Source organism: Eschrichtius robustus, chromosome 15 (genome assembly GCF_028021215.1).
Source record: "Eschrichtius robustus isolate mEscRob2 chromosome 15, mEscRob2.pri, whole genome shotgun sequence".
Classification (NCBI taxonomy): domain Eukaryota; kingdom Metazoa; phylum Chordata; class Mammalia; order Artiodactyla; family Eschrichtiidae; genus Eschrichtius; species Eschrichtius robustus.
In genome coordinates this window covers 10,317,583-10,389,671 of record NC_090838.1, presented here as the reverse complement: position 1 = coordinate 10,389,671, position 72,089 = coordinate 10,317,583, and the positions used below count along the sequence as shown (strand labels likewise).

Genomic DNA, 72,089 nt, shown 5'->3' with positions numbered 1-72,089 from the left:
GAGATAGACACCAAGATATATCATCAGAGAGACACTAAATTCTAGTCACTCCAAACTCTGTTTATTTTCTGTGAACTATAGATATTCTTTTGCCCAGTCTTTGGGAAAATGGTTACATGAAGTAAACTCAAAGGGATTTCCACCTCTGAACAATGCACCGCAAGCATCAATTTCTTTCCTACCAGTGAAGGAGTAAATGCCATTATCCAAGCCTAAGATGTCACAAGATTCCTTTTTCCATTATTCACTGCCAAAAAGATGGAAAGGAAAATATGGAACTTCTATCTCCAAAGTAGAAATAAAAATTGATTTGGGGTCTTGTGATGCTTCAGAGTAAGTTAATGACTACCCTTCACCATTCATTATAGCTTGAGTTTCATTAACCACTTCTAGGTAAGCTGAAAAGTTAATTTCTACAGAAAGAGAATCAGAGCATATCTGCTTAATAAGTTCAAGCCATAGATTCTAATGAAAGAAATTGCTCTTCTCAGATCCACAAAGGTAAAATAAATGCTTTACTCAGCCAAGCCAATGGTGTATGTAACCCAGAATTTTGTTTCTAATAATTTTAGGGAGATTTTCTGAGAACCTTAGGTTGGTAGAACTACCCACTGAGACAAGAAGGCCATTCGATTCCGAAGTTGTCAGAGTGAATAATTTAGATCTTGGATGAGAGAGTTGCCAAAGAAAGGAATTGAAAGGAAATCCGAAGAATTTGTTGAGAGAGGGAAATAAGTTTAGATCAAAACCCTTTGGGTAGAGCTTCAAGATGGTGGAAGAGTGAGACGTGGAGATCACCTTCCTCCCCACAAATACATCAGAAATACATCTACATGTGGAACAACTCCTACAGAACACCTGCTGAACGCTAGCAGAAGACCTCAGACCTCCCAAATGCAAGAAACTCCCCACGTACCTGGGTAGGGCAAAAAAACCCGGAAAAAACAGAAACAAAAGCATAGGGCCGGGACCCAGAGCAGTGGGAGGGAGCTGTGAAGGAGGAAAGGTTTCCACACACTAGGAGCCCCTTTGCAGGCGGAGACTGCGGGTGGCAGAGGGGGGAAGCTTCGGAGCCACGGAGGAGAGCGCAGCCACAGGGGTGCGGAGGGCAAAGCGGAGAGATTCCCACACGGAGGCTCGGCGCCGAGCAGCACTCACCAGCCCGAGAGGCTTGTCTGCTCACCCGCCGGGGCGGGCGGGGGCTGGGAGCTGAGGCTCGGGCTTCGGTCGGATCGCAGGGAGAGGACTGGGGTTGGTAGCGTGAACACAGCCTGAAGGGGGCTAGTGCGCCACAGCTGGCCGGGAGGGAGTCCGGGAAAAGGTCTGCAGCTGCCGAAGAGGCAAGAGACTTTTTCTTGCCTCTTTGTTTTGTGGTGCACAAGGAGAGGGGATTCAGAGCACCGCCTAAACGAGCTCCAGAGACGGGCGCGAGCCGCGGCTATCAGCGCGGACCCCAGAGACAGGCGCGAGCTGCGGCTATCAGCGCGGACGCCAGAGACGGGCATGAGACGCTAAGGCTGCTGCTGCTGCCACCAAGAAGCCTGTGTGCGAGCACAGGTCACTCTCCACACCGCCCCTCCCGGGAGCCTGCGCAGCCCGCCACGGCCAGGGTCCCATGACCCAGGGACAACTTCCCCGGGAGAACGCACGGCGCACCTCAGGCTGCTGCAACGTCATGACGCCTCTGACACTGCAGGCTCGCCCCGCCCCCTCCGTACCGCTCCCTCCCCCCGGCCTGAGTGAGCCAGAGCCCCCGAAGCAGCTGCTCCTTTAACCCTGTCCTGTCTGAGCGAAGAGCACATGCCCTCAGGCGACCTACATGCAGAGGCGGGTCCAAATCCAAAGCTGACCCCGGGAGCTGTGCGAACAAAGAAGAGAAAGGGAAATCTCTCCCAGCAGCCTCAGAAGCAGTGGATTAAATCTCCACAATCAACTTGATGTACCCTGCACCTGTGGAATACCTGAACAGACAACGAATCATCCCAAATGGAGGAGGTGGATTTTGGCAGCAATGATATGTATATTTTTTTCCCTTTTTCCCTTTTTGTGAGTGCGTATGTGTACGCTTCTGTGTGTGATTTTGTCTGCATAGCTTTGCTTTTACCATTTGTCCTAGGATTCTGTCTGTCTGTTTTTTTTTTTTTTTTTTTTAGTATAGTTTTCAGCACTTGTCATCATTGGTGGATTTGTTTTTTGGTTTGATTGTTCTCTTCTATTTTTTTAATTACTTGAAAAAGTTTTTTTAATAATTATTTTTGTTTTATATTTTAATAACTTTTTAATTTAATTTAATTTAATTTTATATTTTTCTTTCATTCTTTTTTTCTCACTTTTATTCTGAGCCGTGTGGATGACAGGCTCCTGGTGCTCCAGCCAGGCGTCAGGGCTGTGCCTCTGAGGTGGGAGAGCCAAGTTCAGGACATTGGTCCACCAGAGACCTCCCAGCTCCATGTAATATCAAATGGCAAAAATCTCCCAGAAATCTCCATCTCAATGCCAAGACCCAGCTCCACTCAATGATCAGCAAGCTACAGTGCTGGACATCCTATGCCAAACTAGCAAGACAGGAACACAACCCCACCTATTAGCAAAGATCCTGCCTAAAATCATAATAAGGTCACAGACATCCCCAAACACACCACCAGACCTGGACATGCCCACCAGAAAGACAAGATCCAGACTCATCCACCAGAACACAGGCACTAGTCCCCTCCACCAGGAAGCCTACACAACGCACTGAACCAACCTTAGCCACTGGGGGCAGACACAAAAAACAACGGGAACTACGAACCTGCAGCCTGCGAAAAGGAGACCTCAAACACAGTAAGTTAAGCAAAATGAGAAGACAAAGAAACACACAGCAGAGGAAGGAGCAAGGTAAAAATCCACCAGACCAAACAAATGAAGAGGACATAGGCAGTCTACCTGAAAAAGAATTCAGAATAATGATAGTAAAGATGATCCAAAATCTTGGAAACAGAATGGAGAAAATACAAGAAACGTTTAACAAGGACCTAGAAGAACTAAAGAGCAAACAAACAATCATGAACAACACAATAAATGAAATTAAAAATTCTGTAGAAGGGATCAATGGCAGAATAACTGAGTCAAAAAGATGGATAAGTGACCTGGAAGATAAAATAGTGGAAATAACTACTGCAGAGCTGAATAAAGAAAAAAGAATGAAAAGAACTGAGGACACTCTCAGAGACCTCTGGGACAACATTAAACACACCAACCATCGAATTATAGGGGTCCCAGAAGAAGAAGAGTAAAAGAAAAGGACTGAGAAAATATTTGAAGAGACTATAGTTGAAAACTTCCATAATACGGGAAAGTAAATAGCCAATCAAGTCCAGGAAAGGCAGAGAATCCCATACAGGATAAATCGAAGGAGAAACACACCAAGACACATATTAATCAAACCACCACCCCAAATATATACAAAGAAAAAATATTAAAAGCAACAAGGGAAAAGCAACAGATAATATACAAGGGAATTCCCATAAGGTTAACAGCTGATCTTTCAGCAGAAACTGTGCAAGCCAGAAGGGTGTAGCAGGACATATTTAAAGTGATGAAAGGGAAAAATCTACAACCAAGATTACTCTACCCAGCAAGGATCTCATTCAGATTCGATGGAGAAATTAAAACCTTTAGAGACAAGCAAAAGCTAAGAGAATTCAGCACCACCAAACCAGCTTTACAACAAATGCTAAAGAAATTTCTCTAGGCAGGAAACACAAGAGAAGGAAAAGACCTACAATAACAAACCCAAAACAATTAAGAAAATGGTAATAGGAACATATATATCGATAATTACCTTAAATGTAAATGGATTAAATGCTCCAACCAAAAGACATAGACTGGCTGAATGGATACAAAAACAAGACCCGTATATACGCTGTCAACAAGAGACCCACTTCAGACCTAGAGACACATACAGACTGAAAGTAAGGAGATGGAAAAAGATATTCCATGCAAGTGGAAATCAAAAGAAAGCTGGAGGAGCAATTCTCATATCAGACAAAATAGACTTTGAAACAAAGACTATTACAAGAGACAAAGAAGGACACTACATAATGATCACGGGAACAATCCAAGAAGAAAATATAACAATTGTAAATATTTATGCACCCAACATAGGAATACCTCAATACATAAGGTGAATACTAATAGCCATAAAAGGGGAAATCGACAGTAACACAATCATAGTAGGGGACTTTAATGCCCCACTTTCACCAATGGACAGATCATCAAAATGAAAATAACTAAGGAAACACAAGCTTTAAATGATACATTAAACAAGATGGACTTAATTGATAGTTATAGGACATTCCATCCAAAAGCAACAGAATAGACTTTCTTCTAAAGTGCTCATGGAACATTCTCCAGAATAGATCATATCTTGGGTCACAAATCAAGCCTTGGTAAATTTAAGAAAATTTAAGTCGTATCATCTTTTCTGACCACAATGCTATGAGACTAGATATCAATTACGGGAAAAAATCTGTAAAAAATACAAACACATGGAGGCTAAACAATACACTACTTAATAACCAAGAGATCACTAAAGAAAAGCAAAGAGGAAATCAAAAAATACCTAGAAACAAATGACAATGAAAACACGACTACCCAAAACCTATGGGATGCAGCAAAAGCAGTTCTAAGAGGGAAGTTTATAGCAATACAATCCTACCTTAAGAAACAAGAAACATCTCAAATAAACAACCTAACCTTACACGTAAAGCAATTAGAGAAAGAAGAACAAAAAACCCCAAAGTTAGCAGAAGGAAAGAAATCATAAAGATCAGATCAAAAATAAATGAAAAAGAAATGAAGGAAACGATAGCACAGATCAATAAAACTAAAAGCTGGTTGTTTGAGAAGATAAACAAAATTGATAAACCATTAGCCAGACACATCAAGAAAAAAAGGGAGAAGACTCAAATCAACAGAATTAGAAATGAAAAAGGAGAAGTAACGACTGACACTGCAGAAATACAAAGGATCATGAGAGATTACTACACGCAACTATATGCCAATACAATGGACAACCTGGAAGAAATGGACAGATTCTTAGAAATGCACAACCTTCTGAGACTGAACCAGGAAGAAATAGAAAATAGGAACAGACCAATCACAAGTAATGAAATTGAGACTGTGATTAAAAATCTTCCAACAAACAAAAGCCCAGGACCAGATGGCTTCACAGGCAAATTCTATCAAGCATTTAGAGAAGAGCTAACAGCTATCCTTCTCAAACTCTTCCATAATATAGCAGAGGGAGGAACACTCCCAAACTCGTTCTACTAGGCCACCATCACCCTGATACCAAAATCAGACAAAGATGTCACAAAAAAAGAAAACTACAAACAACAATATCACTGATGAACATAGATGCAAAAACCCTCAACAAAACACTAACAAACAGAATCCAACAGCACATTAAAAGGATCATACAGCATGATCAAGTGGGGTTTATCCCAGAAATGCAAAGATTGTTCAATACATGCAAATCAATCAATGTGATACACCATATTAACAAATTGAAGGAGAAAAACCATATGAGCATCTCAATAGATGCAGAAAAAGCTTTTGACAAAATTCAACACCCATTTATGAAAAAAACCCTCCAGAAAGTAGGCATAGAGGGAACTTACCTCAACATAATAAAGGCCATTTATGACAAACCCACAGCCAACATTGTTCTCAATGGTGAAAAACTGAAACCATTTCCTCTAAGATCAGGAACAAGACAAGGTTGTCCACTCTCACCATTATTATTCAACATAGTTTTGGAAGTTTAAGCCACTTCCAAAGTGGCTAAATGAGAGCAGAAAAGGAAATAAAAGGAATCCAAATTGGAAAAGAAGAAGTAAAGCTGTCACTGTTTGCAGATGACATGATACTATACATAGAGAATCCTAAAGATGCTACCAGAAAACTACTAGAGCTAATCAATGAATTCGGTAAAGTAGCAGGATACAAAATTAATGCACAGAAATGTCTTGCATTCCTATACACTAACGATGAAAAATCTGAAAGTGAAATTAAGAAAACACTCCCATTTACCATTGCAACAAAAAGAATAAAATACCTAGGAATAAACCTACCTAAGGAGACAAAAGACCTGCATGCAGAAAATTATAAGACACTGATGAAAGAAACTAAAGATGATACAAACAGATGGAGAGATATACCATGTTCTTGGATTGGAAGAAACAACATTGTGAAAATGACTATACTACCCAAAGCAATCTACAGATTCAATGCAATCCCTATCAAACTACCAATGGCATTTTTCACAGAACTAGAACAAAACATTTCACAATTTGTATGGAAACACAAAAGACCCCGAATAGCAAAAGCAATCTTGAGAAAGAAAAACGGAGCTGGAGGAATCAGGCTCCCTGACTTCAGACTATACTACAAAACTACAGTAATCAAGACAGTATGGTACTGGCACAAAAACAGAAATATAGATCAATGGAACAGGATAGAAAGCCCAGAGATAAACCCACGCATCTATGGTCACCTTATCTTTGATAAAGGAGGCAAGAATATACAATGGAGAAAAGACAGCGTCTTCAATAAGGTGGTGCTGGGAAAACTGGACAGCCACATGTAAAAGAATAAAATTAGAACACTCCCTAACACCATACACAAAAATAAACTCAAAATGGATTAAAGACCTAAATGTAAGGTCAGGCACTATCAAACTCTTAGAGGAAAATATAGGAAGAACACTCTAAGACATAAACCACAGCAAGATCCTTTTTGACCCACCGCCTAGAGAAATGGAAATAAAAACACAAATAAACAAATGGGACCTAATGAAACTTAAAAGCTTTTGCACAGCAAAGGAAACCATAAAGAAGAGGAAAAGACAACCCTCAGAATGGGAGAAAATATTTGCAAATGAAGCAACTGACAAAGGATTAATCTCCAAAATTTACAAGCAGCTCATGCAGCTCAATATCAAAAAAACAAACAACCCAATCCAAAAATGGGCCGAAGACCTAAATAGACATTTCTCCAAAGAAGATATACAGATTGCCAACAAACACATGAAAGAATGCTCAACATCATTAATCATTAGAGAAATGTAAATCAAAAGTACAATGTGGGGGCTTCCCTGGTGGCGCAGTGGTTGAGAATCTGCCTGCCAATGCAGGGAACACGGGTTCGAGCCCTGGTCTGGGAAGATCCCACATGCCGCGGAGCAGCTAGGCCCGTGAGCCACAATTACTGAGCCTGCGCGTCTGGAGCCTGTGCTCCGCAACAAGAGAGGCCGCGATGGTGAGAGGCCCGCGCACTGCGATGAAGAGTGGCCCCCGCTTGCCGCACCTGGGGAAAGCCCTCGCACAGAAACGAAGACCCAACACAGCAATCAATCAATCAATCAATCAATATTAAAAAAAAAAGTACAATGTGATATCATCTCACACGGGTCAGAATGGCCATCATCAAAAAATCTACAAACAATAAATGCTGGAGAGGGTGTGGAGAAAAGGGAACCCCCCTACACTGTTGGTGGGAATGTAAATTGATATAGCCACAATGGAGAACAGTATGGTGGTTCCTTATAAAACTAAAACTAGAACTACCAGAAGACCCAGCAATCCCACTACTGGGCATATACCCTGAGAAAACCATAATTCAAAAAGAGTCATGTACCACAATGTTCATTGCAGCTCTATTTACAATAGCCAGGACATGGAAGCAACGTAAGTGTCCATCGACAGAAGAATGGATAAAGAAGATGTGGCACATATATACGATGGAATATTACTCAGCCATAAAAAGAAACGAAGTTGAGTTATTTGTAGTGAGGTGGATGGACCTAGAGTCTGTCATACAGAGTGAAGTAAGTCAGAAAGTGAAAAACAAATACCGTATGCTAACACACATATATGGAATCTTAAAAAAAAAAAGGTTATGAAGAACCTATGGGCAAGATGGGAATAGAGATGCAGACCTACTAGAGAATGGACTTGAGGACACGGGGAGGGGGAAGGGTAAGCTGGGACAAAGTGAGAGAGTGGTAGTGTATATATGGGCATATATACACTACCAAATGTAAAATAGATAGCTAGTGGGAAGCAGTCGCATAGCACAGGGAAATCAGCTTGGTGCTTTGTGACCAGCTAGAAGGGTGGGATAGGGAGGGTGGGAGGGAGGGAGACGCAAGAGGGAAGAGATATGGGGATATATGTACATGTATAACTGATTCACTTTGTTATAAGGCAGAAACTAACACACCATTGTAAAGCAATTATACTCCAATAAAAATGTTAAAAAAACAAAACAAAACAAAACAAAACCCTTAAGTGTTAAGACATGGAAGAAAATATGGAAAGAGAGCAAACAAGGAAAGAATCAAAGTAATGATTTTATTATGTAGAATTCTGTTGAATTAGCCTGTAGGTTAATTTAGGATAGAATTTTACCTATTCACCCAACCTGCCATCTGGCTGCATCTACTGTTTTAGTGAAGAGAGTAAAGCTGGTTTCCAAACAGTCATAGTTTCTTCTTATCTTGCCCAGCCTGGATCTTCACAATGAGTGAATCTTCAATCTTACCATGTTCTTATGGATGACGGGTACTTTTTATTTATCTCATTATTCCTGGGAATAATGGAGTCTCCACATAATAATAATATGGGAACAAACAGTATAGTTAATATTTATGGACTAAGTTACCTTTTACAAAATACTCTTCCCAACTGTTATCTTATTTAATCTTGAGGCCTGTGAGAGGTACTTCAATCTCTGTCTTAAAGGGGAGGAAGTAGAGACTGAGAAATAAAAAAGAATAAAAAATAAGAACTTAGTCATATAGCTAAGAATAGAGAGAAATTAAATTCATGTCCACTGATCATAACTCTTGGTCTTTTGAGTACTAAACAAGTGTTAGGGTACAGATGGAGGGGCAGGGAGACAGCTAAATAACATAGCATTTTATACCTGTAGTGACCCTCATCTTTGCAAACCCATATCCTACCTATCCTTAGTGCCCTCTGCTGTATTATGCCACCTGTGATAACCTCAGATAGCTGTGATATCTGTTTCCTCTAAATTCCCATGCACTTCCCTAGAGCCTTAGTGGACCTTTTATAGCATCATTATCACAAACTACTTTCAAACAGTAATAGTTCACATTTATCTATCACTTACTATGAACCAGACACAGTCCTAAGTGCTACATACTGTGGTAGGCTAAATAATGGCTCCTAAATATAGCCACATTCTAATACCCAGACCTGTGAATGTTACCTTATGTGGTGAAGGGACCTGACAGATATGATTAAGTTAAGGATCTTGAGATTGGGAGATTATCCTGGCTTATTGAGCGAGCACTACATGTAGTTACAAGTGTCCTTATAAGAGGGAGGAATGGGGAGATTTAACACAGAGGGACAGAAGGCAACGTGAAGGCTGAAGCAACATGCTAAGCTTTGAAGGTGGAGAAAGTGGCCTTGAGCCAAAGAATGCAAGGAATGTAGTTCTACAAGCTGGAGGTACTAGGAAACTGATTCTCCTCTAGGGCCTCCAGAGGAAGCACCACCCTGCCAATACCTTGATTTCAGCCCAGTGGTACTGACTTCTAACTTCTAATCTCCATAACCGTGAGAGAGTAAATGTGTACTGTTTTAGTCTCTCAGGTGGTGGAAATTTGTTATAGCAGCCATAAAGCATTCTTATGTACACATTAATTTAATCCTCATCACAACTCCGTGAGGTAAGTATTATCATTATTTCCATTTTACAGATGAGAAAACTGAGGCATTGGGAAATTAATAAAATTGTTCAAGGTTATACATCCAGCTAGTACAGGAGATGGAATGTAAACCCCAGATAATCTGGCTCGAGAATCAATGTTTGTAACTACTATACACAATACAAAATGTTTGATAAATTGTGAGTTCTGTCTGTGAAAGTGTTAATCATCTATTTTATCTCCTACTCTTGCAGTACTTAAGATAGCACTTCAGGTACTATGCTCTGAATGGTTGTGTCTGCCCAAATATCATATGCTGCAATCCTAACCCCTCAAAATGATGGTATTAGGAGCTGGGGCCATGGGAGGTGCATAAATCATGAGGGTAGAGCCCTCTTGAGCTCTTTATAAAAGAGGCTCCATCATCAGAATATTGGATGTAATAGTGAAAACCTGGAAACAATTTGAACATCTGTCAACAGAGGACTGGTTAAATAAAATATTGTACCTTTACACACTAAAAAAAAAAAAAAAGAGGCTCCAGAGAGCTCCCTTGCCTCCTCTGGCATGTGAAGATACAAGAAGTCTAGGACCCAGAAGAGAGCTCTCATCTGACAATGCTGACACCCTGACCTCAGACTTCTATCCTCCACAACCATGACCAATACATTTCTGCTGTTTATAAGGCACCTAATCTGCAGTTTTGGTTATGGCAGCCTGAACAAACCAAGACATCCTACACATTAAATAAATCCTTTATGAACATTGTTTTAAGTTTTTTACCACCATAAAATGCTATGTATTCTAGCTCATTATACAATATTTGAAAAATACAGAAAGAAAAAACACCCACAATTCCCAATACCCATGACCCAGAAATAAGCATGTTTAGTACTCAGGTATATAACCATGTGTAATTTTTTATGCTTACAGTTTTGTTATTTTTGCATAGTTGTAGCCTTAATACAATGTAAAATAGTATATCTTCCTATATGTACTTAACAATTTGACATCCTTCTCTATACGTAATAATAAAATCTTTAATCATTACACTATATATTTCTCTTTAGAATATCAGGTTTTTTAAATTATTTTTGATTATAAAATTATATAGGTAAAAATAAGTATAGAATTGCAATGAGAAATCGCTCACCTCTTAACCTTCCTGCTTCTTAGCGTAAGTTCCCAGATAGCGATGGATGGATAGAGACAGAAGATAGATAGATAGATAGACAGATAGATAATATATAGAGATTGATAGATGGGAGAGATAGATGAGAAAGAGAGAGAAAGATTGAGAGACAGAGACAAAGAGACAGAGAAAAAGCACAAATCTTGGATCTTGCTCTATGTATTGACTTACAATTTGCTTTTTAACCCAACAGCCCATCATGGATATTCTTACATGTTTGTAGGTAAAACTGAGCTTATTCTATTCAATGACTGTACAATAATCCTCAATATGGTTGTATCATAATTGATGTACTGATGGACATTTAAGTTCTCTACAGCATTTTGATGTTCCAAGACTGCAATAAACATCCTTGTCAACTCTGAGTTTTTCTGTATGAGAGTTAACTTAAAAGTAGAATTTGCTGGTCAGCAGTTTTATATATTTTTTATTTGATTGATACTGACAAGTTGCTCTCTGAAAATGTGGTACCAATTTACACTGCAATCTGTTGTATAATATATGAGAGTACCATATTCCCTGTAGCCTTAAGAACAATATAAACTATGCTGTTTGTTGGTCCTTGAAAATACGATAGTTTAAAAAATTGTCCTCTATGATTTTATTTTCTTTCATTGAACAATACACAGTTTGGGCATCTTTTCATACATGTATTCTTCTTTTGATTTTGATTTTTTTTGGTAAATTGTTCAAATCTTTTGACCGTTCTCCTATTGTTTTATATTCACCATTTTAAATCATAATATAATATCCCAAATAGTGTATATACTATTGAATTTTATCATTTTCTAGTATTGACAAAAATTATGGGATAAGCATCTATGTGCAAAAAACGTTTGTACTATTATAAATTATATACTTAGAATACACATTTAATCTAATTTTTTAGTTAAAAAAGGTATACATTTTTAAAGTTCTTGATGTTTTCCAATTAATCTTCCAGCAAAGAAGCAACACATAATACTGTCCATTTCATGGAAGACCAGAAAAAATAATATTACTTTTTCAAAACTTTTGCTAATTAAGCAAAGGAAAATGCATCTCATTTTTAGAAAAAGCATATTTAACTAATTATACTGTGGTTGAATTATTTTCTATTTGTTTGTTTACCTCTTTTTTCCTCTTGTAAATTACACTTTAGGATTCTTTACTCATTTTCCACTGAATTCTTTTACTGTTACAAAGATTCCCGCTGTTTAGTGGTCCTGTATCTTTTTTGTTTTAAAGACCTAAGTGTAAGGCCAGACACTATAAAACTCTTAGAGGAAAACATAGGCCAAACACTCTATGACATAAATCACAGCAAGATCCTTTTTGACCCACCTCCTAGAGAAATGGAAATTAAAAAAATAAACAAAAGGGGCCTAATGAAACTTAAAAGCTTTTGCACAGCAAAGGAAACCATAAACAAGACAAAAAGACAAACCTCAGATTGGGAGAAAATATTTGCAAATGAAGCAACTGACAAAGGATTAATCTCCAAAATTTACAAGCAGCTCATGCAGCTCAGTATCAAAGAAACAAACAACCCAATCCAAAAATGGGCAGAAGACCTAAATAGACATTTCTCCAAAGAAGATATACAGATAGCCAACAAACACATGAAAGAATGCTCAACATCGCTAATCATTAGAGAAATGCAAATCAAAACTACAATGAGGTGTCACCTCACACCAGTCAGAATGGCCATCATCAAAAAATCTACAAACAATAAATGCTGGAGAGGGTGTGGAGAAAAGGGAACCCTCTTGCACTGTTGGTGGGAATGTAAATTGATACCGCCACTATGGAGAACAGTATGGTGGTTCCTTATAAAACTAAAACTAGAACTACCAGAAGACCCAGCAATCCCACTACTGGGCATATCCCCTGAGAAAACCGTAATTCAAAAAGAGTCATGTACCACAATGTTCATTGCAGCACTATTTACAATAGCCAGGGCATGGAAGCAACCTAAGTGTCCATCGACAGAAGAATGGATAAAGAAGGTGTGGCACATATATACAATGGAATATTACTCAGCCATAAAAAGAAACGAAATTGAGTTATTTGTAGTGAGGTGGATGGAACTAGAGTCTGTCATACAGAGTGAAGTAAGTCAGAAAGAGAAAAACAAATACCGTATGCTAACACATATGTATGGAATCTAAAAAAAAAAAAAAATGGTAATGAAGAACCTCAGGGCAGGACAAGAATAAAGACACAGATGTAGAGAATGGATTTGAGGACACGGGGTGGGGGGAAGGGTAAGCTGGGATGAAGTGAGAGAGTGGCATGGACTAATATATACTACCAAATGTAAAATAGATAGCTAGTGGGAAGCAGCCGCATAGCACAGGGAGATCAGCTCAGTGGTTTGTGACCACCTAGAGGGGTGGGATAGGGAGGGTGGGAGGGAGACGCAAGAGGGAGGAGATATGGGGATACATGTACATGTATAGCTGATTCACTATGTTATAAAGCAGAAACTGACACACTCTTGTAAAGCAATTATACTCCAATAAAGAAGTTAAAAAAAAAAAAAAGAGCAGTTATTCCTGATTCCTGATATAATTTGGTTTAAGAAGCTTCACACAATGCTCACCAGACTCTTTTTTTCTGGCTTTTCCTTACATTACAACATTCATAGCTAATCTACATTTTACTATTAATGGAGTTGGTTCCTTTAAGAGGGATTTAGTAAATAGCCAAGGTGTTCAAAATTAGTTATTTGGAACACAAAAAATATCAAAAGCTTGTTTGCAAATATCTAGCTCTTCAGAATTACCAGCTCTGAAGAGGCTACATCAGATAATCAGCTAAAGAAAATTCCCAGTTTTCCATTCTTTATTCCAATTTCTTTTAAGGATTGTTTAAGATCAAAATGACTTTATCAGAGCTTTGCCCTCTGACATCTATTGTTCTTAATAGATTTATGGTCTTTATAACATTAACTCTTTGTTTCTCCTATTGTCTGGGAACATTTAGCCAACAATTATTTGCTCTGTACTTTTCTTCTTAGCATCTAAAAGTCTTTAATGTTTACCTAGTAAACTTTACTTGTCTTTTTTTTATTTTCTTCCCCCAGCTTTTAAACCAAAAAAATTCTCTGCATATAAACTTCCATGTGCTTGCTTTTTTTTCTCAGTTGTTTATTATTTGTTTGTTTTTTCTTTTTATGTTTAACCCTTAAAACCATATAAATTTGTTTTGGCATATGTTGTTATGTGAGTCTACATTTATTTATTTTCCCAAAGACCAGTCACTCTATTATTAACATTCATTGAATATTTTTATTTACTTATTGATCAAATTTGTTTACTTTATGCTGAATTATTAAACTACAGTCTGTTTCAGAGTTAGCCATGCCTCTGGTTGTATTGATTTTTTTTATATCAGTATCCTATTATTTTAATTATCAGAGCTATTAACATATTTTAATATTTATTAGAACTGTCCTTCCTCCTTAGGTTTCTTTTTCCAAATTTTATTTTCTATTTTGAACTATTCAATAAACTCTTTATGAAGGGATGAAAAGAGGAATGGATAAAGCACGGCAGTAAAAAAATCAAGCCATTTAATGGCACTTTCACCTACAAGTTAGCCGCAGTGGAGGAGAGGGCCAACCTTCCCTGAAACCATTGAACAGTAACCCAAAGGCAACAGAGCATCTATGTCAATCACTTTACGACTGCAATTCTTGCAGATGAAGCCTGAGACTGACATATATAATTAAAGACTTGCTCATAAACCGTATAAGCTGGAGTCAAGATATACAGTGATACAATTACAAAGGGAAAAACCATATCTCAAGGCCCACTTTGCTTAGTTCCACAGGACACTGACTTGTACAGTAACTTGTATGCCTTTGTTAATATTGAAACCGAGAAGGACCCTGTGGGGTTCCTGGGCATGAAAGCCTTTTTGTCCCCCATTTCTTGTAGGCAAGACTCCAGCCTCCCTTGACCTTCCTTGAGTTCCAAAGGGCTAATCCAGGGAGGAGCAGTCAAGAAACTACCTGAGACAAGATTAAAGAGACCAGAGAAGCTCATCAAGATTACAGGAGACCAACCATTAGATGAGATTAAAGGATTGCAAACCCTGCTCACACCTGATTCTTATCAGCAACCCCACACTTGAACTATTGCTATAAAACCGCTCATGGAATCCTCCCAGGTTGGGACGCATAGTTTTTGAGGGCAGGAGCCTGCTGTATCCCTCTTTGCCTGGCAAAGCAATAAAGCTATTCTTTTCTACTTCACCCAGGACTCTGCCTCTGAGATTTGATTTGGCATCCGTGCAGAGAGGCTGAGCTTTTGGCCTCAATACGAATCTGCTGAAGTAATGGAAAATGTCGGATAAAATTGCTAAACAAACAAATTCCAGCTAATGGCAACTTCTTCACACGATAAATATGTCTATCATCTAATCATTAAAGAAACTACAAAACACATTGTCATAAAAAAACAATTACAGGAACTTGTTCCTGGGATCTATTCGACTTGCAGAGTGTATGGAGGAAATAGACATTTCTTTGCAAATTTACAACACGTAAATAAGGTTTTCTTATTGAATTTGGAGTAATGTTTTTCACATTAAAAAAATGTGAAATTCTCAAGAACTATAACAATTTAGGTATTTGAACTAAAGTTATAACTGTCACCAGGGCATAATATGTAAATAAAAAGAGCAGATGTAAGCCACTATTAAAAGAGCATACACAAATTGCAAAGATGACATTTTCTTGAAGCAAAAATACTTTGTGATCTGGCCCTGTGATCCCAATTCCATTCATTTGCAGCAGAGTAATGGGAAACCCTGGATATTTCTCCCTCATACAGAAACTGAGTTTACATTATGTGTTTCATTAGCCCCACAGCATACCCACTAAAATTAACAATGAATCATGCAATTTTCAAAGGTTTTTAATTATTGAAAAAACACACAAACTCATAAATGCATACACACAAGAATCTAGTGAGAAAAACACAGAAAATACTTAGAATTGAGTGACCTGGGTGTGAGTTACAGTTTCCCGTTTTTTTAATCTGTAAAATCTTGGACAAGGAATTTAAATTTACAGAATCAAGTTTCTCCATCTGTAAAAAGTGATAATAATAGCAATGATCATTCAGCATGACACCACTGGAGTTTCTGAGCATTAAATGATCCCCAAAAGAGTGTTTGGTAAAGTGTAAGCACTATATTAAAATAAGCTCTTATTAGAAACATCACAATAATTACTATAACTATTAAAAATGATTTCCTTAAATTGGATTCATTTATATTGAGAGGTATATTTTTCAATTCTATTTACTTTCCTTTCACATGTATATAATTTATTTTCCCAACTTTTTTTGAATGATCTAAAACTTACAATAAATTTGAAAGAATAGGACAATGAATACTCATGTACCCTTCACCAATATTGTGAGATTCACGAATTGTTAACATTTTCCCACATATTCTTCATCTATCCCTCTCTACCTGCATGGGGGTTTGTATTCATTTATAAATTTGTGAAAGTAAGTTGTACATATTATTCCATTTCTCCCCTAAATATATCTCCAAGGAACAAAGGTATTTTCTTACGTAACCAAAATACTATAATCACAACCAGATGTCTAACATTGATACAATGATATTCAATAGGCAATTTATATTCAAATGTTTCTATCTAGAGTCTAATATTATAAATGACCCTTTGGTATTTCTTTAGTTTCTTTTAATCTAGAATACCCCTCTCTTTTTTTTGCTTTCACATCATTGACGTTTTTTAAAGAGACAAGCCATGTGTGTTGTGTCCACGTGTAGACTTGTCTGATGTTCCATTGTGTAGATTTTAAGCATTTTCAGCAAGGATGCTTCCCAAAATATTTCATCAGAAGGAACACAATGGCATTTTGCCCATTATTAGTAATATGTAGTTTTATCCCTCAGTTAATTTAGTATCTACCAGATCTCTTCATTGTAAAAGAAGCTTTTTCTCATCATAATTAATAATTTGGGGGGGGGGCATTTATTTGAGGTTGTGTGAATATTCTTTTCCCCAACATACATTCAGTAGTGTAAGTTCGATTTTGGTTTTTATTTGTAGTATGCGCATACAAACACATAAATTCAATACTTGGATTTCTGATAAGTCAAAATTATTTTGATATTTTAAATTATCCCATGAAAATTTACTATGAATTAATGAAAGGTCCAAAATGCTTAAATAATTTGAAAGTGCTTTATTTATTTATTTATTTATTTATTTATTTGGTGGTGCCGGGTCTTAGTTGTGGCAACGTGGGATCTTCGTTGCGGCATGAGGGATCTTTAGTTGAGGTATGCAGGATCTAGTTCTCTGACCAGGGATTGAACCCGGGACCCCTGCATTGGGAGCATGGAGTCTTAACCACTGCACCACCAGGGAAGTCCCTGAAGGTGCTTTTAAATGTTTTATGAACATATACTCATGTTTAAATGAAAAAAATAATGACTTGAGGACCTCCATTATGACCTGGGGCACACAGGGGCATGGAGGCCAGGTTAGAAACAGATATAGTTCATTTTTGTATCACTGGAAATGAGGAGAAATTCTAAAATATGTCTTTGTTTTCACTTACTGAATATTAAAGAAAAGGTTACGTAGTGAATGACCTTAACTTCCGAAAATATCAAATATTTTAAATAATCCTTGGAGGCTTTGCAATCATTTTAGATAACTCAGATTGACCACCAAACAAGAAGTACTGAAAAGTATGCAAATGAATCTACATGTACCCATAAAAGGTAGCAGTCTACTGCAACTGTTTCTGAAAATTCTCTCAGCTGAATGTCTATGGACTTATTATGTTTAAAACCTTTGCTCCTAAGCATTCACGAAGGCTGACTTTTCAATTTCAAGGGATTTCAGAACAGTTCCCTGCAATTTATCATGTGAAAAGAATTAACAAGAAAGAAAATGGAAGCACATTCACATTTGCCAAGACATTTCCCTTCAGAAGGAGAAAAAGCTCCTGAATGAATAATATAAGAAAGATGGTTTTGGTGCTTCAAAAACAGAAAAATTACTTAAAGTTCCCATTAGTAAAGCCAGCCTTCCCTTTCCTATAGAATATGAATAAGAACCCGGTACACAGTAGAAACCTGCTATATTCCAGCCCGTTATCACACAGGTTCAGGTTGCTAAGGGCTCACTGCAGTGTCCCACCCCCTACAGAAACCATGTTGATAAGGTGTTACAACACGTCTCAGTATTGAAGGCAAATCCAAATTAAGTTGATCCTCTATTTTCCCAAGGGGGAAAAATTGAAAATAAGGTTTTAAGCCAATGTGAATATACAGACTTTTACAGGTGTATAACACATAATGAACTAACTTAGTTACACATATTCTAAACCTTCTATGTTGTTGTCCAGAGCTAATGTTTGGTTCCCTTATCTCAACTCAGTCGCTTGGTCCCCTAATCTAGTTTCATGCTTTAATCTTCCAATGGCTCTCAATTTGACCAGAAACTTTCCCCAATGTCCAGATTCAGATATCTAATATCTGAATTCAATGGACTACAAAGAGACTGGCTTTTGCAGCTTCAGAGACAGCTGCAAATTCCTCCAGGACCGTTCAGATTACAAGCATGGGTGGCAGATCGAACGTGAGTTTGATGAGGGTCGCTATGGTGTCTATGAGGACGAAAACTATGAAGTGGGAAGCGATGAGGAGGAAATACCATTCAAGTGTTTCATCTGTCGCCCGACCTTCCAAAACCCAGTTGTCACCAAGGGCAGGCATTATGTCTGCGAGAGCTGTGCGCTGCAGCATTTCTACACCACCCGGCGCTGCTATGTCTGTGACCAGCAGACCAATGGCGTCTTCAATCCAGCTAAAGAATTGATTGCTAAACTGGAGAAGCATAGACCTGCAGAAGAGGGTGGTGCTTCCGATTTCCCAGAAGACCCCCATGAGGGTCCAATTCCCATTAATTAATTTTCCCATTATTCTCAAATCTCAAGATAAATGTTTTGTTGTTTTGGAAATCTTAAAAAAAAAAAAAAAAAAGTCCAGATATCTAATTTTTATTCAACATCTCCAGTTGGGTATCTAACGGATAGCTCAGAGGTGCCACCAAAAAGTCTCTGCCCCTCCCAGGTGTTCTCGTTTGCTAAAACTGGCAACTCTAGCCCTCTTCTCCCTTGCAGCCTTCCACAGCTCAGGTGATGACAAGTAAGGAAGTAAGCAGAGACCAAAGGGTTTTTGAAAGACAAAGAAGGGTCATAAATGGAGCCCTTCGGAAGATAGTTTTTTCTGGGAATGTTAAATTCTAACCTCCAACAGCAGAGAACTTTTACAGTCATTAGAGTGTATTTGAAAAGATTTATATCAAGACTTAACTGCACCAGAAATTCAGAAGTGAATCAAAGAGATCCAGGACAGTAGAAACACACCAGAGGTAGAATACCTCCATATGCTAATTACTGAACCCTAAACAATCAGAGTCAGAGGAATCTCAGCAATTAGTATGTAATACCCATAGTAGTAGTCCTCTGGAATGCACCAGAATAGGACAATACAATAGATAATGTGGACCAGAATCAAAGATAATCCAAAGAATGCGGCAAAAGTACAAGAAACATTGCTCTATTCACCGTTAATTAATCTAGAAGAGTGGAATAAAAATTTTAAACTGGAACTACATTTCTGTTGATTCTCACATATGTACTAATTTGTCACATGCATTTCTGCTTAAATTAGCACTGAAACATGTATGTTATTGTTCTGTGATATGAGTCTAGCTCCTCTCACTTAATACATTTTTTTTTTTTTTTTTTAATGAACAAAGATCTCCCATTTTACAGAATTTGCTTTTAGGTTATCCAAATAACATCACATGGTTCCTTCTATAAGAAACATACAATCATGATTTCAAAACCATTAAAGATATTCTATACAAAATAGAACATGGACCAATCTCATATACAAACATAAAGGGTGCTTTTAGTTATTTCTAGTTGTTCCATAAATTTCCAAATGGAAGAGTCCCTCCTTATATTGATAAGAAGAGATATATGCCCAAGGTTATAGCATCTGAACCGTGAACAAGCACAGTCAGGATTAAATAGATACTCAGATAAGCAGCTCCCTTGAGTCTGTTCAACAGTTCATGTCATCACCAGTGTTAAACATTGGGCTTTGGAACCAAAAAATTTGATTTATCCAAACTATAGTTCTTGAGAACTACTGAACTTTTACTAAAAAAAAAAAAATTATAGAGGGGAAAAAGGATTAAAAAGCAAACAAGTCAATCTTAGGCTTTGTTTCTGTTTCATATTTATGCACCCATCTGCCATAGCCTAAGGTTAAAAAGCACTCCTTTTAATCATGAAAAAGATATCCATCACAAGTTAGCCTGAAATAAATCACTCCCCATAGGAAAATTAACATAAACATGGATGGCTCTGCAGCAAAAGTCAGAAAAAAAGAGAGAAATGGAAGCATTTTGTCTTACCTGCGAACTTCCCCAGTTTAATGAAATCTCGAATCAGAGTCTTCTCCAAAGTCAATGTCTACAAACATCTGAAGAACAAAACAATTACATTTGATATTCTCAAATAGATCTTCCAAATGATGTAACTGGCGTAATATTGCAATGTCATATAATTTTCAAGCAGCATTTGAATTTGGTAAGGAAGTCAAAGCATGTACTAAACTCACTGAAATTTCTTTCCTTCAGCCTAACAATTTTTGTCCGTTTCTGAAACAGACCCACAGATAACATAAACATTTTGACAGAAAATTGGTGGTGGTGACTATGGCATAAAACTATCTGAGGACAAATGTACTGTGACTTGGAACATAAGATACAATTTTCTTTGCATAGAGGCAAAATGAAGTGATCACAGAGTTCACAAAACCTATTCTCCTCTTGAAATTGCATTCTGATTATTCCTTTCATTGGACATCTTTCAAAAATAAAAACTCGACACTCCAAGCGATTCCATTGACATTGGTTTGCAAGTAATCACCATTCTAGAATTTGCTTTATACTCTTTCTACCTGTAAGAGTATTAAAAAGGCATTCCTGGGCTTCCCTGGTGGCGCAGTGGTTGAGAATCCGCCTGCCAATGCAGGGGACACGGGTTCGAGTCCTGGTCTGGGAAGATCCCACATGCCGCAGAGCAACTGGGCCCGTGAGCCACAGTTACTGAGCCTGTGCATCTGGAGCCTGTGCTCCACAACAAGAGAGGCCGCAATAGTGAGAGGCCCGCACACCGCGATGAAGAGTGGCCCCCACTTGCCACAACTAGAGAAAGCCCTCGCAGAGAAACGAAGACCCAACACAGCCATAAATAAAATAAATAAATAAATAAATAAATAAATAAATAAGAAAGGCATTCCTGCTTTATTGTGTTTTATTAAGAAGTTTGATCTAGGGGGAAAATTTGGGTAGCCCAAACTCTATCATGCCCATCCTCCCTGCTTCTACATGTGCTGTTCTCCCTTTTCTGTCAAATACATATTTCCAATTGGTAATACCAAGCACAGTGTCAGGGGTGAGAAGAAAATTTGGGGTTAGAGTTTATTCTTTCTAACTACTTGGTTCCTGAGTACTGCCTCTCATGTACGTATTTAACCTTTTTTCCCTTAGAATTTCTCTTTAGACCTTCCATTTTTTTTTAAATTTAATTTTTATTTTATATTGGGGTATAGTTGATTTATAGTGTTGTGTTAGTTTCAGGTGTACAGCAAAGTGATTCAGTTAAACGTATACATATATCCATTCTTTTTCAGATTCTTTTCCCATATAGGTTGTTACAGAATACTGAGTATAGTTCCCTGTGCTGTATGGTAGGTCCTTGTTGATTATCTGTTTTATATATAGCAGTCTGTATATGTTTATCCCAAATTCATAATTTATCCCTCCTCCACACCTTTCCCCTTTGGTAACCATAAGTTTGTTTTCAAATCGGTGAGTCTGTTTCTGTTTCGTAAATAAGTTTATTTGTATCATCTTTTTAGATTCCACATATAAATGATATCATATGATATTTGTCTTTCTATCTTCCTCTGTCTGACTTACTTTACTTAGTATGATAATCTCTGGGTCCATCTATGTTGCTACAAATGGCATTATTTTGTTCTTTATTACGGCTGAGTAATATTCCATTGTATATATGTACCACATCTTCTTTATCCATTCCTCTGTTGATGGACATTTAGGTTGCTTCCATGTCTTGGCTGTTATAAATAGTGCTGCAGTGAACCCTAGGGTGCATGTATATTTTCGAATTATGGTTTTCTCCAGATATATCCCCAGGAGTGGGATTGCTCGATCATATGGTAGCTCTGTTTTTGGTTCTTCAAGGAACCTCTATACTGTCTCCCTAGTGGTTGTACCACCCATCTATGTTTTAATGAAACTGAAGTACAGTAGTCCCCTGCATCTGCAGGGAATATGTTCCAAGACCTCCAGTTGATGCCTGAAACCATGGATAGTACCACACCCTGTATTTGCTGTTTTTTCCTATACATACATATCTATGATGAAGTTTAATTTATAAATTAGGCACACTAAGAGATTAACAACAATAACTAATAATAAAATGGAACAATTATAATATACTGTAATAAAAGTTACTGTAATAAAAGTTAGGCAAATTTGGTCTATTTCTCTCTCTCAAAATACCCTATTGTACAAATGTAATACCTTTTCCATCTTAACAAAGCACTTAGCATGCACCATAGCCATAACTTTTGCAGTTTGAGATGCAACAGCAAAACTAGCAAGAATTTCTCTTTTCTTCTTCACAAGTTCATGGGTAGAAGATTTGTTCTTAGATCTTATCAACCTTAGCATACAATTTTTTTCTTTCCTTATTAATTCAAAAGCTTTCACATCTTCACTTAAAGAAAACGTGTTATGGATTCTCTTTGGCATGTTTGAAATGCCGGCATTACTACACTTGCACATTGAAGCCATTATTAAGTAAAACAAGGGTTATTTGAACACAAGTACTGTGATATCATGACAGTCAATCTGATAACTGAGAAGGCTACCAAGTAACTAATGGGCAGGATACAATGGACAAAGGGATAATTCACATCCCAGGCAGGACAGAGTAGGACAGCACCAGGTTTTATCATGCTACTCAGAAGACCTACAATTTCAAACTTATGAGTTGTTAATTACTGAAAATTTCTGTTCAACATTTCTGGACCAGTTTACTGTGGGTAACTGAAACTGTGGATCAGGGAGGGCTACTGTAACCCCAATTTTCAAACCATCACCTGTGTTTGCCTCCCTTTGTGCCTCTTCTTAATCTATCTATCATCCTTCAAGTGTCCTTACCCAGACTTTTTGTAAGTTCACATTTGCTACATTTTCCAAAGTCCAACTCAATTATTAGTCCACTTGCAAAGCTTTTCCTGACTGCCAAATAGAAACAGTTTGCTCTTCCTTTAAACTCTCAAAATAATCCATGAACCTCTCAAGTTATATAATACAGTCTACTTTGTATTCAATTAATTTGCTGCAACTCTTCTCTCTCTTACTGGATGACAGCAAATTGGTCACAAAATTGCTGCCTGTCTGTTCTGAATCCATCCCTTGTTCTCCCCAAGGCCTAGACCTAATTGAACACTCCGTACATGGAATATGATATCAGTAATTCTTTGTTTAAAAATGAGCATTTATATTCTTCACCAAATAAAATGTAAGACTTAGAAAATTTAATATTGACTGGACTCCAATTCATAAATTAAATTAAATATCCATGAATATTTTCATTAAAGAAAGCAAGAGGATCACATTGGTGGCCAACCCCACCCACCAGTAAACCTACAGAAATTGCAGCTCAATCACAACAGGAGGGTGCACACAGCCCACCCAGGGAACAACCCTGGAGCATCTGGTTCGGGTGACCAGAGAGTGTTGTACCACTGGGCCCCACAGGATACTTTGTACATAGGTAACTCTTTTAAGACCGGAAGATGTGGCTGATATGCATAATAAGTAGAAACAAAAAGAGAGTTAGGCAAAATGAAGAGACAATGGAATACCTTCCAAACAAAAGAACAGGACAAAAGTTCAGAAAAAGAACTAAACAGAATGGAAATAAGCAATTTACCATATAAAGAGTTCAAAGAAATAGTCATAAAGATGACTGCAATCAGGAGAAAATGGATGAAACTCACTGAGAACTTCAACAAAGAGATCAAAAATATAAAAAAGAACCAATCAGAACTGAAGACTACAATAACTGAAAGGAAAACACACTAGAGGGAATCACAGCATATTAGAGGATGCAGAAGGACAGATCAGCAATCTGGAAGATACAGTAGAGGAAGAAGAAAAATATGAACAAAAGAAAGAAAAGAGAATTTAAATAAAACACCTGGACACAAAGGAAATAGAAACACAATGATCCAAAATCTATGGGAGATAGCAAAGGCTCTTAAAAGAGTGAAGTTTATAGGGGAAAAAGTACCTCAGGAAATAAGAAATGTCTCAAATAAAGAATAAAACCTTACATCCAAAGGAACTGGGAAAAAAACAAGGAAAAACAAAATTAATAAAAGAAAATAAATAATAAACAACAGAGCAGACACACAAAAAATAGTAAAGATCAACAAAACTCAGAGCTGACTCATTGTCAGCTGACACCACAGAAACACAAGGGATCACAAGAGATTATTATGAACAATTATATGCCAATAAAATGGACAACATGGAAGAAATGAACAAATTCCTAGAAATGTACAATCTTCCAAGCCTAAATCAAGAAGAAATAGAAATATGAACAGACCAATTACCAATAATAAAATTGAATCAGTAATAAAAAATTCCCAACAAACAAAAGTTCAGGACTGGATGACTTCATAGGTAACTTCTATAAAACATTTAAAGAAGAGTTAACACCTATCCTTCTCAAACTATTCCAAAAAACTGCAGAGGAAGGAACACTTTTGAACTAACTTTGAGGGCAGCTTCACCCTGATACCAAAACCAGACAAAAATACCCCCAAAATAAAATTACAGGCCAATATCACTGACATACATAGATGCAAAAATGCTCAACAAACTATTATCAAAGGATCATACACCATGATCAAGTGGAGTTTATCCCAGGGATGCAAGGATGATCCAATATCCACAAATCAATCAACGTGGTACACCACATTAAAAAAATGTTAATAAAAATTATTCACTTTTGTTGTAGAATAAAAAACTCATATGATCATCTCAACAGATGTAGAAAAAGCTTTTGACAAATTTCAACATCGATTTATGATAAAAACTCAACAAATTGGGTATAGAGGGAACATACCTCAACAAATAAAGGCCATATATGACAAGCTCACAGCTAACATCATACTCAATGGTGAAAAGTAGAAAACATTTTTTCTAAGATCAGGACAAGACAAGGATATCCACTCTTAGCGCTTTTATTCAACATAACATTGGGAGTCCTAGTCATAGCTGTCAGACAAAAATATAGGAATCCAAATTGAAAAGGAAGAAGTAAAGCTGTCACTGTTTGCAGATGATGTGATATTATATATAGAAAATCCTAAGATACCACCAAAGAAACTATTAAAACCAATAAATGAATTCAGTAAAGTTGCAGGATACAAGATTAATATACAAAAACCTGTTGCATTCCTATACACTAACAACAAACTATCAGAAAGAGAAATTAAGTAAATAATGCCATTTACAATTGCATCAAAAAAAAATAAAACACCTAGGAATAAATCTAACCCAGGACGTAAAAGACCTTTACTCAGAATAATATGAGACATTAATGAATGATACTGAAGATGACACTAACAATTGGAAAGATATACCACCCCCCGGACTGGAAGAACTAATATTATTAAAATGGTTGGTGGGGGACCTTCAAGATGTCAGAGAAGTAAGACATGGAGCTCACCTTCCTACCCACAAATACAACAAAAATACATCTACATGTGGAACAACTCCTACAGAACACCTACTGAGCGCTGGTAGAAGACCTCAGACTTCCCAAAAGGCAAGAAAATCCCCATGTACCTGGGTAGGGCAAAAGAAAAAAGAAAAAACAGAGACAAAATAATAGGGATGGGACCTACACCTCTGGAAGGGAGCTGTAAAGGAGGAAAAGTTTCCACACGCTAGGAAGCCCCTTCATTGTCAGAGATGGGGGTTGGGTTGGGGGGAAGCTTTGGAGCCATGGAGGAGAGCGCAGCAACAGGGGTGCAGAGGGCGAAGTGGAGAAATTCCCGCACAGAGGATCGGTGCCTACCACCAGCCTGAGAGGCTTGTCTGCTCACCCACTGGGGTGGGTGGAGGCTGGGAGCTGAGGCTCGGGCTTTGGAGGTCAGATCCCAGGGAGAGGACTGGGGTTGGCTGTGTGAACACAGCCTGAAGGGGGATAGTGTGCCACAGCTAGCTGGGAAGAAGTCCGGGGAAAAAGTCTGGATCTGCCTAAGAGGCAAGAGACCATTGTTTCAAGGTACGCGAGGAGAGGGGATTCAGAGCACCACCTAAACGAGCTCCAGAGACAGGAGCGAGCTGTGGCTATCAGCGCGGACCCAAGAGACGGGCATGAAATGCTAATGCTGCTGCTGCAGTCACCCAAGAATCCCATGTGCAAGCACAGGTCACTATCCACACCCCCCCGGGAGCTTGTGCAGTATGCCACTGCAAGGGTCCTGATCAAAGGAGAAGTTCCCCGGGAGAACACATGGTATGCCTCAGGCTGTTGCAACGTCATGTAGGCCTCTGTTACCGCAGGCTCACCCCATATTCCAATTATAGCTACCATACCCCTCCCTACCCCCGGCCTGAATGAGCAAGAGCCCCCTAATCAGCTGCTGCCTTAACCGCCTCCTGTCTGGGTGGGGAACAGATGCCTGAGGGTGACCTACACGCAAAGGTGGGGCCAAAACCAAAGTTAAACCCCAGGAGCTGTCTGAACAAAGAAGAGAAAGGGAAACTTCTCCCAGCAGCCTCAGGAGCAGTGGATTGAATCCCCACAATCAACTTGATGTACCCTGCATCTGTGGAATACCTGAATAGACAATGAATCATCCCAAAATTGAGGCAGTGGACTTTGGGAGCAACTGTAGACTTCGGGTTTGCTGTCTATGACTGATTTGTTTCTGATTTTTATGTATATCTTAGTATAGTTTTTAGTGCTTGTTATCACTGATGGATTTGTTTATTGGTTTGGTTGCTCTATTCTTTTTTATTATTATTTTTTTTTTACTTTAATAATTTTTTAAAAATATTTTTTTCTTTCTTTTTTTCTCCCTTTTCTTCTGAGCCATGTGGCTGACAGGGTCTCGGTGCTCCAGCCTGGTGTCAGGCCTGAGCCTCGGAGGTGAGACAGCCAAGTTCAGGACTTTGGACCACCAGAGACCTCCTGGCCCCAAGTAATATCAACTGGCAAGAGATTTCCCAGATATCTCCTTCTCAACGCTAAGACCCAGCTCTAATCAACTGCCAGCAAGCCCCAGTGCTGGACGCCCCATGACAAACAACTAGCAAGACAGGAACACAACCCCACCCATTAGCAGAGAGGCTGCCTAAAATCATACTAAGTTCACAGACACCCCAAAACACACCACTGGATGCAGCCCTGCCCACCAGAAAGACAAGATCCAGCCCCACCCACCAGACACAGGCACCAGTCCCCTCTACCAGGAAGCCTACAAAAGCCACTGAAACAACCTCACCCACTGGGGGCAGACACCACAAACAACAGGACTACGAACCTACAGCCTGAGGAAAGGAGATCCCAAACACAGTAAGTTCAACAAAATGAGAAGACAGAGAAATATGCAGCAGATGAAGGAGCAAGGTAAAAACCCACCAGACCAAAAAAATGAAGAGGAAATAGTCAGTCTACCTGAAAAGGAATTCAGAGTAATGATAATAAAGATGATCCAAAATCTTGGAAAAAGAATGGAGAAAATATAAGAAACGTTTAACAAGGGCCTAGAAGAACTAAAGAGCAAACAAACAATGGTGAATAACAGAATAAATGAAATTAAAAATTCTCTAGAAGGAATCAATAACAGAATAACTGATGCAGAAGAATGGATAAGTGACCTGGAAGATAAAATAGTGGAAATAACTACCGCAGAGCAGAATAAAGAAAAAAGAAGGAAAAGAATTGAGGACAGTTTCAGAGACATCTGGGACATTAAATGCACCACATTCAAATTATAGGGGTCCCAGAAGTAGAAGAGAAAAAGAAAGGGACTGAGAAAATATTTGAAGAGATTATAGTTGTATAAAACTTGTATAATATGGGAAAGGAAATAGTCAGTCAAGTCCAGGAAGTGCAGAGAGTACCATACAGGATAAATCCAAGGAGAAACACGCCAGACACATATTAATCAAACTACCAAAAAATTAAATACAAAGAAAAAAATATTAAAAGCAGCAAGGGAAAAACAACAAATAACATATAAGGGAATCCCTATAAGGTTAACAGCTGATCTTTCAGCAGAAACTCTGCAGACCAGAAGGGAGTGGCAGGACATACTTAAAGTGATGAAAGGGAAAAACCTGCAACCAAGATTACTCTACCCAGCAAGGATCTCATTCAGATTTGACAGAGAAATTAAAACCTTTAGAGACAAACAAAGCTAAGAGAATTCAGCACCACCAAACAAGCTTTACAACAAATGTTAAAGGAATTTCTCTAGGCAGGAAACAGAAGAGAAGGAAAAGACCTACAATAAGAAACCTGAAACAATTAAGAAAATGGTAATAGGAACATACATATTGTTAATTACCTTAAATGTAAATGGATTAAATTCTCTAAGCAAAAGACATAGACTGGCTGAATGGATACAAACACAAGACCTGTATATATGCTGTCTACAAGAGACCCACTTCAGACCTAGGAACACATACGGACTGAAAGTGAGGAATGGAAAAAGATATTCCATGCAAATGGAAATCAAAGGAAAGCTGGAGAAGCAATTCTCATACCAGACAAAATAGACTTTAAAACAAAGACTATTACAAGAGACAAAGAAGGACACTACATAATGATCAAGGGATCAATCCAAGAAGAAGATATAACAATTGTAAATATTTTGCACCCAACATAGGAGCACCTCAATACATAAGGTAAATGCTAACAGCCATAAAACAGTAACACAATCATAGTAGGAGACTTTAACACCCCACTTTCACCAGTGGACAGATCATCCATAATGAAACTAAATAAGGAAACACAAGCTTTAAATGACATATTAAATAAGATGGACTTAATTGATATTTATAGGACATTCCATCCAAAAACAACAGAATACACTTTCTTCTCAAGTGCTCATGGAACATTCTCCAGGATAGATCATATCTTGGGTCACAAATCAAGCCTTGGTAAATTTAACAAAATTGAAATCATTTCAAGTATCTTTTCCAACCACAACACTGTGAGACTAGATATCAATTTTGCAAAGAAACTGCAAAAAGTACAAACACATGGAGGCTAAACAATACACTAGTAAATAACCAAGAGATCACTGAAGAAATCAAAGAGGAAATCAAAAAATACCTAGAAACAAATGACAATGAAAACACGACGACCCAAAACCTGGGATGCAGCAAAAGCAGTTCTAAGAAGGAAGTTTATAGCAATACAATCCTACCTCAAGAAACAAGAAACATCTCAAATAAACAACCTAGCCTTACACTTAAAACAATTAGAGAAAGAAGAAAAAAAAACCCCTAAAGTTAGCAGAAGGAAAGGAATCATAAAGATCAGATCAGAAATAAATGAAAGAGAAATGAAGGAAACAATACCAAAGATCAATGAAACTAAAAGCTGGTTCTTTGAGAAGATAAACAAGATTGATAAACCATTAACCAGACTCATCAAGAAAAACGGGAGAAGACTCAAATCAACAGAAGTAGAAATGAAAAAGAGGAGTGACAACTGACACTGCAGATATGCAAAGGATCATAAGAGATTACTACAAGCAACTATATGCCAATAAAATGGACAACCTGGAAGAAATGGACAAATTCTTAGAAAAGCACAACCTTCTGAGACTGGATCAGGAAGAAATAGAAAATATAAACAGACAAATCACAAGCAGTGAAATTGAAACTGTGATTAAATATCTTCCAACGAACAAAAGCCCAGGACTAGACGGCTTCACAGGCAATTTCTATCAAACATTTAGAGAAGAACTAACAGCTATCCTTCTCAAACTCTTCTAAAATATAGCAGAGGGAGGAACACTCCCAAACTCATTCTATGAGGCCACCATCACCCGGATACCAAAACCATAAAAAGATGTCACAAAAAAAGAAAAGTACAGGCCGCTATCACCGATGAACATAGATGCAAAAACCCTCAACTAAACACTAGCAAACAGAATCCAACAGCACATTAAAAGGATCATACACCATGATCAAGTGGGGTTTATCCCAAGAATGCAAGTGTTCTTCAATATATGCAAATCAATCAATGTGATACACCATATTAACAAATTTAAGAATAAGAACCATATGATCATCTCAATAGATGCAGTGAAAGCTTTCGACAAAATTCAACACCTATTTATGATAAAAACCCTCCAGAAAGTAGGCAGAGAGGGAACTTACCTCAACATAATAAAGGCCATATACAACAAACCCACAGCCAACATCGTTCTCAATGGTGAAAGACTGAAACCATTTCCTCTAAGATCTGGAACAAGACAAGGTTGTCCACTCTATTATTCAACATAGTTCTGGAAGTTTTAGCCACAGCAATCAGAGAAGAAAAAGAAATAAAAGGAATCCAAATTGGAAAAGAAGAACTAAACCTGTCACTGTTTGCAGATGACATGATACTATACATAGAGAATCCTAAAGATGATACCAAAAAACTACTAGAGCTAATCAATGAATTTGGTAAAGTAACAGGGTACAAAATTAATGCACAGAAATCACTTCTGAAAGAGAAATTAAGGAAACCCTCCCATTTACCATTGCAACAAAAAGAATAAAATACCTAGGAATAAACCTACCTAAGGAGACAAAAGACCTGTATGCAGAAAACTATAAGACACTCATGAAAGAAATTAAAGAGGATACAAACAGATGGAGAGATATACCATGTTCTTGGATTGGAAGAATCGACATTGTGAAAATGACTATACTACCCAACACAATCTACAGATTCAATGCAATCCCTATTAAACTACCAATGGCATTTTTTACAGAACTAGAACGAAAAATTTCAAAATTTGTATGGAAACACAAAAGATGCCGAATAGCCAAAGCAATCTTTTGAAAGAAAAATGGAACTGGAGTAATCAGGCTCCATGACTTCAGACTATACTACAAAGCTACAGTAATCAAGAAAGTATGGTACTGGTACAAAAACAGAAATATAGATTAATGGAACAGGATAGAAAGGCCAGAGATAAACCCATGCATATATGGTCACCTTATCTTTCATAAAGGCGGCAAGAATATACAATGGATGAAAGATAACCTCTTCAATAAGTGGTGCTGGGAAAACTGGACAGCTAAATGTAAAAGAATGAAATTACAACACTTCTTAACACTATACACAAAAATAAAATCAAAATAGATTAAAGACCTAAATGGAAGGCCAGACACTATAAAACTCTTAGAGAAAAACATAGGCAGAACACTCTATGACATAAACCACAGAAAGATCCTTTTTGACCCACCTCATAGAGATGAAAACAAAAATAAACAAATGTGACCTAATGAAACTTAAAAGCTTTTGCACAGCAAAGGAAACCATAAACAAGATGAAAAGACAGCCCTCAGAATGGGAGAAAATATTTGCAAATGAAGCAACTGACAAAGGATTAATCTCCAAAATATACAAGCAGCTCATGCAGCTCAATATCAAAAAAACAAACAACCCAATCCCAAAATGGGCAGAAGATCTAAATAGACATTTCTCCAAAGAAGATATACAGATTGCCATCAAACACATGAATGGAGGCTCAACATCACTAATCATTAGAGAAATGCAAATGAAACCTACAATGAGGTATCACCTCATACCTGTCAGAATGGCCATCATCAAAAAACCTACAAACAGGAAATGCTGGAGAGGATTTGGAGAAAAGGGAACCCTCTTGCACTGTTGGTGGGAATGTAAATTGCTACAGCCACTGTTGAGAACAGTATGGAGCTTCCTGAAAAAACTAAAAATGGAACTACCATATGACCCAGCAATCCCACTATCTCGCATATACCCTGAGAAAACTATAATTCAAAAAGTGTCATGTACCAAAATGTTCATTGCAGCACTATTTACAATAGCCAGGACATGGAAGCAACCTACATGTCCATCGACAGATGAATGGATAAAGATGTGGCACATATATATAATGGAATATTACTCAGCCATAAAAAGAAACGAAATTGAGTTATTTGTAGTCAGGTGGATGGACCTAGAGTCTGTTATAGAGAGTGAAGTAAGTCAGAAAGAGAAAAACAAATACCATATGCTAACACATATATATGGAATCTAAAAAAAAAAAAAAAAATTGGTTCTGAAGAACCTAGGGGCAAGACAGGAATAAAGATGGAGATGTAGAGAATGGACTTGAGGACACGGGGAGGGGGAAGGGTAAGCTGGGACGAAGTGAGAGAGTAGCATTGACATATATACACTACCAAATGTAAAATAGATAGCTAGTGGGAAGCAGCCATATAACACAGGGGGATCTGCTCGGTGCTTTGCGACCACCTAGAGGGGTGGGATATGGAGAGTGGGAGGGAGATGCAAGAGGGAGGGGATATGGGGATATATGTATACATATATCTGATTCACTTTGTTATAAAGCAAAAACTAACACAACAATGTAAAGCAATTATGCTCCAATAAAGATGTGAAATAAGAAAAAAATAATTAAAAGTTAAAGGTGGCAAAACAACAACAACAACAACAAAAAACAGCTATACAACCCAAGGCAATCTACAGATTCAATGTAATCCCTATCAAAATACCTATGACATTTTTCACAGAACTAGAACAAAGACTCCTAAAATATATATGAAAACACAAAAGACTGCAAATAGCCAAAACAATCTTGAGAAAGAAAAAGAATGCTGAAGGCATTATGCTCACTGACTTCAAACTATACTACAAAGCTACAGACATCAAAACAGTATGAAACTGGCACCAAAACAGACACATAGGCCAATAGTTCAGAATAGACAGCCCAGAAGTGAATTCACCCTTATATGGTCAATTAATCTAAGACAAAGGGGCAAGAATATACAATAGGGAAATACAGCATTTTCAATAACTGGTTTTGGGAAAACTGGACAGATTTATGCAAAACAATCAGGCTGGACTATTTTCTTATATCGTATACAAAAACTCAAAAGATATTAAAGACTTGAATGTAAGATATGAAACCCTAACACTTCTAGAAGAAAACATAGGCAGTATTCTCTTTGACATCATCTTAGCAATGTGTTTTTGGATACGTCTTCACAGGCAAGGGAAACAAAAGCATAATAAACAAATGGGACTACATCAAAATAGAAAGCTTTTGCACAATGAAGGAAACTATTAACAAAACAAAAAAGCCCACCTATTGAATAGAAGATACTTGCAAATGATATATGTGATAAGGGGTTAATTTAAAAAAATAGACAAAGAACTCATAAAACTCAACATCAAAAAAAAAAAAGGATTAAAAAATGGGCAGAAGATTTGGATAGACATTTTTCCAAAGAAGACATATAGATTGCACTAGGCATGTGAAAACTTTCTCAACATCACTAATCATCAGGGAAATGTAAATCAAACTACAAGGAGATATCACAACATACCTTTCAGAATGGCTTATTATCAAAATGTCAAGAAATAACAAATTTTGGCCAGGATATGGAGAAAAGGGAACCCTGGTACACTGTTGCTGAGAATGTAAATTGGTACAGCCACTATGGAAGACAGTATAAAGTTTCCTCAAAAAATTAAAAATGGGACTCCCATACAATCCAACAATTCCACTTCTGGGTATTTATATGAAAGAAACAAAAACACTAATCTGAAAAGATATATGCACCCTTATGTTCATTCCAGCATTATTTACATACACACACACACACTTTTATACATATACAATAGGATAATACTCAGCCACAAAAATTAACAAAATCTTGCCATTTGCAGCAACACGGATGTACCTATAGGGTATTATGCTAAATGAAATAAGTCATACAGAGAAAGACAAATACCATATGATTCCTCTTACATGTGGAATCTGAAAAACAAAACAAATGAACAAACAAAACATGAACAGACTCATAGATGTGGACAAAAAGCTGCTGACTGCCAGAAGAGAGTGGGGTGTGGGTATAAGCAAAATAGGTAAAGAGTATTAAGAGATAAGAGTTACAAAATAAATAAGTCACAGGGATGTACAGTACGGATTAGGGAATATAATCAATAATATTGTAATAGCTTTATATGGTGACAGATTGTTGTTAGACTTATCATGGTAATCAATTCATAATGTACATAAATATTGAATCACTATGTTGTGCACCTGCAACCATTTGGTGGGTGAAAAAGTGCCTTCGGTTTTTTAAGTAAAAATAAAAGACACATTTTTTATTTTCATCAAGAACTTTATTGAACAACGTATTCACCCTTTTGTTCCACTACCTTCTGCCATTTATCAGGCAACTTCACAATTACATTCTCCCAAAACTTTTTATCTTTTTCAGCAAAGAACTGTTCAAGGTACCTTTTACAGTCTTCCAGGGTATTGAAATTTTTTCCCTTAAGAGAATTTTGTAAAGACTGAAATCAATGGAAATCCCAAGGTGCAATGTCTGGTGAATACAGCAGATGAATCAGAACTTCCCAGCTGTAACAGTTTTTGCCTCGTCATCAAAGAAACATGAGGTCTTGCGTTATCCTGATGGAAGATTACGTGTTTTCTGTTGACTAATTCTGGACACTTTTCCAGAATTAGTGCCACTTTCAGTTGGTCTAATTGGGAGCAGTACTTGTTGGAATTAATCATTTGGCTTTCTGGAAGGAGCTCATAATAGAGGACTCCCTTCCAATCCCACCATATACACAACATCACCTTCTTTGGATGAAGACCAGCCTTTGGTGTGGTTGGTGGTGGTTCATTTTGCTTGTCCCACGATCTCTTCTGTCACATTGTTGTACAGTGTCCACTTTTTATCACCTGTCACAATCTGTTTAAAAATGGAACGTTTTCATTATGTTTCAGTAGAGAATCACATGCAGAAATATGGTCAAGAAGGTTTTTTTCGCTTAACTTTTGTGGAACCCAAACATCAAAGCAATTCACATAACCAAGCTGGTGCAAATGATTTTCAATGCTTGATTTGGATATTTTGAGTATGTCGGCTATCCCCCGTGTGGTATAACGTTGATTGTTCTCAGTTATTGTTTTGATTTGATTGTTATCAACTTCAAATGATCTACCCGACTGTGGAGCATTGTCCAGCAAGAAATTTCCAGCACCAAATTTTGCAAACCACTTTTGACATGTTCGATCAGTCACAGCATCTCCTCCGTATACTGCACAGTTTTTGTGCGTTTCAGTTGCGTTTTTACCTTTCTTAAAGTAATAAAGCATAATATGCCAAAAATGTTGCTTTTTTCTTCCATCTTCAATATTAAAATGACTACACAAAAATTCACCAGTTTTGATAAGTCTTTTAAATGCACACTGATATAACAGCTGTCACATACAATCTAACAAAATTGTTTCGAACGAAGTTAAAGACAACTAAGTGCTACTGGAGCCATCTTACGGAAAAAAACGAACAAACCTTTTGGCCCACCCAATAATATAATATTGCACGGGAAAAATACTTAAATTAAAAAATAAAAATAAAACAAGAAGTTTAATGTATGAAAGAAAATTTATCTCAGTTTAGCTTTTCAACAAGAAAATTTCTTAGAATAAAACTCAGGTTTAAATACATACTAAAGAGGAGTTGTTTGGACTATTTACCAAGCTAATCTGTTGAAGAATATAACAATAGGACAATTGTATTAAAATGTCATTAATAGTTCAGTGTATTTGAAATCTTGGAAGTATTACTTTGGCCTTGATTTCAAGCTAATACTACTGGAAACATACTCATTGGGATAAGAGCAAGTCACATATTCTCATTACTCAGCTCCATGCTGGATTTTTTTTCATCTTGTTAAAAAGTGTGGCATATGGTGGAAATTCACAGCTAATGTATTCTTCCTGAGGTCTTTACTTACCCAGATAAAAACAATCAAAATAAAAAACAGTGCTTTACTGAACACTGATGTGAACTTCTTGTGCCCTCTGATAATATTGGGGAAAGTTAACAAGCATGTTAAAAGCACAGAGAGTTTCTATGGACATACTTTCACTTTATGGTAAACAAGGTTAATGCAAGGTCATTTGAGACATTGCAGATAATTTGGATTTTTTAACAAGTAGACAGATAAAGCCCGAGTGTGCATAATGCAATAAAAAATCAGCCAAATGACAAGAGAGCACAAGAAAAGCATGTTTAAAAACCCCAGACTTTCCATCCAAAACGCTAATTTATGAAATACATGAATATGTATTTCATGTATTAACACTGTAACAAGCACAAGATTAATTATTAGTTGATTGATATCTACAATGCCTTCTCAAAAAGTCAAACTAATGGGAAAATTAATAATCAAGCATTTCAGAATACCTAAAATTATTAAGCTGTGAGGGATATTAGACTTTCTCTAGAAAGTTCTTCCAACTTCCTCTTTTTGTTATTAAGGCAACTGAGGCCCAGAGAATGGAAGTGGCTTGTGTAAGGGCACAAATTACTTCTAGATCTGAGACTATGACTACTCTCTCACCAGAATATGGGGAGTGACTCTTGCCACGTTCTTAAGAGGGGGCGCTGAGTCAGAGCTCCCTGGAGAGTGGGGCGGTTGGTGAGGGATCGACAAGGCACGTTTCTCTTCCAGCAGCAAGACTACCAATAAGTGCTCTGCATCCACTCCTGGAACCAAAGAGCTACTATTGCCTCTTTAGTAAATGGCTGCTGAGTGATCACTAATGAGTTTACAAGGAAATTATGTCTTTAATTTATACCAATGGATATACTACATCATTATGATAAAATCTGCCCCCTGGCATTTAGTATAATAATCACTTTCCAGGAGAGGTCATGCGTGATGGAAAGAAGCATGGATGAGACAGTGGTTTAAGTGTATTTCCTCATGGTGTTAGTCTGGGCAATTCCTTAAATTCTCTGAGCCTCATTTTCCCCCACCAGTAAAGTCAAGGTACAATAATCAGCATGGGATAATAAAACTAACTTTTATATATGCCTACCATGAGGCATAAATTCAAATGCCTCCTTTTATTAAATCACGGATAACTATACCACAGGTGTGATTATCATCTCTATTTTGCAGATAAGAAAACTGTGGTTAGCAATCTTAGCGAAGTGTAATAAAGTGGTAATAAGCATAGGACCTGGATGCACAATAAGTCTGAATTTGGCTTTAATACTTCCTAGCTGTTGGGTATTGAGGAAGTGACTTAACCTTTCTAGGCTACAGTTCTCTCATCTAAAAGTGGGAATAATAATAATATAAAATTCATATGTTGTTGCAACAATTAAATGGAATAATTGTGCATCTCTCAAAACAACACCTAGAACACAGTAATTCTCAATAAATTGACTAATTTTCATCATTATTATTATGTATTGCCAAGGATCAGAGGGCCACTAAATGGCAGAGATCAAATCAGCAGGTCTGATCTGCTGGATCCCTGACTCTTACCCATGAAGTTCTGCTCCTGAAACACCTCCACTGTTTCTGTATCCAAGATTTTACGATGCTGATCGGTAGGCCATTTTCGAGGGGCATTGACTCTTTCAGCTTTTTACATGATACACTAGACATTTAAAACTATACCAATTCACTAATTGATATCCTATGCTGAAGAGTAGGGATTTTTTTAACTTTGAATTTTTTCATTTAGATGTATGAAATTGGGAGGAATTCCCATACACCATTCACCCCAAATCCCTAAACAAGATAAACTGACAACATGTGCATTCTGATAGGGTGCGCTGAGAAGGACACAGCATTGCTTTGGTGGGATTCCTGCCAAAAATCGCATAACCTAAATGCAATCCTGAGGAAACATCAGACCAACCCGATCTGAGGGATATAGCACAAAACAACAGGTGGTACTTTAAAAGTGCCAAACAATAAAAAAACAAAGAAATACAGAGGAACTGTGCTGGATTAAAAGAGACTAATGAGACATGACAAGTAAACGCAAAGTGTGTTCCTGAATTGGATTATGATCCAGAAAAAGGACAATAATGAGATGATCTCCTCTACTCTGAACAGATTGTCTCATGTCCTCTTTCTAGTCCAGAACCTGACGCAGGAATATGTGCATGGTATCAATGTTATTGTCCTAATTTGATATTTGGAAATTATGTGTAGGAGGTTAAATATAGATTATTTTTAGGTAGATAACATTAAAACATAAAGGAGAGTCATGGGTTAGTGTAGACAGAGGACCTGGGCTTCGGAAGCATGCAGTTGCCTGTGGTCCCTAGTTAGTAACTGGCTGCTCTGGGATTCTGTCTCCAATCTCTCAGAACAGGCTCTTTCTGCTACACCGAGTTGCAGAAAACGTTCAGAGCCTATAAACACTGTATTGGTTTCCTGTGGCTGCTTTAATAAATTAACAAAAATTTGGTGGCTTAAAACACCAGGCATGTATTCGCTTCCAGTTCTGGATGTCAGGAGACCAAAATCGGTTTCAGTGGGATAAAGGAAAGGTGTGCGCAGGGCTCTACGCCCTCCACAGGCTCCAGGAAAGAACCCCTTTCCTGGCCTTGTCCGGCTTCTAGAGCTGTCTTCCTCGCACTCCTTGGCTTATGAACCCCCCTCCTCCATTTTCAGAGGCAGCAGCTCAGTATCACAAATCTTTCTCTTTCTCCATCATCCCTTTGCCTTCTCATCTGTTTTCACAACTCCCTCTGCCTCCCTCTTATAAGGACAGTTACATTACATATAGGGCCCACTCAGATAATCCAGGATAATCTTCCCATTTCAAAATCCTTTGTTGAATTACAGCTGCAAAGACCCCATTACCATATAAAGTATCAATCATGGGCTGCATGAACTGGGACCTGGATATCTTCGGGGTTCATTATTCAGCCCACCACAGACATGAAAGGACATCTCCATCTGCACTGAGTTTTAATTTTTGATTCATATACTCAAGTTGGCATTGATCCCTATTCAGACTGAAACTGAATTTAATAATTGGGAAGTCATTAATTCCTAATCATTTCCTAGCAGGAAAATATTATGCTCTCAGAGTCTGTGTCTAACAATAAACTTTCGAAGATTTAGGTAATCTCTTTACATGGTTTTCATGTGGGCTCTTTTGAGGGCAGGTACATGGTTTGTATTTCATGTGTCTCCAGTAAGGTAGGCCGAATATTGGTCCTCAAACATAATCAGATCCTAATTCCTAAAACCTACAAAAATTACCTTCTATGGCAAAAGGGACTTTGTGGATGAAATTAAATTAAGGATCTTGAGATTGGAATATTATTCTGAATTATTAGGGTGGGCCCTAAATGCAATCTCAAATGTCCTTATGAGAGGCAGAGGGAAAATTGACACAGAAGAGCAAAAAGCAATGTGACAAGAGGAGCAGAGATTGGAGTGACATGGCCACAAGCCCAGGAATGTCAGCAGTCATCAGACGTTGGAAGGAGCAACGGGAAACGGATTCTCCCCTGGAGCCGCCCAAGGGAGCACAGCCCTACTGACACCTTGACGTAGCTGTTTATGACTCAGTCTGGATTCCTGAATTCTATAACTTTAAAAAAAAAATTGCTGTTTTAAGCCACTAAGTTTGCGGCAATTTGTTACAGCAGAAATAGAAAACTAGTATATTCAGTAACCAGCTTAGTACCTGGCACGTATGCTTGTTGAATGTCAGAAGGGAAGAAAGGAAGGGAGGGAGGGAATGAGGGAGGAAGGAAGGAAAGAAGGAAGGAAGGATGCATTAAAGTTACAAGGAAAAACAATATTTGGGGTTTTAATCAATATTTGACCTATTTTCCTAAACCTGGGACACATTACTAGCCTCCTACTGAAAAGACTTAAGTTTTTTTTCCTCTAGTTAAATGTTCTCTATCTAAATCTGAGGAATTGTGTTGTTGAAATCTACATATGGCACTGGAAGACTCCATGACATGTTTCACATTGAGAGGATTTCTACAGCTGAATTAAAACTTCTGCAGGAAGGGGTTAGGGTGAAAGCCAGTCAGGTCCTTTTCTGAGGGAGAGCTTGCAGGCCTGGTGCAATAATTGGAAAGCGGGTGGAATTGACAGGTGAAGGTACACACTCTCACTGCCATAGGAGATCATTCATTTCTGTCAGAAGTTTTTAGGCTAAAAGACATATCAGTATAGGTAGAGCCGCTTAAAAACTGTCCTTGTGTTTAACAGCTCTGGGGAAACAATTATTACTTGATCGATTTAGCGATAAGTGAAGTATCAGATCCATATCCATGGTTTCAGAAATAATATATCCTGACCCACATTGAACTCCTTAATTTGTGGTATTTAGTGGAAACTGTAAATGACCTAAAAGGAGTTAGAAATGTCTAAGGCAGTATGTTACTATTGGGAAGTTCACTGAAGTGTTAAATTAAACAAAACAAGATGGAAAGGTTGAAGCAATTAAGCTCTTATCCTGTAGACCTTTTTCTGTTAAGTCCTATGCTAGGGTTCAATTAAAATAAATAATTTTTCCCCTGGAATTACCATTGACTTATTGAGTTTGACAATACCCAACAATGCCTTAATGTTTGTCCAAGTGAAAAATATCTCTTTGCTCTGTCATAGAGATAAATGAGGTCAATTCATCACGAGACCCAACTCAATAAAATACTGACGATGTTCTGCTGGGACGCATAAACCCTTCAGTCACGAGTGCCTTGTCAGAAACCCAAAGTGAGGTTTTTGTTATTGCTTATAAAAAATAATTGTAAAAAATGCATTTAAATTCCCCATCCTGTAATTTCCTCAATTATTTTTCAGATTATGCTATACTTCTCATTGCAAATTGCATTAAATCAGAGCTGGAATGAAAAAGAGTGTAGAAAAATAAACAAGCAAATATACCATTGAGCTGAATCTGGCTCTGTTATTTGCTGACTTTTTCCTCAAAATGTTATTCATCATTTAGATTTTAAAACATGGCTAATAAAATATGCATATAGTATTTCCCCCATCTCTCAGAAAAAGATGCTGTACATTTTTTACACATGTATATTTTACGTACTATACAAATGTGGAGCCATATTATATATACTATTTACTTAATGCAGTCTTGCATTTTTTCACTTTCATTTTTTTGCCTTCCTTCCTTCCTCTTTCCTCTCCCTCTCCATCCACACCAGTTCCCTTTTAGGTAAAACATGTTAATATCTATATCTTCCATTCTTGTCTCCACACCTAGATATACCAAGGCACACAATATACACACACATTATATATATATAATATATATATTACACTATATACTTATATGTATATACACACAAATATATAAACCTAAATTTATGTTATACACATTTTTCTTCATCTTGCTTTTCTCAATATCTAGTAAACATTCCTTCCAGTAAACAGACATAATTCTTTTTTTTAAAATTAATGCTCCCTTTCTTTTTTTAAAAAATTTTATTTATTTTTTGGCTGCGTTGGGTCTTCGTTGCTGCATGCGGGCTTTCTCTAGTTGCGGCGAGAGGGGGCTACTCTTCATTGCTGTATGCAGGCTTCTCATTGCAGTGGCTTCTCTTGTTGCAGAGCACGGGCTCTTCAGTAGTTGTGGCTCACCAGCTCTAGAGCGCAGGCTCAGTAGTTGTGGAGCACGGGCTTAGTTGCTCCGCGACATGTGGGATCTTCCCAGGCCAGGGATCGAACCCAGGTTCCCTGCATTGGCAGGTGGATTCTTAACCACCGCACCACCAGAGAAGTCCCAACAGAAATAATTCTAACCCATTCTTTCTAATGTCTTTATTTCCTGGTGTTAACACACCACAATTTGTATAACCAATTCTTCATTAATGGGCATTTTTCCTTATACATTTCTACATGCATAAAAATGCAAGAAAGTCCTTGGTACATAGATCTTTGCTTACTGGTCTTTTGGTTTCTATAAGATACCTTTCAAGGAATACAGTATTGCTGGATCAAAGAGTATATGCATTTTAGGTTTCAATAGCATCTTTAAGATAGCTTAATAAAAAAAGATGTGACAATATGTATTTACACCAGCAGGTGTTAGAGTACTATTTTCACTATACTCACAACAAAAATAAATATTGTAGTTGCTGTAAATGTTTCCATTTTGATGGGTGTAAGTGGCAGTACTTCATTATTAGTTAATTTTTATTGCACCACCATATAACTACTTTTTACATCTGACCTTGTTGCATTTCTGGAAATTATGATCCCTCAATAAATTTAGCAAAAGATGCAATTATAGAGAGAAAAAGAGAAGCAATTCTATGCAGTAGGTATATGTGTGGATGTGAATGGGAGCTATTCTTCTGTTGGGGAAATGTCCACTGTCTTGCTGTCTGGAAGGACACATGGGCAGTGAGGGAACACGAATTACCAGTGGGCCTTGTACCATTTCATCTAGCCAGTTGGTTGGTTATTCAATGTTTGCAAATCTCCCAGGAATCTGGAACTCACTTTATTTGAGGCAATTCAGCTGAGACAACTCTATTAGAAATCCATGTCTCTGAAGAGTCATTACTTCTACTCATTGATCTTCAATTTTTTTCTTGAAGCTACACAGAAGAAAAAAGAAAACTGAATAGGAGTTCATTTAAATATCATATTTGATGGCAGTTAGCATTTGTTCAGAATTATTTTCTTCTCTATGTACCTTCATTTATTTCAACTGCTTCTCAGAAAACAGTAAAGTCCTCTAGCCACAGGCACTTTAGTTTCCTGTCACATCTGTTTTCCTTGGCAAACATATAAGTTATTACAAGATATTAAGGGGGAAAAATAACAATACAAACATCATATTGTTATTGAATTGGTCAACAGGACCCGTGGCAATGTCCTAGCCAGGCGAGACCCCCTGTCTCAGCCAGGGAGTTTCTTTTTTTTTTTATTATTGATACATAGTTGATTTACAATGTGGTGGTAATTTCTGCTGTACAGTAAAGTGATTCAGTTATACATTCGTGCAGCCAATAACAAAACCGATACTGAAACTGGAACTGCACAAGTTTTATTCAATGGCCAAAGGAGAAGCAGGAACCTAATTCGCAAATCAACTTCTCAACCCATTTCTAGCAGAGCCACCAAATCTATACGAGGGAGGGTCGAGGTAAAAGGGAGGGAGTTGGAAAGAGTAGGAGGAATATTCATGAGGTATCTGAGAACAGGGGTGTTGGTTTGGACCCGGAAATGTTGCATCTCTCCTTTTCAGTCCTTGTATGGGCTTTTCTGGTTGTTGTCATAGCAACTGTCAACTGTCAAGGGGCTGGTGGGTGTGTCATTTAGCTAATGTATTACAATGAGTGTATAATGAGGCTCAAGGTCCTCTGGAAGTCAAATCTTCTGCCATCTTGGGCCTAGTTGGTTCTCATTCATTTTTTCTCTTTGCAGCTCCTTCCTGAAACTTAGGTAAGAGTAATTATTTTCTATTCCAGGGAGGGGCAGGGGTATGATTCTGGGGCAACAGCATTGGTAACAATAGGATTCTGCTGTAAAGAGTCTTTACTGGAATACTGGCCTATATTAAAATACTATGTCATCTGCTCTGTTTCTAGATGTGAGGAACATGGAAACAGTCTCCCTGCATGTTACACATGGAGATTCCTGAGCTCTATGCCCAACAAGAGAAAACAGAACTTACAGACACTGGGCTCAAAATTTGCCTTAGAAACCAGCTTCCCAGGTAATCTTCACACTCTAAGAGTCGAGCCAGTGCTTTAAAACCTTTATCTTTTTCCTAACATCTGGGCTGATTAGGAAGTCACTTAGTTGTCAGTTACAAAGAAGAAAGGTGCTAATTACCTATTTGAAACCTCTGAGTGACTCTAAGTTTGACTTTTCTTCTTTTCAGTTTGAGAAGACTGCATGTTTCCTTCCTGGAACCTAAACCCCTTGAGTGCTTTACTCCTGCTGTGAGAGTTAAAATAAAGGTTTCTTTGAACCTTAACTGACTCTCTCCCACTCTTCTCATATGAAAATTTCTTTACTTTGTAAACTGGCTTCTTCAGAGTGTCAGTTTTTCTTCAGAAAATTTGATGTTCAGTAACCAAATTATAAGGAGAACAAACAAAATCATAACAGTTTTGTTGTAAAAGAAAATACCAAATGGTTTCCTTCTAAAGATGAATGAATCTCAATTCTAACATGAAGATAGGCAAAAATATGGTTTCCATGTTCTTTCCATTACATATACGGTATGATTTTAGAACTTGAGAAACAATCTTGTCCAGTATCATTCCAGTTTTGATTCCTTTGACCATTAAATCTTTGGATATTTAAAGCACCCTTTTAAATTATCGATGCTCCCTGAGTCCCTAACAGGTAATATCTTAGTCATCATTTGAAATGTTTCTCAAAATTAAACATGAAATTGAGGTTTTAGTGGAAACAATGCCAAGCAGATGGGGGGGGGGGTGGACCAGGAAATCAAGAGGTTTCAAGGACAACATTTACCTACAGACTAGTTTGCAGTGGAGAGGACTGAGTTCAGAGCTGGGACACGTGAGCTCCAATGGTGCAACCAAGTTCTGTAGACATATAGACAAGTGATGTGTCCCTTGTTTTCTTTTTTTAAAACTGTGGTAACAAGAGATAATATGATACCTACTCTCTTAACATTTTTTAAAGTGTACAGCACAGTATTGTTAGCTGAAAACACAACGTTGTACAGTAGATCTCTAGAATTTATTCTTCTTGCATAGCTGAAACTTTATACCCATCAAATGATGGCAATTTCCCATTTCTCTCTCTGCCCTGACCGTGGCTACCACCCTTCTATTTTCTGCTTCTGTAGTTCTGACTATTTTAGATACCTCAAGAAAATGTGGCATATCTATATCTATAGATAGATAAAGATAGATAGATATAATGGAATATTACTCAGCCATAAAGAAGAAGGAAATCCTGCCATATGCAGCAACATAGATGAACCTTGGGAACCTTATGCTAAGTGAAATAAGCCAATCACAGAAGGACAACTACTGCATGATTTCACTTACACAATGTGTCCTTTCTGAGTTTCAACTTTCTCTTCTATAAAACGCAATAGTAATTCCTTTTCACTACAAGCTATTGCTATGATGAAACAGGTAAATATTAAGAAGTGAAAGAGTAATATTTTTTCACTTGAATCTGGACCTCAAGGGGCCAATTATACCCACCCCCACTAACACAGGTATGTAGACTGAAGAACTCTATAGTCTCATTATAAGAACTTAGGCAACTGTTAAAGCACTATCAAAATATAAAAAGAACAAGAAGATTGTGCTAATTAAATATTTATTTAACTTTGAACGGCTGGTTCAATGAGGTTGGCAGGGTTCTGAAGAAGCAGATCCTGAGATGAGGGTTTAGGTGCAAGTGGTTTTTAAGAAACTATTCCCTGGGGAAACAAGTAAGGAGGTGAGAGAAGAGCGGGGAGAGGAGACATCAAGCAAGGTTGAGATTTCAGGTATAGTCCCAGCAATAGCATAGGAAGCCCTGGAAGATATTACACCTTCAGAATGTATTCACCCTGAAGGCAAGGCAGCTGGGCTTTCATACTACTAGATCAGCCTGTCACTGGATAGGCTAGAGGAGGCCTAGTGGGGAACATATAAACTCCTGGCAGTTTTGTAAGGATGAAGCAAGAGGCACCATGAGCCAAAGGTGGTCCTCTATAGAAAATTGCAGGCCCCTGCCAGTAGAAGCAAAGCATGCAGGAGGTGAGGGAATTGGTATCCAGAATGGTAAAATGCATATGAGGGGATTTGACCAGGGCACCAACAGTATCTCCTTAGTTTACAAATGCCAAGACTGAGGCTAAGAGATATCAAGCAGCTTGTCCAAGCTCACACCACATATTAATGACAGACTTGATTGTCCAACCCAAGACTCCCATCTCAGTGTTCCTTCCACATCACCAGGATGCTGGTGAGTCTGTTATACTAAGTCCTGATATCATTATACACATCCTGCATCCTGAACTGGTTTTTTATTCATGCCTAAGAAAACGTCCTACCCTGGTACACGTTGATATGTACCCACCACAGCAACAGCACATTTGTTGTGAGGCTATTAATAATTTAAGAAGCAGTTGCTGCTAGAAGATCTCCTGCTAACACTGCAGTGAGTAGAAATGCTGTCCTTATTCTTAAACAATAAAAGGAAGGGAGAATGAGACACGCTTCCTTGAATGTAAGAATTTTAGAGAAATCGGCATTTTTAAAATGCTTGCAAGAGTCCATATTTATTGTGCATTTCCTCAGCATCCATAAATACAGACCAAAATAATTACACTGAAAGCAAGAAAGGAAATCCCAACATGATGAATATGAACAAATAGCATAATAATCTTGCCGCTTGGAGAATAATTTTGCTGCCTCATATTGAAAAAGAAAAAAATTCAATGTACCCATCTGGCTCAGAAATAAAAAGTATGGAGTTTGTCCTTTACGATACCACCAAAAAATAAGTAACTTACACTGGTCTAAAATGGGGGAAAGTACATTTTCAAAGGCTTTGGAGATTTTTTTAAGTGTCCATGAGAACCCACACAGGAGCTACTGTTATAACATGGCCATGGAGAAGTTGCCTTCAGAAGGATGGCTGCCCCACTCACTGCCTTCTCCTGATGTGCCCAGCAAATATTTGGGTTCTTCTCCATTCAGGCAAAATGATAATTACTTAATTATCAGTGACAAATAATCATCACTCTGTATCCTGGAGTCCATCCCCAAATATAATTATAAGACTCTCAATCAAAAGAAAGTCAGTTGAGAAACATGGGCCAATTTCCAAGAGAGGGTGACATGATCACTCTGCCCTTCCTTTACTTCCTTTTCCTTTGTCCTTGGCTAATCAGAAACAGAGGAAACTGACAAACGGCTCTCCACAAAGCTTCAAAAGATTCATAAAACAAAGAGGAGTTAGATATACCTTCTTTCACCCCAGAAAACACCAGAATCAATAGATGGAGATAAAAGAGAAAAGAGAGAGGCTGTTTTAAGCTCCGCACTACTACACTCAACAATTAAAAGCCGTTCAATTACAAAATGGAAGTCCTATTCCCAAGACAGCTCCATGTATTCTGCACGACGTGCCTTATATTGCCTTATATAATATTGCTCAACAATTCTGTAAGTTTTATATTATGTCCTCTTTACACAACAGTAAAAAATAAATAGCTTGTAAAAATTACAACCAAGATTCTTGGGCATTAAACTTCTAAATCCTGTCCTGAAGCCCCATCTCCCCACCCCCAAAACATACACACACCCAGGTCTTGAGACTGTGCCCCCTGCTGTGGGATTACCGTCCTAATGAGAAGACTGCTGGAAAGAAGTAATAAGGAAAGTGGGATCATGCAAGGTGAACTAAGTGTCTCCACAGCAAATTTCAGGTGAAAAATAAGGGGATTTTTGTCCATACCTGAGCAGGGACTTACTCTCGGGAGGAAACAACCAGTTAGGAGGATGTGGGCATGAAGCAGGAGGTGACTAGGCAAACATCCTAATAGACTGTCCCCGCAGAGGTTCTTTTTTTTTTTTCTATGAACAATTAACATTGAGTTCTCTGCTTGCTCTGCAGAGGAGCTGTCTGCATCTTTCATATTTAGACGGACACGTTCCTTTATCTGACACCAGGTCCCCAGCCACATCCAAGCCAACAAGGCATTCTTCTACAGAGCTGAATCAGAGCTTCTCATCTTTAGTCCACTTTACATCCTCCTCCTCACACCCACCCCACACCAGCCACGTGGTTAAGAAGGAGGATAGTCAAGAATGTTTTTATCAACTCCAAGCCCTAATTCATGTTCCCCCAAATCTCCCACTCCACCCTCTCACCCTCCCATCCCCACCCCCGCCCCCAGGATTTCACTGAGACGTCTCCCAACAAGGGCAGGGGCTTCTGCCTCTCCAGCCCACACCCAAGCCGCCTCCGGGCCCCGGGCTGCAAACGCAGGGAGGGCCAGGAGCCAGCACAGGACCCGGGGGGGCAGCGTCTCAGGATCTGGTGGAGCCCCAGGAAGCATCATTCAAGTTGGCCGCTGCGGACCAACACAGAAGAAAAAGAAAACACTGTCAAGGAGTAAGGGAAAGAACCCCAAGTTCCACCCCAGTCTCTACCCCATCACTCTTCCACACGTAACAATCCTTAGGGCTCCCTGGCACGTGTCTCAATCTTATCCAGCGAGTTGTTTAAAAAAAAGAGAGAGAGAGAGAATTTCAGTCTTTTCTTATCTTCAAAACAAAATGTCCTCTGTCTTTTTGGAGATACCCATGAACACAAAAACAGAAAAAAAAATTATTTAGACAAGATCAAAATAACTGGAGGTTTTCACGGGTGTCAGCTGCCTGGCTGAGGCAGGCTTGGTTTCAGAGGCATGGCCAGAGCCACCTGCAGCAGCGGAGACGGACGGGGGCGCACAGCGATGAGGCGGTAACTGCACGGAGGTCAGGGCCGGGCAACACAAAATGTTGTTTTGAGTGGACTTCATAATCTAGGTTTAATCAAAGCACTTTGGATTTGGATTTTGAAATGACCCTTCTTTGCCATGGAAACTGTGTACTTCACGCTGTGGAAACAGGTGGCATAGAGAGAGTGTAGCTTGCTTCTTTGTTTTCTCAGCCTTGAAGATGACCAGGTGGAGAAAGAGACCAACAGATTTTCCTGATTTCCCTATTTCTTCGATTCCTTCCTAAAAACCGGACTTGCTGTGGCCTCGGTCTTGAGGAGTCATACTGACTGATAGAGAAGGCAGCTCAGACAGAAAAGAGTACAAAATTCGAGAAGATCGGAGATGAAAACGTAAAAAAGTATATGTATATTTACATATATAATAACATGACATATCTGTGTACAACGTGTCCGGGACAGTTGAGGAAACTATACAAGGATGTTCAGCATTTTCCCCTTCCCACATGGATTTTCGACGAAGGAAGACAGCATGAGGAAATGGAGCAAGAGACACAAAAATTATAAACAATTACAGGTGACAGGCAAGGAGTTTGGGGGCCAGGGAATCACGGGATTCTGCTTTCCCCATTCCCTCCTCGCCAACTTTCTCCTATCCAATCGGAATGATGGCCTGAAAAGTGAATGGCTGGTCAGGAAAGAAGTAGAGACACCCCCAACCCCCTACGCGTGCATCAGCAAGTTCATCAGTTGTTCTCATTGGGCCAGATGTGTGGCACATCAGAACTGGTGAGCTGAGAGGGCAAGAGAGGATTATAGAATCTTCCTCTCTGGAACGGCTAGCTAGTTCTCACCCTGCCCTCTCTGTCTTAACTAGCAGGCTGCATTCAGTAACACTCAGGCCAAGCTACTGATAACTAGATCGACGATGCTGGCCGCCGGCAGCCCCTTTCCTCCACCTGGTTCACGATCAGCACTACTACTTCTCGGAGCACAGGAGCTGGGTTACTGAGCTCTAGGAAGGCAGAGATTTCTCAGTGTTCCTTCTCTTTCTCCCTGGCCACCTTCCCCAGCTTCCTCCAAGGTGATTCATCTCCCGAGAACCTCCTGCTCCAGCCCTGCTGTAGCACTAAGCCCTGGAGGCCCGCTCAGTTCACCCCTTTTTTCTTGTCTCCCTAACAATACACCTGGCAGCTGATAACATCTGAAATGTCGGACTCCACATGTGCATGACTGAGCCTGTTTCTCCCGGCCCACAGCTTGGCTGTCAGCACAGGTTTTTAGCAGCAAGGGCCCAGATTGTAGGAAAGCAGGTGAGGGCAGAGGCAAGAGCTTTCATGGCTAGCTTAGAATTTTTTTTCTTGACCCTTACGAGCCCCTCTTGCCTGAATTTATAACCCCCAAACCTCAACTTCTCTCCCCATGTAGTCTTCAAATAGTTCCCCTGTGTAGGCTCACCTATGGGCCTTCCTCATTTTTGGCTTTACAATGAACAGCACAGTTTTTTTCCAGGATTTTAGAATCAGAATCAATCTCATCTATATTCAACTCTGTTTTACAGATGAGGAAATAGAAATCTGGAGAGGTTAAATGACTTGACCAAGGTTACACGTCAGTTCTGCCTAGACTGAGTGGAGCTAGAACCCAGATATCTTGACTCCTAACCCAGTGTTCTTTCCACTATCCCATGATACTTTCAAAAAGCAACATGCTGGAAGAGAGAGGGAAGGTGCCCATTTTATGTGAATTATATCCTCTAATCTTTACATTATTTAAGAGCCAGGGCAAACTGTAAAAGACACTGACTGAGTAAAGGAGGTTAAGTGGGCACTATAGTTTTAGGCAAGCAAATCAGTTTCTCTTTTTGAGGCTTCTCTAAACCGGTCATAATGGAAACATGAAGCAGTAGCAGCCCAAGGGACAAAACACTTAAAGCACAGAAAACAGATCCTATTCAATCTACCTTTCCCAACCATGTCAGGTTAGCCTTGGGATGTTAAACCTGTCATATTATTCCCAAGGCCTAGCCTAACCAATTTGGGGATATTCTCTTCCAAAAGGAGAAATCACATCTCCCCAGTTTCTTGTACAAAAGAAAAAGAGAGTTTGCAGCATTATCCAATCCTAGTGTCCCATTTCTGAGCCCCTACTTGGGCTACACGAGGGTGTGAAAATCTCAATTTATCCAAAGAAATGAACTCAGAGCCTCTCTTCAGCCCACATTACCTTCTCAGCAGCCCCCAGGAGAATCACAGTCATTTCTGGCTAGCAAGCTGAGAAGGTATAACTAGGGGCCCATTCCATCCCTGCCTATGATACATAAAAGTCCGGTGGGTGAGGAAGGGAAGCAGAAGGGGGCCCCAGTTACCTCGTGAGCTTGCTGGTGATGAGGGAGGACTTTCGCTGGGGCAGATCCTGTGGGGTGGGGATGTGGTCACCAGTCACCAGGTTCTTGTCTGGTCCTGTACTTGGTAGCTGCTTATTCTTCATCTTGGCTTTGGGCATGTTATAGTCTCCTGAGTCAAAGTACTTTTGCCCTTTCTGGAGTCTCTTCATGAGGAAGTCGGAGCCTCCAAGCTTTTGTCCTAGGCTTGGGTATCTGGCCTTTAGCTTTGCCTCCTCGGCTCTCTCAGGGAGCGTACCTTCTTTCTCCTGTGTGTCCTGCTTCTCCTTACCGGTCTCCTCCACAGGGTTCTCCTCCTCTTGTTTCTGGGACATGGTGGGATCGGGACTGTGGAGCGAGGGGACCCAAGAAGTCAACCGGAGAAGGGAAGGGGGAGGGGAAACGGGACAACCTGCACTGCTTCTTCGGCTCCTGTCACTAGGGTTGCTCAGTCCCTTCAGAGGTTCTTTGTTTACACTTTGGAACGTTTAAAACTGATCAAGAAATAAATTGATCAAGTGCTTTAAATGTCTTATATCACAGCTCTGAAACAAACGAGTCAGTGACACAAACAGGAGAGCAAGTTTCCCCGATTTTTCCTGTCCATGCAATCATATTGCTTTCCTGAGTAACATTTCCTTCCTTGTTTGATCTCAAATCAGGAGTTAGTCAGAAAGACTAATCCAAGCAACATTTCTGTAACCTAACACACACAGGTTAATAATAAAATAACTGAGGGATTTGAGCAGTAAGACAAGCACATGGAAGTATTGAATTTACTTCAAACGGTCAATCCTTCCTCAAATTTGTGTCCTTTCATACAAATTCCAGTGGACTTTTAGTTATTGCCTAAATTCAGCCTCAAAATAAGTCAGTGGAGTAGTCAAGATTAGTAGTATTCCCACTTCATGAAAGGAAAAAATGGAGATTAAAAATCTAAAGGGGGAAACTCTTGACCTTCAGAGTTGACCGAAGGTGGGAATGCTGAACATCTTGTCACTGGAGGAATGTAAATGATGGTCCAAGTGAAGAGTGAAGACTCTTCCCAATGGTCAGACTGGTGATTATTTGGTCTAATGTTTTAGTAGCAGGTTGACAATTAGTTTGAGTGTCATATGTATGATGTCTTAATTCATCACCCCATGAGTCTGCCTCTCTCTCCTAAATTATTTTGTGGGTTATCATAATTATGGAAAAAAAAAAGTGTTGCCTAACAATACTGCATTTAACTAACAAATTTTACATGGGCAACTTTGAGTGAAAATACCATATATCTTAAATTATTAATCAACTGTTTTAAGAGGATGACATATTTAAGACAAGTGTGTTAACTCAGATTCCCTTCAGGAATTTTCAGGACAGTTAACACTTGTATAGATGAGTTAACTGTAAACATCAGCTTGCTTTTAATATTTATTGATGCTTTAAAACAAATAAAATATATACAATTATTGAAACATAAACGAATGAAAATGACTTTTAATGGAAATTATATTTTTAAAAAAGACCTAATTCTACTGAGATGTGCTTTCTTCATTGGTATTTAATCTTGCTACATTTATTCCTAGGGCTTCCTCCATCTTAAAGAAGTGTAATACTTTTGAACACATTTTAAACTTCATCTTAAAATCAGGTGTACTGCAAGTAACCTTAAAACTTTAGGTCAAGGAATTTCCTAAGATGAACTAATTGCTATGATCATTCTCCCATAATAATGATAAGTTTTAATTCTTTACTATTCATTGTTTTTATAACCTCACTTTTATTTCTTGTCATGTATCAAGGGAAATGAGGGGTGGTTTATAGTAATAAACACCTATATTTAAAAAGAAGAGAGGGCTTCCCTGGTGGCACAGTAGTTGAGAATCTGCCTGACAATGCAGGGGACACGGGTTCGAGCCCTGGTCTGGGAAGATCCCACATGCCGCGGAGCAACTAAGCCCGTGAGCCACAATTACTGAGCCTGCGCGTCTGGAGCCTGTGCTCCGCAACAAGAGAGGCCGCGATAGTGAGAGGCCCGTGCACCGCGATGAAGAGTGGCCCCCACTTGCCGCAACTAGAGAAAGCCCTCGCACAGAAACGAAGACCCAACACAGCCATAAATTAATTAATTAATTAATTTTTTTAAAAAAAGAGAGAGATACCTCCAAATAGTGATCTCAATTTCTACCTTAAGGAATTGAATTAAAAAAGCAAACTAAACACAAAGTATGAAAAGATAGGAAGTAATAAAGATCAAAACAGAAAAAACTAAGATAGGAAAAAGGACAACATAGGGGAAAGATAAATTAAGCCAAGAGGTGAATTTTTGAGATCAGTAAAATTGATAAACCTATAATCAGATTAGTCAGAAAAGATAGGGAAGAAACACACAAATTACCAAGATCTGAAACAAGAGGTGACACCATTACAGATTCTGCATATATTAAAAAGATAATAATGTAATATTATTAACAAATTAATGTCAATAAATGTGATACCTTAGATGAAATGAAAAAATATCTTGGAAGACACAAACTGTGAAAGCTCATTCAAGAAAAAATAGATACACTGACTAGTTCTATATATATTAAAGAAATTGAATTTGTAGTTTAAAACCTTTCAGTAAAAATAATTCTAGGCTTGGAAGGTCTCCCTGGTGAATTCTACCTAAGAGGAAGAAATAATACCAATTCTACACCAACTCTGCCAGAAATTGAAGAGAAAGGAATACATCACACTCATTATATGAGACCAGTATTAACCTAATAACAGAAGCAGACAAAGACATTACAACAAAAGAAAACTACAGATCAATATCCCTCATGATTATAGATGTAAAAATTCTTAACAAAGTTTTAACAAACTGAAACACAAATATATTAAAAGCATAATATACCATAATCAGTGGAGGTTTACCCTAGGAATTCAAGGTTGGTATAACACACAAAAATCAATGTATTCACCATATTAACAACCTCTCCAAAAGAGAAAGAGAGAGCAGAGAAAAACCATATGATCTTCTCAATAAATGAAGAAAAACATTTACCAAAAATCTAATATTTTTCTGATAATGACTCTCAGAAAACTAGGAATGGAAACAAATTTTCTCAAAGTGACATAGGGCATCTATGGCAAATCTACAGCTAAACTCATACTTAATGGAGAATGACTGAACGCTTTCCCTGTAAGGGAAGTAACAAGGAAAAGACGTCTTCTCTCACCATTTCCATTTAACGTTGCACTGGAAGTTCTAAATCAGCGAAATAAGGAAAAAAAAGATAATAATAAATTAAAACATCCAGACTGAAAATAAATAAATAAAATTGCCTTTACTCACAATCTTTTTTTTTTTTTTTTAAGTAAAACATACAGCTATCATAGAATACAGTCATCCCACTGTTAGGCATTTACCCAAGAAAAATGAAAGCGTATGACTACACAAAGACCTATACACAAATGTTCATAGCAGTTTTTATTTGCAATAAACAAAAACTGAGAAAGACTCAAATATCCACCAACAGATGAATGGTTAAACAAATTATGGGTATATTCATACAATGGAATACTACTCAGCAATCAACATGAATGAACTATTTATGCACACAAAACATGGATGAATCTGAAAATAATTATGCTGAGTGAAAGAAGCTAGACAAAAAAAAGTACATACAATATGATTCCATTTCTGTAAAACTCTAGAAATGCAAACTAGTCTATAGTGCCAGAAAGCAGATCAGTTGTACCTGGTTGAAAGAACCAGGGAATGAGTGGTGAGAGGGAGGATTTCAAAAGGGGTTTACATATATGTTCACTATGTTGGTTGTAGTGATGGTTTCATTAGGTTTATACATTTGTCAAAACTGATCAAATTGTGTATGAGTTATTTATTGTGTGTCAATTATGCTTCAATAAAGCTATTTATGTTTGTTTTTGAAATTAAAAAAGAGAAATCGAAAGAAAGGGAAAGATGAACTTCAGGGGTAAATAGAGGAATGCAACAGAGCTTCCCTTGACAATACTTGATTACCCCTCCATAAAGACTCTTTTTAGGTAACTGAATATATTTTTTAATATTTTAAGGGAAGTGATATATTAGCCTGCAAAGTGATACATCATCTTGTTTTAATATTACAAACATATTCCTGTGACTGAGCTCTAACTTACATTAGATTATCTAGAAAACAGGACTTGAAAGAGTTCATTGTCAACAGAAATAAACATTTAATTTTGCAATACATTGAAAGCAAAGTCAAGTTTTTAAAAGGCTTTGAAGGGGTTAAAACTCACTGATTGGGCTGTATATCTTTATTAGGATATCTTTGGCAATGCTCTAGCTTGGAAAGCTCTTTTACCCTTTGGCATGAAAATATGATTTCATAATTTTAGACCTGACCTGAAATGCCAAGACTACTGTCCAAGTGAAACTGTTTACCGGACTAAGTTCTCAAATGAGAGTGGCAATGGCCCAAATGTCCCTTTATTTAACTTAAGGATTCAGGAATCCATTGTGCTATCTAAACCAGTTCTAGAGCCTTTTTATATGCATTAAACTTATTCTTTCTCTTGTCTCTTGACCACTTAGTCCTAGAACTTTGAAATAGGAAGGAATCATAGGAATCAACCTGCCCAAGTCTTTCATTTTAGAAATAAGATAAATATTCAGAGAGAGAAAGTAATTGTTTCCAGGTCACAGGGTGAGTTGGGGACAGATTAAAATCTGGATTTAGATCTCCTGATTCTCAGACTAAGCTTTTCTCACACCACTGGATCTCGTCCCATCCCCAACCCCTGCCATAAACACACACACACACACACACACACACACACTGTACATTCATGATTTGTCTACTTTTCTGTATGGGTTTTATATTTGGTAATAAAAAGCATAAAATAAAGAATAATGCTCATTATTAAATTAATTGCTATTGACAAATATTCCCATTTGTTTGCCTTTGCACTTACTAATAAATTAACATTCCATTTACAAAATAGAATAATAATGCTTAATGAGTATTTATCACTTGCCATGTGCTATGTTAGTTTTTAATGAATTATCTCAGTGATTCCTAACAATAATTTTATCGTGTTTATATTGTTATTTCCCCCACGTCACAATGAAAATTTTACACAAATAGGTGATCCAGCTAGATCGCAAACCCAGATTTGTCTAATGTTAGAGCCTGTGTGTTAAAACAGTAAACTAAAGCACCTCCTGGATTGGTGAAGAAATTTTTTCTGTATATATGGAGAATGAAAATTTACATATAATTGCATATATAAATCATATATAAATTATAGATATATTTTTGAAAGATAATTGGAGCTTTATACCCCACATTTAAGCAATTTCTAAGAGTATACATTCTTCACTGGGTATAAACATATCTACATCCTTAAACAATAAAAATAAAACATTTTTTTACTGTTGATTGACAATGGCCCAACATTAATTTAATAAATACTTAGCAGCTACACAGACTATATAGTCCGGCCACCTAACTGGATGCCTTTTTTTTGAATCCTTTGGTGAAAAGATGATCACTGCCTCAGGAAATCAGTGGCTTAATATATTTTCAGGCGGCTCTAATATTTATATATTTTGTTATGAACAATATTGTGGTGGCAACATTACAAAGGGCTCTAGGGACAAAGCACTTGGCTAAAATGATGACTCTTCTACTTAAGTAGGTAGTCCTTGAGCAAATTATTTATATCTCTGAGATTTGGTTTTCTCAAGTGGAAAATGGGAATAATAGCAGTAACTCCCTCCTAGGGTTGATGCAAGGACTGAGTGAGTTAAACGATGTAAAAATTTAGAACTGTGCCTGGTACATAGGTAAGTGTTATTGACACAGTTGCTTGTATTATTATTAAGTAATAGCAAGTATTGAAATTTACCTGTGTATCAGATATTGTTTTACGTGCTTTACAATTTTTGTTTCAATATTCACAATAACTCCACAATGAATGTATTCTTATTTTCCCTTTCAGATGAAGAAATCAAGACACAGGTTAAAAATTGGTCCAAGTTTGCAGTTGATGAAGTTGGGATGTCAACCCCAGGCAGTATGACTTTTGAGCCCATCCTTGACCCTTGTAACCACTATGTTAGATCACTATTGTTATGGAGCTGATTTTGTTTGTGCTATATGGGCCTAACTAGCTTTAGTTAACCAAGTTCTGTACGTAAATTTTATGACGACATCCTTAAAAACAGTTGAGGTGAAACAGTTGAGGCCATGTTGTTTCTCAGTGAATGGAAAGAACATGGCCTCATATTTCAATGCTGTGTTGGTTATATCTGCTTTTTTTTAAAATTAATTAATTAATTAATTTTTGGCTGTGTTGGGTCTTTGTTGCTGCACACGGGTTTTTTCTAGTTGCGGTGAGTGGGGGCTACTCTTCGTTGTGGTGCGCGGGCTTCTCATTGCAGTGGCTTCTGTTGTGGAGCACAGGCTCCAGGCGTGCAGGCTTCAGTAGTTGTGGCACGCGGGCTCAGTAGTTGTGCCTCACGGGATCTAGAGCACAGGCTCAGTAGTTGTGGCTCTGAGGCTTAGTTGCTCCGTGGCATGTGGGATCTTCCCAGACCAGGGCTCGAAGCTGTGTCCCCTGGATTGGCAGGCAGATTCTTAATCACTGTGTCACCAGGGAAGTCCTGGTTATATCTGTTTTGCTTTTGTTTTTGTTTTAGTTTTCTATGTCACTCTTTAATTATAGACTTTAATTCTTTCATTCTATTCCCTCTTCTAATACCTGGAAACATTCTTCTGTAAATGTTTTTTGATATCTGAGTGTTCTACTTTTTACTGTTACTAGTATTTTTATATATGTGAAGTTTCTCTAACTTTATACTGAGATCTTTGAAGATAGGACCATGTGTTCTACATTTTTGTAGCTGCAGAGTATACTGCAGGGCTTCACCTATATCAACTAATCAATAAATACTCAGTGAAAATGACACAGTTATCACTGACACATTTTGTGCTGTAAATGTGATATGGTTTAGGAAATCTAGAAACCAAGGTTACTAGAATTTGTGCCAACAAAGAATCAATAATTTCTGAATGAGGGTTGCTTTTATATATTAAAGTTATATGGGCTTTCAGAGTATTATTTTCTTATTTATAAATTCACACTTTTGTCATAGAATTTTCAGATTGCTCCAAATCAACTTTTCAATAAATAGAACCTCTATTGTACAAACAACTCACATTATGACTCATTTCTGGAGAGACAATGCTATTGTATGAAAATATCACTGAAATAATGATACAAGGTTAACATAACATGAACAAAGGAAAACAAACCAAAAATATCTCATTAAGATTTGTCCTTGCTATAAACATGACATATACACATACACATGAACAAAAGCAAAGAGGGGGCATGTATAACATTAGTCATTAATTGTTTTTGGTGTGACAATAAAATGGGTAATATTTTCTTACTATTATTTACCTCCTATTAATACAGTTACTGCCATATTGTAACATTTTTGAAAACAGAAGTGTGCATTAGGTATCAAAAGACCATGGTAAAATAATAAACATTGTACAATTCCTTATTGTTTCTGATTTCTTGTTCCCCAAATGAAAAGGAGAGCATAATTAGAACCTAGAAAAGGATATTATATACCATAGGACTGTTGCTGGTACCAAATGAGAAAATTTAGATGAAAACATTTAATAAATGATATATAGGTCTACAAATTAAAGACTACATTTAGCCCAATTCTGATTAATATGACTACATTATGATCAATATATGTATTTGCCAGTAGCAATCATAAATAAAAGAGTTATTTCCTCACAATTATAACAATAGACACAGAAAACGCATTTGACAAAATTCAACACCAATTCATGATAAAAACTCACATCAAAGTTGGTATAGAGTGAATATATCTCAACATAATAAGAGCCATTTATGACAAAGCCACAGCTAACATCATACTAAGTGATGAAAAGCTGAAAGCCTTTCCTTTAAAATCAGGAACAAAACGAAAATGCCCACTCTTGCCAATTCTATGTAACATAGTATTGGAAGTCCTAGCCACAGCAATCAGACAAGAAGAAGTAATAAAAGCATCCAAATTGGAAGAGAAGAAGTAAAACCGTCACTATCTGCAGGTTATATGACACTATATATAGAAAACCCTAAGGTTTCCATGAAAAAAACTATTAGAATTAATAAACGAATTCAATAAACTTGCAGGATACAAGATTAATATACAGAAATCTGTTGCTTTTCTGTACACTAAAAATGAACTTTCAGAAAGAGAAAGCAAGAAAACAATCCCTTTTAAACTGCATCAAAAGGAATAAAATGTCTAGGAATAAACTTAACAAGGAGGTGAAAGAACTATACTCTGAGAACTATAAAACACTGATGAAGGAAATTGAAGATGATACCAAGAAATGGAAAGATATTCCCTGTTCTTGGATTGGAAGAATTAATATTGTTAAAATGCCCATACTACCCAAAGCAATCTACCTATTTAATGCAATCCCTATCAAAAAAACCGTGACATTTTTCACAGAACTAGAACAAATAATTCCAAACTTTATATGGAACCACAAAAGACCCCAAATTGCCAAAGCAATATTGAGAAAAAAGAACAAAGCTTGAGATATCATGCTCCCTGACTTCAGACTATACTAAAAAGGTACCATCATCAAAGCAGCATAGTACTGACAAAAACCAACACATAGATTAATGGTATAGAGTAGAGAGCCCGGAAATAAACCTGTACACTTAAGGTCAATTAACCTATGACAAAGGAAGTAAGAATACACAATGGAGAAAGACTGTCTTTTCAATAAGTGGTTCTGGGAAAACTGGACAGCTACATGTAAACGAATGAAATTAGAACATTCTCTAACACCATACACAAAAATAAGCTCAAAATGGATTAAAGACTTAAATGTAAGACCGGAAACAATAAAAACTTTTAGAAGAGAACATAGGCAGAACACTCTGACATAAATTGTGGCAATATATATTTTTTGATCTATTTCCTAAGGCAAAATAAATAAAAGCAAAAATAAACAAATAGAACATAATTAAATTTAAAGGTTTTTGCACAGCAAAGGAAACCATTGACAAAAAAAAAAGGCAATCTACTGAATGGGAGAAAATGTTTGCAAATGCTATGACCAAAAAAGGATTAATATCTGAAATATATAAGCAGCTCATACAACTCAATATCAAAAAAACGAATAACTCAATTAAAAAATGGGCAGAAGATCTGAATGGACAAAGACATACAGATGACTAACAGGGACATGAAAAGATGCTCAACATCACTAATCAACAGAGAAATGCAAATCAAAACTATACTGAGATATCACCTCAAACCTGTCAGAATGGCTGTCATCAAAGACCACAAATAACAAATGTTGGCAAGGATGTGGAGAAAAGGGAGCCCTCGTACATTGTTGGTGGAAATGTAAATTGGTGCAGTCACTGTGGAAAACATCATGGAATTTCCTCAAAAAACTAAAAATAGAGCTACCATATGATCCAGAAATTCCACTCCTGGGTATATATCTGAAGAATATGAAAAAACTAATTCAAAAAGATACATGCACCCCAGTGTTCACAGCAGCACTATTTAAAATAGTCAAGATATAAAAGCAACCTAAGTGTCTATCAACAGATGAACAGATAAAGAAGAAATGATATTTATAGATACACACACACACACACACACACAAATACACACACAATGGAATATTACTCAGCCTAAGAATGAAATTCTGCCATTTGCAACAATGTGGATGGACCTAGAAAGTATTATGCTTAGTGAAATAAGTCAGGCAGAGAAAGACAAACACTCTATGCTATCACTTATATGTGAAATCTAACAAAAAATAAAACAAATAAATGTATATAACAAAACAGAAACAGACTCACAAGTATATAGAACAAACTAGTGCTTACCAGTGGGGAGAGGGAAGGTGGGAGGGGCAAGATAGGGGTACAGGATTAAGAAATACAAACTACTATGTATAAAATTGATAAGCAATATGAATATATTTTACAGCACAGGGAAATATAGCCATTATTTTGTAATAACTTTAAATGGAGTATAATCTTTAAAAATATTGAATCACTATGTCACATATGTGAAACTAATATAATATTGTAAATCAACTATACTTTAAAAATCACGTATTTCCTCTACAACTGTTTATCGGTATTCTATATCTGATTGAGAGAGAAAGTGATGAAGCCTGTGAACAACATGACAGCCTCATGTACAGTAAGGCATTGCTACATTTTTTCAAGTGTTTACAATATTTCAAGAGGCATATCTAAAAACAAGATGGTACATGATTAAGATAAAATGCTATAAATAGGTACATATCATCCATCAACAAGTCTAATATGACTTGAGTCCAAAACACTCTAAGGGAAATCATTAACATAATGAAAAGATATAAAAAAGAACCAAATGAAACTTTAAAAAATAAAAATACAACATCCAAAATTATAAAAGATAACAGGATAGGATTCACAGGAGATTGAATATTTCAGAAGAAAAGATCAGTAAACTTGAAGACTTGACAATAATAATTACTGAAAATGAAGTACTGAGAAAAAAAGAGACCACAAAAGATAAATATAGCTTCAATAAGCCATAGGAAAATTTCAAGTAGTCTGAAATGTCTGAGTCCCAGAAAGGGGGATGAAGCAGAAAAAAATATATGAAGAAACAATGGTTGAAATTTATTAACATCTGATAAAAACTATAAAACCATAGATCCAAGAATTTTAATGAACTCCACAGAAGAAACATAAGGTCACACCAAAGCATATCATAATGAAATTGTTGAAAATCAGCAATAAAAAAAAATTTAAAAGCAACTTTGTTTCTGTACAGAGAAAGATAAGAATGACCACAAAAATTATTCAAAAGAGGAAAGTGAAATGCTATCTCTGAAACACTGAAAGAGAAAAAAATGATCAAATTCTAATTCTATACCTAGCTAAAATAGATTTTAAAAAATGGATGTGGATCAAAGACTTTTCAGACAAACATCATCTGTTCTGAGTGAATGCCAGGACACCCAGATGAAACCAAGAATCTGCATGAACACCATCCTGGCATTCAGGGCTTCCATAATGGGGAGTGTAGCAATAAAATGCTATTATCTGAACCAGCTTTTACATATTGAAAAATGACCATCTCATTAATTGGTTAACTCAGAAATCTATTAAATCATTCAACACACCTGGCTTTCAGTGTGCCGGGTACTGTGCAATATACTAGGGAATAAAGTAAATAAAGCATAGTCCCTGACGTCACAGAGCTTACAGGTTATCATGGAAGATAGAAATAGTATAGGTGGAGGATTATAATATGGTGTCATGGATACAATGATGCAGACTAGCCCAAGGAGTGATGAGAACCAAATGGGAAAACACCCAACTCAAACTAAAACAGAACAGCAACAACAACAAAAATGAACACAAAACCACTCAACAGAAAGGACACTTTTATAGGATCCATAGCTCTTAGGTAAGAGGAAAGGGGATTAAGTACTTTCAAGTAGCTAGGATACAACATATGTAAAGCACGGAGACAGGAGGATACTGTAATGTTTGAGTACTACTTCAGCGTAGCTAGAAGTCAAGATGCTTAAAGGGACATGTGAGATTAGAAGTCCAAGAGCTCATTAGGACATAAAATATTAACACTGTAGTACGTTCTACTAAGGAGTTTGAACTCTATTGTGAAGGCAACAACCATTCAATGGCTTTAAGAAGGTGAGAGAATCATTAGGATTGTAATTTCAAAATATTTGATAGGAATATGGAAATTAAATGGAGAATAATACTGAAGAGAAGTAGCAACTGGTATTTTTTACCAATCTAGGAGAGAAATGAAAAGCCCTGAAAGAAGACAGTGACGGTGAGGATGAAATAAAGGCAAATTTAGCAAAACTTTCCAGTAGACATAGCTGTCTGTCGTCACTGGACTTATGCTGCTGATGATGTAGAATATCAAGGTGGATTTTCATTTTACTCACTTTTGTGACTCCCCAGACCTTTCACTACAGAAGCTCCTAAGCTTTAAAATATGTCATTTGATGCCTCATTCATGTCAAGCCTTAATAAGTAATAAAGAAGGACCAGTACAATTTAGGGAATTCAACTTACAGCTCTTAGGTACCCAAATTGCAAGCCTAAAATCATCTGACCTTTCCTTCTTCCTGCTGAACTGTGTTATGAATAAGCTGTAGATGCAGTATTTCAAAACACTAATTCCTGTCTTCATTCCAGTTGTAAAAATGCCAAATTGAGAAAGGGATGAAGGGGGTGAGTAGCAGAAATCCCTCAATTAGAAAGATGGAAGCAACTGCAGGAGCCTAAAGCTTTGTGCTATTTAACCCCATATCAAGGAATAATAGAGCCACCTGTAACTTTTTGAAATAAAAAATCATGTATTAAATACCAAACATAGTCATTCATACTGGGTACTAACTCTAGAAATAGTCATTAAGAAAACCATTTAAATGCTGAGACCCAATATTGAAATAATGTTGCTATTTCTTTGTTTTAAAGGAAATTGGGAATCTGAAGTAAATTTACACTCGTGTGTGTGTGTGTGTGTGTGTGTGTGTGTGTGTGTGTGTGTATTCCTAGATTCAGTACATCAGCTGAGCAAAACCCAGAATGAAGTTTAGGGCTGGAGATTTCTGGTGAAGAACAGGGAACTGAGGAGTGCAAAACTGAGATTCAAGAGAAGTAATGAATTTCAAGAGCCATTTGTAGTCTGCCCATGCTAAATGCATGATTTCACTTTGAGTAAGGAAACTTCCTTCCTCAAGGAAAATCTTCCTTCCTTTGGGTGACAGGAAAATGTCGCCCAAAGTGCCCTACCTAGACCCAAGTAAATTATAACCAAAACAAGCAGTCAGGAAATCAAATATCTGGGTGGAGGCTTCTGTGATTGAGGTCAGGGCAGTTGGGCAAGTTCATGAGTGTTACAGTCAGACAACGGCTAAAATATTTATACATTTCTGTGATGAGAACAAAAAGACTGCCCTTCTGCTTCCAGAGAGAAGGAGAGCTTCTGTACCTATGAAAATGGTACAGATATCAGAGGGGCCACCTTCCCTGTCCTTTTAAAGCTCCAGAGTCCTTCCCCATCCACTCTCACCTATGGCACGTTACTCAGACTTTTCTATGTTGTCTGACACGTGTGACATATTCCACCCTTTTAATATTTTCTTTGCCTTAAAAAAATCAGAATCAGATATGAAGCTGTTAAATTCCCTGGGGGTAGCAAGACTCTGCCCAGCTTCCTCTTCCACCCATACTAACTAGATAGACTTTTAGAGTGGGCACTTATACCTGTGTGTTAAATGAATGTATAAATTTGTATATTGATTAGTTAAATGTTGATTTGGAAGGTGGGGAGTATAAAAAATAAGGAGGAAGTAAAATAGATACTTATCTCATTCCAAGAAGACCCAAAGGCCAATAGTTAGATGTTACAGAGAGAAATATATTGGCTCATTGTACTTATTTCTAAAACTTAAGTATATCCAGGAACACTTTACAGGGCAGTCATCTCTTAGACATTAGATGACCTCAAACAGAGAATGTATGAATCACCAGCAGCTTCCTCAGATGTTAAATGAGGCCAACTTGGAGACCCAGCAGAGACCCAAGTTCTGTGATCCTTTGACTATTCCTCATGTAGATCATGGGGTCTGGGGTATCTCAAACTCATCTTAAATTACAAAGACAGCACACAGTGCCATTTGCTTATTGTCACCTTTGACTAGTCCCACTGGGGATAAGCCTCTTTTAGAGAATGCTTTCTCCAACTTTTGTATGATAATTTCACTTGAGGAATTCCTTGGATCTCAAGGATGCATTATCTAGGACCAGTTCGTCACTACGGAAGTACAGTCATTCACACTAGAGAGACTTGCCAGTGGGAGAAATGCTTTTGAGTCAATTCACATCCTTTATGAGGCATTCCCATGACAGGCAGAGTGCTCTGGATTGGGGGTCTTCATGACATTATAAACATGAATTTTTGTAGTACCACTAATTTTCCACTATGACTGTACTTTTTCTTTCTACCATTATGGATTGCGTGAGTCGTGAGAAACAACAGTATGTCCTATTCAGTCCTCTCTTCCCGGCGCAGTAACCAAGAAATCCAGTGCTCACTATCTGTTGACTTAATGGTTGAACCTGCTTACTTAGAAGGATGTACCTTCTGAGACATTGTGATAACAGCAGACTTAAAAGCAGCATGTTCTTAGGGAAAAAGGTCTTTTTTGAAGATGATCTAGTCTATATCTCCTTTGAGCAAAGAAGTAGAAAAAGAGAGATAAAGTTAGTTTTGATGGAAAGATTCAGTTTTGACTTCAAGACTGGAAAGTGGTGGTAAGGATTGTGACACTGAGGCAATCTACCTGGGTTCAAATCCTGGCTCTGTTGATGATGACTCTGTTCCTTGGGCAAGTTTCTTAACTTCTCTGTGCATCCACTTCCTCATTTATAAATGAGATCCTAGTAGTACCTGCCTCATAGGGTTGTTGTGTTGGTTGAAGGAGTAATGCGCAAAGCACTTAAAAATAGTGCTTGGCACATAAAGCGGTATATGAGAACAATACTAGCTGTTGTCACTGTTGTTTCATGGTTATAAAGTTACTGCATCCAAAAATGTAAGAGTTTGAAAGGCCTCAAAGGTCATCCAGTCTTGATTTCACATGGTAACAGGTTGTTTCTGTCTTTGGGATCACAGTAAAATTTCAGCGTCCACAAATTTTGCTGTACCTGTCAGGACCCAACTTCAAGTTTAATTGCTGTAGGGGGATGGTTGATCAGAAGCCCTTCCAGAGCCTGTACAGTGAGTACTTCTTTTAGCTTCTACCTCTCTTGGAAGGATCAGGACACCTTGATCCATATGCTTTCTTTGTGGTCATGGCTCTACTGCTGTTGTGGCAGAGAGTTTGATTGGGAAACTAACAACCTTCTATCACATTGTCTTCAAACTTGGAGAAGAGGCAACTCATAGGCACCCTCAGTATAGACGGGGTAATGTGTGTTCTGCTTTTAATTGTAATGATAACAGTTAACAGTGTTACCAATCAGTATTATTAGTTTTCAAATTTATACAAAACTTTGCTATTTTCAAATTGCATCTATGTAACGATTGCATTTGATGCTCAAAGCCTTTCTGCAAATGCATGACATGGACTCTTGGTTTCACATTAGAGGAAATGAAGCTCTGAAAGAGTCAAAATAAAGACTTTTTGGCAGAGCCATACCTGCTGGATCCCTGTCCAGTGCTTTTTCACTACAGCATATTTATTTCACGGTTACCCAAGAAAGAAAGGGAACTAATTGTTTGAATATTCCTTGGGCATCTGGGAGTTTGAAAGTCTGTGAGATGCACAGCATATGCTCCAACTAAAGATAGAATACAGGCTCAGATCCACATCAGGGGAGATTCATTGCAAATTCTCTAATTGATGATTTGTGTACATTTTCCTCAAGGACAAGTTGTTGTCTATATGAAGGCCTCCTGTCAGAGTCAGAGGTGAACCAAAGTGAACATATCTGATGAGTCTGACCCCCTGATGGGAAATGCCAGACTTGTAAATAAAAGGAAGCAGGAAAATAGCATGCATTGTTCTAAGCACTTATATATGTGAACTCCCTTACTTCTTCTCACAGCATCCCTATATGGCAGTACTGTTATATTCTCATTTTATAGATGAGGAAACTGAAGCCAAAAAAATTAATCACTTGCCTGAGATTATGTAACTGGCAGAGTCTTGTAGACTCCTTTAACTATTTTTATTTCTAGAAATAGAAGTCTAAATAGAAGCACAACTATAATATGCTATTTGCTGGGCTTCTGTGTTTCAGACGATCACAAATCCTTCAAGTTTGCTTGGTGTGTTTTGTAGTTTTTGGTTTTTTTCAGCATCACAGATAGCTTACTGAGAGAGTACAGGGAAAAAGAAAACTCCCAGAGTGTTCCCACATTCGATTAGTATAACACATGAAGATATAGATTTTTAAAAATTAAATTTCTTATAGTTAAAATCTCTACTTATAAAACAAAATAAAATATTAGAAAAGAGGGCCTTTTAAGACTGAGCTCCTCAGATGCTCTTAAGAGATTTGTCATTGATCATTAATGATATCAGCTCTCTATGGCTTGCTTCCCACTCACTGACTAAGCTCCCGAAACTCTGAGATGCTCATGCCCGTCCCGAGAGCTTCATCTTAAATAGATATGCAAGGTCTATGTGCTGAGCTGATGAGATTTTGGCATATGGAGTTGGATTCCTCATTTGGGCTGTGATAGTGCTTTAAAGGGTACAAGTTCCACAATGCTGCAATTGCAAGTAAGGAAACTGGGAACTTTCCTGAAGGTTATGAAAAGGCAGGGAGGCTGTGAATCAAAGAACAGAGAAGGTGGTCATGAGGAGAGCTGGAAGGGTGGCTCTGAGTGTGTCTCAGGTGCAAGCCCCTTATCCTAAAGATTTTAAACAAGTGCCTCAAAAAAAAACATGATTTTGAAGGTGAGAAAGAGTCTTTAAGTTGATGAGAACTACAGCAAATGATGTGGGTCAGAGGATCCAGCTTTGAGGGGAAAATACCAGCACAGGCAGGGCTGGTGTTCACCAAAAGAGGAGAAATCAAGTAACAGAGGCAGGGAATTGAACTAAGAAACTCAGGAACTGGTAAGAACCAGGTAAGCCAACAGTCCTTGAACAAGGAGTCAGCAAGAAGTCCTAGGAAAAGGCAGAAAAACACTGACAGAGAGACAGGTGGATAGACAGTCCCTTTCTGAATAAAGGGACTATCTAGATTATCAACCCTAACTAGATTATCAAGTACAATGATAAATAAACACATCATAGCCACTGAATTCTTCAAGTAAATGGTCTGGTTGGCGATAGAGAACAATCAAAAAATTACACCATAAATATAAAACTGTAATTCTGGTAAGTTTTATAAAGGAGAGGTTCAAGATGCTGTGAGAACATTTGATAGAAGATTTGAGCCGGGAAGGTCATGGAAGTGTTCCCTGAGTGATACTTGTGCTAAAATCAGAAGGAAAATTAGAAATTGGATAGAATGGGAAAAGAAATTTTAGGTGGAGACACTTGTAATTGTAAAGAAACTATGGCAGGAGTGGGCTGGGGGAAATGGCTAGCACATTACGGTTAGAGATGAAGCTAGAATTACATTCAGGGTTCTGTGGGACACACAAAGCTGGTTCCAGTAAGGAATGTGTTCTTTATCTGAAGTGCAATGGAAGACAGACGTGTCAGCAGAGGCAGCAGAGGGGATAAAGGACCACCAATCAGACTGGTGATTTGAAATGTGCATGATGGACCGCAAGAGACCAAATCATTTGTGAGTGTGCAAATTAAGAGGCACTGAATGCAGTGGGCTAGATCTACATGAAAGGATCTCGAACTAGGTAGAAGGAAAGAATTGGAGAGATTCCAATCAATAGAAGGAAATCCTGTTGCTCCAACTGGCTGAGTCACACAAGCACAGCTTAAGCTAGCTGAATCAATTTGGTTTTATTGAATTTTCCCTTCTTACTGGCTAGAAAAAACTAACATGACAAAGATGTGGCGGTATGGCTAGAGTTGAGGAAAGCAAGACTCCAGAATCGGCCTGGACTATTCCAGAGCTGAAGATAACTGAGAAGGGGCAGCCAGTACCTAGAGATTGCCAAGCATGAGAAAAATAAATGCTGTGGAGCATTTGACAGGTTTGAGCTTCCCAGCATGAACTGATGGGTGAAGATGTTAGACTGTAAGGAATTGAGAAGAGAGAAAATAATGAAAATACAGAGACAAAATATATAAACTAACCTTTGGAGAGAATTCTTTAGGAAAAAGGAGACATTAGTTGAAAGGGCATAACGTTGAGGGAAAGGAATATTAAGAAGGGATGCGATCTTTAGGAAAGAACAGAATCTCCATTGAGTTTGATGTTAGCTGTAGCTTTTTCATAGATATCTTTCATTAGGTTGGGAAACTTCCATTCTTTATTCTTACTTTGCTGAAAGGTTTTTTTTTTTTAATCATGAATGAGCATTTTACCTTTTTAAGATAGTTCTTCTGCATCTATTGAGTAATCATATTCGTCTTCCTTTTATTCTGTTAATATGATTAATTAAATTAATTATTTTTCAAAATTTAAAGCAACATTTTACTCCTCTGATAAACCCTTTCTGGTCTTGATTCATTATCTGTTTTATATATCAATTTTTTTTTATATATAGCAAATAAAAATATTTTTTATTTGCTATTTTGTAGGATTTTTGTAATCTGTGTCCATGAGGGATGTTTCCCTTTAATTTGTTTTCCCTTCTCTTCTATCTTTTGTATTGTTTATAATGTATGTGTCAGGTTTCATCATCAGACTTAGGTTGACCTCTTAAAATGAGTCCAGGAGTGTTCCCTCATTTTTTAAAAAGAGGACAGACTATTGGAATTCATCAGATAAACCACCTGGGCCCTGAGGTTTTTCTTATGTAAATGTTTTCTTTGTGGAGTATTTAATCCACTTGTATCATTGATAAGGTTGAACTTATGTTAATCATTTTATTATTAGTCATCTTGATTTTGCTTCTCTGTTCTTCCTTTCTACCTTCATGTGTATTTGAATATTTTCATAAATCCGTTTTATCTATTTGACTGTAAACTATACTTTTTTGCATGTTTGGTAGTTGCTTTAGGATTAGAAATATGTATAATTTTCAGTCTGCTTAGAGTTAATTTTCTACTATTGCAAGTAAATATAGAAATCTTTCAACCCCTTATGTCACGTAGGTCCATTTATTCCAACCTTTCTTTATGCTGGAGTTGAAGCAGATCCTGAGGTTCTTGGTAGATATTATCATGGGAAACAGAGACTGTCTCTTAACAATATGTGACTATAACAGTCATCAGAGAATTAGATATAAATTCCCCATTTAACAGATTTGAAGATGTAAATTGATTTGTCCAATACAAAACAGCTGGTGCTTTCCAATAATGACCCTGAATCCAATCCAATATGCCTGATATAATTCCATAAGCAGTATATCTTCTGTGATAAGAGGAAATGAAGTATAAATAAAGACCTAGCAATATCCTGACATGGAGAGGGAAGGGGAAGTGGGATATCATTTGTTCTCCCTGATGTGAAGTTCTTGATTTAAAAAATTATATTCTAGGACTTCCCTGGTGGTGCAGTGGCTAAGAATCCGCCTGCCAATGCAGGCGACACAGGTTCGAACCCTGGTCCGGGAATATCCCACATGCCGCGGAGCAACTAAGCCCGTGCACCACAACTACTGAGCCTGCGCTCTAGAGCCCGTGAGCCACAACTACTGAGCCCAGTGCCACAACTACTGAAGCCCGCGTGCCTAGAGCCCATGCTCCGCAACAAGAGAAGCCACCGCAATGAAAAGCCCGCGAGCCGCAACGAAGAACAGCCCCTGCTCGCCGCAACTAGAGAAAGTCCGTGCGCAGCAATGAAGACCCAACACAGCCAAAAATAAATAAATAAATCAATTTATAAAAAAAAAAAATTATATTCCAGCCATGCACTTAGGGAAGAGCACAGGCTCTGAAGGCTGACAAATTTTGGTAAATTTGTTGATTGATGTCTTTACTTCTCCCTTGTCCTCAACAGCAACAAAACAGTACTTTGAGTCTACAAAAAATAAACTTCTTGGTTAGTTGACTATGGCAGATTCTCATGGGTCAAACTGGGATGACTTAACATAGGGCTTTTACTGCTCTCAGAAGATCAAATCTTTGCTTAAATCATTCCCAGCTACTTTGAATGAGTGAAGCAGACACTTTCCACAGCATATTTGGCTTCTGTTTCTTTGTCTTTAAAAAAAAAAAAAAAGATGAACAATTCACAAAATGGTTCACAATGAAACAGAGAGAGAATATGGATGATGCCAGCTTATTCTAGCCCCTGTGGAAAGTATTATTAAAGGAACAGGGCTATTAAAATAAGCATAATGTAATATGGGGGGCTGAACTGTCAAAATGAAAAATTTCCCTTTGGGTTTCAGTGGCTCCCTGTGGGTAAATTTCTAGGGAGCCTTGCAGGCACCCCAGCAGTTGGTTCCCAAGCCTCGGCTTCCCTGCACCCAGGAGAAGTGTTTTCTCCTTGTCCAGTGACTGTTGATCAGTGATGGCCTAGAGCAACATAGAGAAATTTTGCATATGTTGGGAGCAACACCTACACCTTCTCCTGCGGGGTCTGAATCCTAGTCTTGGAAAGGAGCTCTTCACTCCCTCCCAAGTTTATCATTTCCATGTTTTGTTTTTCCTTTAACTCTTGCCTGTTTATAGTTTCCTTCTTCTAATTAGCGATAATGATTCTTTATATTAAATTTGTCTATAGTAAATACCAGGCAGTTTCTTTCTCTTGATTGAACCCTGACTTATAACCGAGCCAGAGAACTGAGATTAGCAAACTAGTCTCAATTAAAGCTAATGACAGTCAAGCTATTTACAGAGAAGTGTTATAGAGGAAAAAGTCAGAGTGTAAAATTCATTCAAGAGATGGGGAAAAAGTAGATAAAATTGGGAAGCAGCTCAAGATTGTAGAGTGAGCAGGAAACCCTCAATCAAGCCTGGGAGAGTTGAAGTTGATGTAGATAAGTCTCAGTAAATTGAAGATGTATTCCCAATTATCAAGGCTTCTCCCACTCACAATAATAAGATCTACTATATTTGCAAAAAGACAGGCATAAATGGCATAGTGATTGACAATCAGAAAACTTCTCTAGTACAAAAAAAATGAAATTAATTGATCTGGACTACAACATGAAGAAAAGTACACAATGTTGTAGAAATAGAAATCATTAATGACAGAGAAGATCCAAACTCAGGAATGGGAATACATAAGCAGATAAATTATGGGGCTCAGGGATACAAAACACCTGTTTTATCTTGTTGTTATTTGTTTGACTGTTTTAATGGTAGAGCAGACAGCTCTTCATAGCATGTTATCACCATGCCAGAAAACTGATTTTGGTGATATGGAAGCACTCTGATGATATCAGAACGACTAAAGGAGGAGAATCCAGTGAAAGATGGGGCCCCTTATAGTCACATAGGGTAGAAGCTCATATCG

The 72,089-nt window shown here is 37.7% G+C and overlaps 1 pseudogene; it reads right to left on the bottom strand.

Annotated features, from left to right (window-relative positions):
- Window positions 1-50,938: 50,938 nt before the first annotated feature.
- On the bottom strand, window positions 50,939-51,292 carry LOC137777328 (alpha-endosulfine pseudogene; annotated as a pseudogene).
- Window positions 51,293-72,089: the final 20,797 nt, after the last annotated feature.